Source organism: Aphis gossypii, chromosome 2 (genome assembly GCF_020184175.1).
Source record: "Aphis gossypii isolate Hap1 chromosome 2, ASM2018417v2, whole genome shotgun sequence".
NCBI lineage: Eukaryota > Metazoa > Arthropoda > Insecta > Hemiptera > Aphididae > Aphis > Aphis gossypii.
The window spans coordinates 38,392,470-38,444,508 of record NC_065531.1 but is presented as its reverse complement, the minus strand read 5'-3'; the positions used below and the strand labels follow the sequence as shown (position 1 = coordinate 38,444,508).

The 52,039-nt window shown below is 28.1% G+C and overlaps 1 protein-coding gene across 1 annotated transcript; it reads left to right on the top strand.

The window, feature by feature from the left end:
* Positions 1–26,247: 26,247 nt before the first annotated feature.
* LOC126549776 (zinc finger MYM-type protein 1-like) lies at positions 26,248–28,125 on the top strand. Its single transcript, XM_050200146.1, has one exon. It carries the CDS (start codon positions 26,248–26,250, stop codon positions 28,123–28,125), a length of 1,878 nt encoding a protein of 625 aa, XP_050056103.1.
* The last annotated feature ends 23,914 nt before the right edge of the window (positions 28,126–52,039 follow it).

Here is a 52,039-nt window from a genome sequence, read left to right as displayed (position 1 = left end):
AACTTACCCAACTTTTGATTTTACAAGTTAATTTATTTTTTATTTATTATAAATATTTTTAATTTTAAAAATGTTCATACACATCTCATTTAGTTTAGCTTGTTGAGACTCGAACTTGGCTCATATCATTCAGTCTAAATCTGTAATAAATTATATTTAAATATGTCTTGTTTTAACTGGCCTTAGTAATTAGTACAAATACTATAATTATATTTTATTTTGAATATGCCATACCTTAATACAACCTATGGTAATGTATTATCCGTTGACCTGTACACTTCAATAATCAAAATGATAATATCCTTTCGATTTTCCAAAGAAAAACATTAAAATTAATTTTTGAACCAAGTAGAGATATAAGTGGGAAATGGATGAAAAGGAAAAATGAGAAAATATAACGAATAATCATTGAGCTCGAATTATTTAACATAATATCTATACGGTTTCCTATATAGATGCTCTGCAATTACTAACATTGTATATTATTATAGCTGAGTTTACAACAGAAGTGAGTTTTCTTATTTTTTCATATATAATATTGTTTAATGCTAATATATATCTTATTTTTATTATAAAAAACGCTTAAGTACTAAATTACAATAACCGTTAAAGCGTTATTACAGTCTCACATACATTGAAATAAAACATAACAAATTATACAGCTATACATTAGGTGCTCTTGTTTATAAAGCGTGTATGTGCTTACTATACTACTATGTGGGTAATGTTTACACGCATATACCTATAGACTATAAAGTTTTGAGTGGAAATAATAACAAACGGAATAATATACATTAAACGACAATGCACCTATACTACAAGAAACTCAGTTCTAAGTGGGTGTATAGTGTTTTCAAAGTCATATTAAAATAGAGCTCGACAAATGAAACTTCATCCTAATTGTCAATGACGTAAATAAACATGTTGTTTTAGAAATTCACTCAAGGCATTTTGAGGTAACGTTCGACGTTTCCAAAACAATATTAATGAAGCAGACATTTCATCAGTTACCAGTTATCATAATACTTAAAATATACCTATAATACATAACTATGCGTTTCATAAACGTTTGTTCACGCTATTAGATAGTGACAGGTGTGCATCTAGAGAAGTTGAAGTGGTTCTAATGAACTTTACCTTTGAAACCTTTACCTTTAGGTACATATTATTATATTTAATTGCCTATTTAACAGACAGTGCATACATCTTAAATCCATAGATTTAAAATATAAATTAATTTTTTATATTTTTTTTTATTAAGAATATCTTGTCTATACCCTATAAATTATTATACAATGCATTTATTTGAAAAAAAATGTAGTCCCTATCCCATACATATTCCTAGATTCACACCTTTGTTATGTACTGTAAACTATACATATTATAGTTGGTACCTATATAAGGAGAAACAAAACAAAAATAATTGATTTTACAATATTGTATTGATATTTTATTTCGAAAATAATAAAATACAAATAATAAATAAAAATTGACAGTTTTCGTATACGGTTTTATTGTTGTTATCGTAACAATTGAAATACGCGTATAAATAATAAACTGGGCAAGTAACTGTAATTAATGTTATTATCATTTATTTAATGAAATATAATTGTATTGAAGTAATAATCACAGTTGTATATTATATTATAGTGTGTTCTTTGTTGTAAAGATTTTATTTGTATTTATTTTTAAATTTGATCGTAAGAAATTATTAATATTTATGTTTGTATTGCATTTAATAAATGTCACGTAGAGGGTTATAATATACGATGTAATTTACAAAAACTCGGTATTAATTATTTAGCAACAACAATATTAGTGCACATTTTAAGTAGTATTATAATACTAGTTATGGCGCACATTATTTCGCAAACTATTTACTGTAAACTGTAATATTATTATACCTATCTGCGAAATTGCGATTAATAATGGTGTTTGATTTAAATTTTATCAGAAAATCGAAAATCGATTTATTCAACTAAAACAACGTGCGATGTTGAGTTTAATATAATATTTACTCGCATATATTATTATGTGCTTTTAACTACATTTCTGAACGCAAAACAAGTCGACAACATCGTGTACTCGTGTGTCTGTTTTATTCGCAGCATATGATATATTTAAAAACCATGCGCTCAAACCACTCTTAATAATTCTGGAGTTTTTGGATATTTTTAGTTTATACCACAGTACATATTATATACCTCAATTATCGTTGCAGATTTACATTTGATAACTATACAATTTTTATAAAATGAAAAATATAATATTTTTCTAGTCACGTGTATATAGGTAAATATTATGTAATACTCTAAATTTGAAAATAGGTTTACGGTCACTGGTCCTCCACCATGGCATTAACGATTTACAGTTAATTAACGGTCAGAATAAAGGGATGAAGATTCCACCCTAATCGACAACACGATGCTACCGAATTCCCCAGTGAGTCCCTTCCGACCCCTAAGCCAGCAAGGTTGGATTAAAACCACGCTGCCACCCTCATACGGTGACCTTTTTCAATTATTATTTTATTTTATTTTTACGCTTTTACCAAGCACGCTTCGTGTGAGTGTTTACGTTTTCTTTTCCTCTCACTTTTTTTTTTTTATCCACTTAGATTCGTGACCAAACAAACCATTAACTACGCGTGAACGAATACCGTCATGGCATATCAACCATACTACCAAAAAATGAACGGTCTATTCGAATAAAAGATGGAATCACGAAAATATGTACTTAGTCGATGATCTATTGGTATATCTTATAAGTATTTTATTCTTTATTTTTTTTTTTTTTTTTTTTTAAGAGCGTGACAATGAAAATTTGCACTCAATATAATACATTATATTAAACTAAAAATATTATTTTTTTGTTGTTTTCATTAATAAATTTTAAATTAATTACTTAATATTATATAAATATATACTTTCATAAATGAAATATAATATTATAAATGAGCATTATGATTAACTTTATGATTATTTTAATATTTCAAGTATAAAATAATATAATAATATAATTATAAAATGCAATACTTTTTATTTGATGTAAAAAAACAATTTTGAAAGTAAATTAGGCAAGTACCCAACAAGGTATACGCAATATTCAAGAAAAAAACAAACATAATTGGATCTATAAATACACTTTGATATAAATATATAATACATATATTTTTAGCGTTATATATCTGTGAATGAAAATAAATACAATTTCCATTAAAATAAATAATAAAAAATAAACGTAAAATTCACTTTGCTTTATGCTTTTATGTATATAATATATCATATATCATATTATATATTATATCATATGTATTAGGTTACGAATGTATCTTGTCATTGAAAGGGTCACTATAATTGTTTGATTGAATTGGAATTCTATGATAAATCATCAGAGATGAAACACTATTGTAAACTAAAGAATAGTGTTCTCTGTTTTTAAATTTAAGAATAGTTTATGTTACATAATATTTTTATTATTTTTAGTATTTTTTATTATGATAAACTAATTTCTACTAAAAATATCACATTACAGAACTTTTGTTTTTTGGGAGGAGGGGGTGAGAGAGAGAGAGAGAGAGAGAGAGAGAAAATCATCTTATAAATATTATATCTTGACAATTACTTATACAAATGAAAAATAATATGGTTATAGCACTCGTATACATAAAAATATGATTATTCTAGTAAATTATAAGTTATTACACAACTTGTATTAAGTCAATACTTAACGACCATCGTGTAAGTGCACAAATAATGGTGGAATGGTGTGAAAAACGTCGTGGTTAGTACCCAATTTAAAATTATTACATAATATTTTGAAGAAAAAAAAATTACTGTGTACAGAAACGGTAGGTAGTATAATAATTATTGGTAATATAAAATATCGAATTCGAGTACTGATTAAAAAATATAGAACGCCGGGAGGTAAAAAAAAATCACGTTTTTTTTTAAAAAAAAAAAAAAAAAACTATATCGCACAATATGATAATATTATACGCGAACGGATGATTTATCACCACTGCGATTCGAGCGCTCACTATATATATATATATATATATATATAAAACGAGTATGTGTATAGGTTAGTTAGTCGGTGTAATACTGTCTCTATGCGGAAGCGCTTTTCGTCATTACCGAACGTAGGTACCTTCCGTCGTGTATAATAATATACATGTATGTGTTACGTTCTCTTAGATATGCATAGGTATCCTATTCGCGCGAGTTTATCGGAAGCTCGTATCCATTGGCACCGGCAACGACGATGCCGTTACCGCGTATAACGGTAGTCCGGAGTCGTGAAGATAAGTACCTATACCTGTACACGCAATGTACGTGTGTGCTTCGGGAGATATTAGCGACATTAGCGTTATGTTTTTTTTTTTCGTCTCGACGAAATTAGCGTGTACTCGTATGTAACATGACTATTTTCGTATGATGACTATTGCATCGAACGCATTAAACGACCGTCAGAGATAAATGTATATTGATAACCTAATCTAATTAACATAACATTCGAGAATACGTATAATCCAAACGTCTCTCAGTTGCTGACGGGAAGAAAAATTAACAAAACCTGTACGATATATTATATTATTTATATGCTATTTGAAATTTGACAAACTGCAGAGCTTGAAATCGATTTTAAACATCGAAAAAAGTCGTTAATAAATAATAATTACCTAAGAAAACAAAAGTGATATTGAAATTTATTATATTCAAAATGTATATCGAAAAAATAATTGTTTTTTTTTTTTTCGTCTCGACGAAATTAGCGTGTACTCGTATGTAACATGACTATTTTCGTATGATGACTATTGCATCGAACGCATTAAACGACCGTCAGAGATAAATGTATATTGATAACCTAATCTAATTAACATAACATTCGAGAATACGTATAATCCAAACGTCTCTCAGTTGCTGACGGGAAGAAAAATTAACAAAACCTGTACGATATATTATATTATTTATATGCTATTTGAAATTTGACAAACTGCAGAGCTTGAAATCGATTTTAAACATCGAAAAAAGTCGTTAATAAATAATAATTACCTAAGAAAACAAAAGTGATATTGAAATTTATTATATTCAAAATGTATATCGAAAAAATAATTGTTTTTTTTTTTTTAAAATCATTATACTAAATCCGTTTAAAATTTAATTAAATTTTTTTAACAGCAGCCAACATGTTTATAATAAATGATAATTAATTTACAAGCTTATAGTTAATATTTCGTTTTATTAGTACCGTTTAATAGTCGCACGTAAGGACGACGAGTAAAACGACGCGTATTAAAGGTGTCAACTCGTTCTTTACTTGTAATTAAAATTGAAATCATAAAGTAAGTGATATTTTAAAACAATTAAAAATTATATTTAAACTTTCAAAAATTAACTGCAAAAATAATTAAATCAATATTTTTCAACGAGTTCAAAATCATAAAATTTCATTTTTATTTCAAACCTCGGAGTAAAGTTTTAAACACTATTGGTGAATCATTAAAAATATTAAGCGTAGCGTCGTGTGCGCGTGTCGTAGACTTTTATATTCCACTTCAAACATTTAAACACATCAAACACAACTTGTAAACTTACATTTATGTGATGTTTAAAAAAGAGTATAATATGAGCTATTTTTATTGATAAATGACTTACTTGAATTTTAAATAAATGTTGAAATTATATAGTTATTTAGACCATTGCTTCGTATGAATATAATATTGACGTTGACTCTTACGAGGAAACAACTAGTTGCAAGTTGTAACATATTTTGTTTAGACTTCCGCGTGAATTCCATGAATTTTAGAAAAATATCTTAAATGGCTTTCCGGAAATTTTGACTTTTGAATCGCTCCGAATATTGAAAACGGTAAAGACTGAATACATCGAGCGATCGGTATAATATTTGTTATTTATAAAACGACATCAAAGGAAGTTGAGTGGATTTCATTCTAAAGCTTAAGTGTTGTAGAAATAGGTGACCTATGTAATGTAGAAATTTATAATGGTATTGTATATTCCTTGGCAAAATATACAATTTGAAAAAATAAGTAATAATATTATTAATGCGTACAATATTGCAAGTTGCGACATTATTTGTTTAAACAAAACTAAAATAACTTAGTTTTTTTTTAAATAACTAACAACATCAACAAGCTAAAAATGTATAGAAAATATCACTAAGTACAATTTATGATTGATATAATTTATTTCATTTATCAAAATATTAAAATAATACACACTCGGAAATATATTAAAACTGTCTTATGATCTCCGTTAACTCGAAGTTCTGAACTTTATTCATATAATATTATGCATATACGAGTACAAATGTAACTTGTAACTTGTCTAACTTTAAATTTACATATTATATAATATTTAAGATTCCAAATTTAATGACATAATGAAATCCGATTTGAATTTTATAGTTACCTATATCTTTTAGCGAATTAAAGAAATAAAATTAACGAATTTTATTCATTATTTTTGGTTTTATATATTGATAGGAAATATTAATATTTTATTTATTTATATATCTTTTATTTAAATATTTATAAAGTTAAACTAGGACTTTCAAAAGTATATATTTTTTTAATTCTCAATTCATCTCATATATTTATTATAAACAATAAATGTAATATTTTAATTATATTTTAATCCAATTCATATCATTAATAACACTAGAAACCTACATTATACAACTAACGGTATTTTTATTATTTGACCTTTATTTCGTAATCTATTTTATTTACTCACTTTTTTTGGCTTTAAAACTATTTTGTACGTAAAATATATTAGTAAATTCAGATGTTTTGCAAAATCTGTTTCCCCAATGGGCCCTCAATAACAACAATAATAAAAAAATAGACCATTGAAAATTAAATAAAAGATAAAAAAAAATATTTATAATTTATTTGTAAAGTTACTGTAAAGTTAGGTTTGTATTGAAAACAAGAACGAACCGGAACAGACACATTAAATGTATTTCTATAATTTTTATTCATACATAATTGCATAAGTTTTTATTATTATTTTTAATATGTTTTCCTCGTAAAATTTAAATATGTATTATATACTGTAAGAAAATGTCATTAAAAAAAAAAAAAAACTGATTTGAAAAATAATTGTCTTTTTTTCACATTTCAGGGCATTGATCGAATAATTATCATAAAATCACATTATTTAGCGATGCATATACCTATTTGAGTTCAAAAAATAGTTATGCACTGCAATTCATAATATAATTAGAAAATAATCTATTGTTTACAATTATTCCGATAGGGTCTATGGATTTTTACCCACGATGAAAATAAATAATCAAGCTTTTTATCAAAATCAAATTTCAGCACATCGATTTTTAGAAATTGTTCATAATAATATTATTCATGAAAACAAATTAATTTATTATCAAGATTCGCTAATACGCAATGTTCTATCGCAGATTCAATAAATATAAACTAAGTAGTAAGTTCCCATACAATGGTATAGTGCCCCGTTTTATATGGTCAAATATTATAACAATATAACTTTTGTTTCCACTTCGTTCGACATTTTCAAATTCACACTAAAAATAGTAAGATTTTGAAACAAGTTTTTATCTCTAACTAACACGTCGATGAGTGTTTTACAGCGAGACCAATTATTCTAGAATCACTTGGTTGACGTTAAATAATAAACGCATAATTATAAATCGGTACACAAACTTTCAGAAAACTTTTTTTTTTATTCCAATCGCATACAATTATAAGTGCGTACCACCTATGCATGGTCTTTCGAATCGTATATAATACACATAACACACTTATAATTACATCATGTTCTTGAAGTAAAACCACCGAACGCCGCTAGATTCGTTAAGATGAATAACTGATATTTATAGGAATAAAAATAAATTAAAAAACATTCTAGTGACTCATTCGTCGAGGGTTTCCACCCTTCTTTCCGACCGAAGATTAAGTCGGAATGCCGAGTGCGATGGATATAACTTTACCGTAGTCTTTATAGTAGTGTTGCATAATAATATTATTATATTATATATATATATAGTATACAATCTGTATAAGAAAACGACGAGAGGCTTATAGAGAGGGCTGTGAATAAAAACAACCATTTTCACGTGCTACTCATAAACATTCAAATGTTTCTCGAATATAGGGTTTTAAGAAGGAAAAATGGGCAAATCCTTTAAAAAGATATCATGGAGCGGTTCCGAGAAGTCACGTAAATTTGTTACGCCACGGATTTGTTCGCATTTTACGATCTTAATTTCGAGACGAAAACAGATATTATATATATAGACGCGTTCGTTTTGATGGAAAACTATTTTGTTTTGTAGGTATATAACAGTAACGGTTCTCAACAAAAACTGTGCGATAGAAAAACTTATTAGTATTATTTGTAATCAGAACTGTTTGTTTTAATCTTTTACTTGTTTCAAATACATCTTGCACAACGATTTTCTAACGTGTATATGTTCTAAGACAATAAAATTTCGACTCTATTAATATACCATTTTAGTGTACTATTATATTATTCCTGTTTAATGTTCGATACGTTCAGTTTAACAGTAAGAATCTATGATTGTTTTTTGTTAATAAAAATACTTCTACCTGTACTGTTCAACATTTTATTTGTATCAATATTTATTGTGTTTCATTATATTATGAAATTAAGAATTTTTTTTCTAAAATTGCATAATATCTGTGTTTCAAATGTTGAATTAGGAAACGATGGTCGATTATTTCATAAGAATTTAAAATGTTAGTGCCCTACAATTTTGCGGAAGGTACTCATCTACATAAGACCCATTTTAATCAAAATTGTATGTGCTTGAAAAACAATGAAAAACTATTGACTATTTGTTATTAGATTTATTTTTTACATAAATACTCCAGAAAAATATTATTCTTGAGAATGATAAAATAAAAATTTGAGATGCAATTATGTAAATAAATATATATGAAACACACTAAAATTTAACTACGTAAGAGTATATATATTTATTTTCAAAATCCAAGAAATTCACAGAAAAATCAGTTGAATCGTATATAGGTACTTATAAATATTACATATCTTATATTTTATTTGATGATATTAACATGCAAGCAAGTAGAGCAGGCACAGTGATAGTAATATAGTAAAATTGGCAAGAAAACTTGGCATGTCATATATTAGAACTGCGATGTTATGTTTAGTGTTTACGTAGAATTGAGTTTAAAATCACAACCTTTTTCATCCCATATATGTATTTGCACTTGAGATCAGAAAGTGACATATTTTTTTACTCTCTTGGGACAGTCATTAGTTACCACTTAGAAATCTGGAAAATGTGGCAGTCTTCACTGATGGATTGCTGATTTTCTTCCCGAAAACTCAAATTATAGTTTCTGCGGTGAAATATTCAAATGTCATTGAAGAGAAATCATATTCAAATTTTTGAGGAAACTAACGAGTGATTGTTAAACAAAATCCAATAATGCTTTTCAATTACATATATATATATAATGTAGAATAATAAACTATTATAATGCCATAGTTGATTTACCTTTAAAACGTATTTTATCGAACAATATCTAAAATTAAATAATAAATACTATAAATATTAATATTCATTATTAAAAATCTATTTAATGTTATTATAACTAAATAGTAAGTTTATACATAAACTTAAAAATTTACTACATTACTCTATTAATCTATTATATATATATATATTTTTTAATATATTTATCTGTTCAATATTCATCAACCTGTTTTGTTCTAGTGAATAAGTATTATACAAATGGCTAACCCAAGTATAAACAATATAAACAATATGTTCAATAAATGTATAATATTTCCATTAATATTATTCAATAGTGTCAACTACTTTTTTGTATTTAAAAGTTTATTATAATAACATACTTTTAACCTCGAGTTTTTTTCTCTAAAAATATATCGAAATATACCCATAACGTGATATTTTCAATTATCACTAATAATTCACTAACTACCTGTTCTTTTGAAATTTTATTTTTACACACTGAAACACTCAAGTTATATTCTACTTTAGAATATGAAATTAAAAATCTATATTGTTATATTTTAATAAAGTAAAAACTTAAAAATTATAAGACAAATATACATTTTTTTTGTAACAAATTAATATTATTAATATTATGAGTGTTATTCAATAATAGTATTGTAGTGTATTTATTTAATAACGTTTATAAATATTAAATCTCTTAAACCTTCTAAAACCACATCAAAAAAATTACGTACACGTCGTTGTTATTCCTCATGATGAAGAAAGCAAACACAATATCATTCTTACGTGGTTGACTGATTTTTTACTGAAAATCAATGTCTTTTATCAGAAGCTTTATTGTACAAAATTTGTTCACAAAGTACGTACAGTCACAGTGGTCGTCATGTAACAAATTACAATTCAAGTGGTGATTTAATGTAGGAACTTATGTTGTTTTATTGATAAACCCCATAATAATCTACTATAGTAAATCTTTAAAAGAGCAAACATTTTCGGTTCATATAGAAGACGACAACTTACGATTAAGATGAGATCAACCATAATTATTCTTCTTCTCTTTTTTCGTCCTTCAGTCCCAATTATATAAGGTCGGCTATCCTTGTCCTATACATCCACATCGCTCTATTTCCTACTTCTTTATTTTAACAGCTATTTTAGTTTCATCATCTATTTTGTCTATCCATATATTTTCAGTCTTCCTCTTTCTTATTTTCCTACATTAATTTCCATAGTTACTATCGCTATCTCTTAGTCGACTATCTTCATAATATTACTAAATTATCTTAACATATTCATCCTCATTGTTACAATAAGTGGTGCCACTCCATTCATCCACAATAGTATTATCATTTATAATTTACTTTGCCATTTGTTCTGTCGAATTGTTTATTTTACGAACGAATATAATAATTATACTCACCCAAAAAGACCTATACTAATTTAAACTTACCCTACTTTTCTATCATGTTCCTAAATATCAACAATCACCCAATGAAACAACAAAGATTGTTTTCTAGGCCAAATTACTGAAACGGTGAAATATTAAAATTACTAGTACGAATAGGATGATATACATTTTAATAGTACGTGACATTAATACAAATAATATTATTGTGAACATTTATAACAAAATATATTATTGTGCACATATGTACTTAAACAATAATTTCACGTTTAAGTCGTCCTTGAATGCAAAATAGTGTGCCCATTAGTAGGCACCTATACATTTGCGATCATTTAATGTTATATACAAGTAAATGCTACAACTTAATAATTGATATGGTATAGATTACAGATATTTTAAAGTGCTCTTTTAAATTGAGACTACAACTTGCCAGTACATCACATTTTATAATTGAATATTTAAAACCACAAATTTCATGCATTATATGTATAATAATATATTACTTTACTAAAATTTAAAACTATTAACTCAGTTGTATACCATTTAAATTTATAAAAACTATTTACAGGAGTCAGTTGTATTTTGGTTTCTAGAAGTTAAATATACCTTCATTGATGTAAAAAAATTATATATCACGTGGGAAAACTTCACAGATAATTTACTTAAGTAAATTTTCAATTTATAGTATTTGTCACACGAAGAAAAAGAGATAACATATTTAATATCTGTTATTCCACCTGGTGGAATATTATTCTCGCATTATGTTTTTGCATCATATTTTTACTCCATTCAAACTTGAACCTATCTTGTTGGACTGCAAAACAAAATGATAAACAAGAATAACGAATGAAACTAAATGTATAATAACTAGGACCACACTTAGTTTTAGTATAGGTATAATCTAAGGTTTTAATACTGCCAACGCTGCCCCATGATTTAAACTCATCATAACTCGACTAACGAATCGGACAAAAAGTATGCACCACATAGTCTGCGCAAATATTGTCAAGACAAACAAACCATAGTATTAAAACCTATATATTTATATGTATATGCTGTTTACGTACATTATATCGAAATTACACTTAATATATTACACGATATTTATATAGATGTGGTTTAAAACATAGGGGTAAACCACTATAACAAATCGGTGTACAAATCCTTTGAAATCATCGGAAATCTTTTAAAAAATGTTTAAATATAATATGCTCAAATTGTGAATTATTTTTTATTTTTTTTTTATTTTTCGTATGATTTGGTTAAACACAATTGTATTCAATAATACTTACATAACTGGAGCAAAAGACTTTTTATTCATGTTAATTATTCTAAGAATCGTAACATAAAACCCATTAGTTGTGATTAATATTTTCTATTAATAATACCTACCAGTCTGTGAATTACAAATTAATTTCAGTTTGATGAATCAACAATTTGAGAATCACTATTATTTTTATCATTTCTTCAGTTACAATTATAATGTATCTATTATTAATCTTAAATAATAATACTACCTATATACACCATTTTTCAATTTACTTAAATTTGGATCATATTTATAAACTTTAAAATGGATCAAATTTTTTTTGGATTTTTTGGAAATCATAAGAAATCAATGGAAATCTTAGGCAATCAACAGAAACAGTAAAATGGTTGGAAATCTGAAATCTGTTGTACAAAAATTTGTATAGTGATTTACCCTCCGCTTATAATACTATGAATATGAGGATTTTTTTACGTAAAAATATAATCTTATTGTTGCCAACTTTTTTTTGTGGTTGATGAATTTAAAAAAAAAATCTATAGGTGTTATAAAATGGTTTATCAAATAAAAGTATTTTATTTTCATATGGAAAATAAACACATTTATGTATACATAACATGTACCGTAACTTCGTAATTAAAATACGTAATAAAGTATTAATAATTGTTATAAGGCATTATATTTGAGTAAGTCGTAGTTTTATTTTTCATATCAGTATGTTTATAATAGATTTTAAATGGAAATGACAAATAATTTTGTAATGAAAGCAGAAGCTGTTGATAAAATATGCATAGGCAGGTTTAAGAAAGTGTTTTTAAATAAAATGGTAAATATTGATTTAGGTCTCTTATTATTAAATGAAAAATCGATATTTACAATACTGCTGAAGCAGATAATAAAAGTGCTCAATTTGTTGGTGTGTGTAATAAGTACAACAATGATTTGAATAAAATCAAAGTTATGCTGTTTCAAAATAAAAGAATTAAAGGACAAAATATCTTAGATTTAAATGAAACAATACAATAAGTTAATATGTTTGACATTAAAATAATTAAAAATACAAACTTTGAGATGCTTAACTAAGTATTTCAATAGCATATCAAATATTTTTATCGATTTTCGAAACTCCCCTTAGTTGAAACTCAAAAGTATTTTCAGTACATTTAACTAGTGAAATTACATTAAATAACTTCGCAGACAAAAGGGATAATATAATATACCAATATATTCAATTGGAATCAAGACAATTAGATGGAAGTTTAGAGTATGCTGATATTATCAATGACTTTACGTTGATAATACTGTAATGCAGTACGAAGGAACTGTAATTGTTGGAATGTAAATTTGGGAAATTCTTCACGACCCGATTAAAATATATATTATCATATAATGTATCGCCTTTAAATGCTTTTGTACGATTTCATTTGAAAAGGATAAATTGGTAAAATGTACAGTATGGCAAGTATGAGCGAGTAAAATAAACGTCACCGATTATTCTTCACGAAATGTTTTAATCGTTAAAAAGTATACAAAGATGTATTTTATATAGTATTATATATACATACATAACAGTTTTATATATTAATATATCTAAAGGGGGGAATCACCTAAATAAATACTGTTTATGTTTATCTACGTACTAATTAAAATAAGTAGATAAACTTTTTTAAACCGAACTAAGTTAATGTGTATATTCTTTATCTATTTATTAACTTTAAATTTAACGAGTTAAATGTATTATTTTTTAAATTATTAACTTAATGGTATTTTTTACTTATTTTACGCCAACCTTTGTATAGGTATTATTTTACAGTTCAAACGATGAAAAAAAAATAAACGATGGACATGGCAAAGGTAAAGAAGGAAACATTTATGATAATAGAGTTGATTTTTATTGAGAGGCATCGTCGAATCACGTTCCAAAACGCTTGAGGCTTTTCCAATAATTTGGATTTGTTATATAATATAGTATCGTACGTGATACCGACCATCTCTAAGTATCCGGTAAATTATTTTGCACTCGTTCGGGCAATCATCAAAAACCGTGATTATCGTATTTATAAGCCTACATCACATCATCATTTCTAGTAGTTCAAAAGTGATTAATAAAAAATGGCTAATTTATTTTGTTCGATTATTTTATTTTAATCGGACGATTGGTTTTCGAGAGTACGAAATGCGCTTAAAGATCCGATTTGGCGGACCAAATAATTGAACGACGACTGGTCGTACGGTAGCCATTCTTTTACGCCAATTTAGTTTTTTTATGAAACTAATGAGATGAGTGTAATTCGAAATTGTTATAACGAAACAATATCATGGTAATAATTATCGTTGTCATAATATTTCGATAAGTAACGGTTGTCACGATATTATAGTAATTATTTATTATGAACGTCTGATTCAAAAAAATCGTATTCCACGACCATATTGCAAAAACTCACGTCTCTTACTCTAGCATCACTTCAGTTTTTAATAGGAAATTTTTATCATAACGAAAAAAATATCACTTAACTCGGACACAACCTACTTATTGATTCCATTTTTATCAAAGTATGATATTTCACGTCTTCTGTAATTGTATATGTATTGTTATATAGACGAAAAAAGTTCAGTGTATATTGTGAAAGAGACTTGGATAGCTTAATAACCTTAATAACTATATGTGTACATAGTACCATCTGCAGTCAATAGCAAATAAGTGTTTTTAGATACAACAATTAAAAAAAAATTCAACCAACACACTTTGTCGTAAAATCAATGTATTCGTCGCTTTTATAGAACTGAGAAAAGTTTGAAAAATTAGCACTCAATACAATATTTAGAAACGTTTCGCCCACCTGATGTTGTCCTTTTTGAGCCACAGACTTGCGCAATATCATTAAGATACATCATATTATTATGACAATATTGTAGTATACCTCTGTTTGATCGATACCACCGTTCCCGCCTCGACGGATGGGTATTGTTTGATTCGATTAAGTGCATTCGTGTACTGAAAAGGTGAGTAATTCGATCATGTTAATCATAAATAATTAACATTATCTATACACTACCGGTCACGCAACTCAAGAGTTGATTAATTTTCCTGTCGAATAATATCCGTTTTAGCTGCCAGGAATTGCGCCGCGTCAAGTGTTTTGTTTCACCCGCCGTGTTGCCGTAAGTCATTGTACTATTCTTGTTCGCCGCCCCTATTCCGATGAAAATTGTTTACATGCAAAAAATTCATAAATTGAATAATGTATTTTACGTCATAATAAATAACCAAATCATTCTTATAGATTTTGAGCGAATGAACATATTATTCACTTTACTATGATGTGTGTTTTATCATTGTTATTATTATTATTTATTTATTTATTTTTTTTTTGCTTCTATCGTTATCCTTTGGGACATTAAAAACGCTGTAATTTTCAACTTTGAGCATGGATTTTTGTTACGAATTGGAAAACAAAAAAACATTAAGAAAAAACGAGTATTTTCACGCTAAATCAGTTTTCGGCAAAATTGAATTTGCATTATTTACTAATCATTTAAAAACATTACCTACTCGTCAATCATGGGGACTTAAAACTTTGATGTATACCTATTACAATTTTATTTTACGCAATGATATTTTAAAGATTTGTAGATTATTTTTTTTGATATAATTTATGTATATCACTTGCCTATTCGAACTGCTTTAAAATAAGGTAGTATTAACTTAAAAGTTAATTAAAATAATATTAGTTGTATAATAAATGCAATGTTTTCGGAAAACAATAATTTTAACTACCGTAAAATATTACGGTGATAAAATAAATTTCTTTAACAGCCACATCAATAAACATATCATAACATATTCTTAGTGATTTAGATTTAACACATCTATTGCACTGACCCACTCGTCCCCTACTGTGTCTATAGTAGAGTGGTAGCAACTGTCCCTCAAATATTCTTACTTTTATTCGTTTTAATTTTCGTATATGTAGTATTATTATATTTAATAGTTTTGTTCCAAGAAATCTATAACGCTGCTATGTACGCGTGGACCGATTTATAGGTACTGCATTTTTTAAATTGCTTTTTGAACTACGCGTCTTTATTGTGAGACCTTAAAAAGTTATTATGTTTGATTACTTCAGGATGCTGCATAAGTACCTGTATATATACACAAAATAATATTAATTTCACGTTTATCGAACACGTGTGCGTTGAACTTAATAATTTCGTAGAAATTTACATCCCATCGATAAAATATTATAATGCATTTAATGCATAAAATCATGCAAAACAAACTATATAGGTACGAGTATTTATTGTATAAGTTTCAAAAAATGCATATTTTGCTTTATAATACCACTGAACATTGCAATTTGACTATTAAAATATTATTAAAATACTTCTTGTTATGTATATTGTGTATAATATTAAGTGTATAAATACAATATGACACGCATCAGAATACTGTAGCGTAAACATTATGTGGCCCAACATTCCTCTGTATCTCCATTGGTATTTAATAGATATACCCAATCATGCTAAATTTTGTATTTTTACGTGATTGTAAAATCATCATAATATGATGCGCACGACGATTGTCATAGTTAATATCATAAGGGTTAAAGTTTTTGGAATAAAAATGTGTTACCTTTTTATTACTCGGAATAATTTTTATAACAGCTAGTGTGGTGTGATATTAAGTCATTATAAAAACTAAATTGCTAAATATCAAAAATGGTTTTAAATGTTTTTAAACTATTTTTAAAATATTGGTAAAGATTTAGAGAAATTAGGTCAAAATTATGAGAGGAGGGGTTAGGCCACCCCGGACAACTTCATGCCGTAAAATTATCGGGTCAACGGTGGAAAAAATCATCATTTATAAACACGTCGAACGCGGGGTCATAACTAAGCGATACGCGCTACTGCAGTGCACCATTATCGCATTATAAATATTATATAACATACTATATACAACCGTTTTCATTAGAACTCCTCTATATTATATCGTATCTAATAGTACGACACACGAGCTCACATATAATATGACGATACACCTTTATACACGAGGACGCGTGAGCGCGCGTATTATTATTGATGAGCTCTCCGACGCGATAAAGATGTCTCTCGAGATGTATAAGTGAAAGTTTGCCACGGCAGTAACGACTCGGCAGATATATCATTTTCTTGGGCCACGTATATAATAGATCAGTTTCGAGGTACCCGCACCTACAATACTCATGTTATATATCATAACATCGTATGCTCCACAATAATAATATATACTTCCTATACGATGTTCGTTTTCTGCCAGTCGGTTATAGTATCGCTAGCGAGCTTCTCGATTGATGGCTATTTCCATTGGACGCGCTCGTATATATAATATACGTAATGATAAAAGTATATAATAAACCTTTTCTCAGACTTTTAATCTGATGTGAGCATACCGCCCAAGATTGTTATTCATCATTGCTCACCGGTACCCAGTATATAGAATACGTGTTTTCGTTGTGGATTAACAGTATGTAACATGTAGTATAATATACACTTTTTTTTTTTATCATTAATATTGATTATCATAATCATCATTCATTTTGCTCAAAATTAAATCCAAAAGACTCCGATTTGTTAGTATTCCAGGATTGTACGTTTTTAATGATACCTGCAGTTTAATAATGCCATATCCAGGATGGTTCATCAAGAAAATCGACCCTTATTTTTTTCTTTAATAATATACGTATTTTATCAAACATTGATTTTTTGAACCTTTAAGTACACTTATATTTACTTAATACGAATAAATCACTTATTTAAGTAAATACGGGGGTAAGTATTTACCGTGATTGGTAAATAACTGTGTATATTTTTAAAGACTCTTTAATTAAATACATATTATACTATTTGTATAATAATTATGATAACAATAGTGTTAAGCATTTACACACTGATACATCTACAGCGATTCTTGGCGGATAGCAGTTTCTTTCATAAACTTAATTTAATCATGTTAAATAAGAAGGCGATACCGAATGCAGCCAGTATAAGATACTGAAATAATATTATATTATATTATAAAGATTATAATACTGATTATTGTGGTTATTGATATATTAACGTGTGACTTTTAGCAATTTTTACCTATTCGTATATCATTATATGCATACATAATAAATGCATTGTGACATGCAGCGATCATATTTTCGTTTCATTGAAAACACAGAAAGACGAAATGCAAAATAATAATAGAAAATAAATTAATATTAAATATTATAAGAAAAATACATATACTGGGTGTTTGCGGCCACGGAGTAAACCTTTTCAGTTCAAGCAAAGTTCTAACAATCGATGAAAAGTCATTTTCACCAAACTTTTATTAAACTCTGTTGGTCGATCGTACTTGTATTTAGATTTGTTTGTGTGTGTATATTGTTAGTTAAATTAAAAACTTTATTCGTGTGTTTGTTTTATCATGTTCAATGTTATACTACAATATATTATTAACGTTAACTTCCTAAAATGCTTAACTCTGTATTATATGTAGATAGTAAACAAATTATTGTTATTACACGTAATATATTAAGAACCCCGAATGGAAACTAAAGCGAAACAGGATTATGAATATCAAAATGTTCAGTAAAGTAAATAACAAATATTACGAGATTCCGAATAGTGTAATAATTAACAATAACAAAAACTGATTGAAAAATAACAGCGGTTTGGGGAAAAAGTTTTTTTGCGAGGAGATAGAGCGCGCAAAGGAGCGAATAAGATGTGACACACTATACACACCAAAACATAATATTATATTAAAATATCGTCCCTCTGTGAGCTAATTTCGCAGATGCTCGTGACAGCAGCAACTATACATATTGTACGGAGAATAATGCACATTATGCGACGAGGAGTCTACGGTGATACGACGATTGTCGTCTCGCACGACGATAATAGAATAATACCGCGTCGACATGTATATGGACGCGTATTATTATTATATTTAAACGTATATTTATATATGTTACGATATAATACGATAATATGTATAAAGGTATAGCCACTACGGAATTAGGTTTACCATGTGCGGTTTTGCTGCAGGACGATACCTCGTTTTTTCGCGACGACAGCTGCAGTTATTATTGTCCGGAGTTCGTAATAATATCTATTATTATAAAATATATAATGTACCTATTATTATCCGTTTATAAGCTGTAGAGTGTTTATTTTAAAAACCAAACTCAAATTGTATTTTTCTTTTCAGTTTTTCTATACTTATGATAAAATTTAATATCCTCCCCCCGTCACATTCTATCGTCAATGACAATATCGTAGGAATACGTCATAATTTTAGCGTGAAACGGACGATTCGCAACACATGCGTACATCATATTATTACTATCATTTTTTTTAAATTTACAACCCCAATACAAAATTATATTTTAGACGTGTTAGGTCATGTCTACGTGTCGACATGAGAAAAAAATATATACCGACTAATACATAGTAATTACGGAAAAAAAACTTAACGCGCACGAGCTATAATTATTGTGCCGTACAAATAATACGTAACGTGACTCGTAAAATTCTTTTTCGTAAATATTTTGGCGATACGGATGTTGTCATACTCGCAGTAAAGTTCTGTTTTCTATGTTATTATTCGAAACTCGCAGATAATGACAATTCCATAAATAATATTGTGTTATTATAGTGCAATATACACAGTGCACGAAATTATAATAACACCTAAAATATATCGTATGTGATGACAATCAGTAGATCAAGCGTAATATAATAATATTATAATACAGGTGTATTATAATAGTGCCGCTGTTGTATTCGAATAAACGTCACGTTTGATTGTCAATCTGTTCACCGCATACACGCAACGTTTGTACTACGCATTTTCCATATAAATTACTTTCAAATTATATGTATCCACCATTAATTTAAAAGGTTTCGTCGGGTTTAAGTAATATTGTTTTGGGACCAATCTAGTTTGGAGTTAAAAATAATATATACTATGGCGTGTGTTCCGTGCAAGCAGTGCTGTTGGGTGGTGTACCGAAAATAATATACAAAGTGTTATTCAACAGTTTACACCCGCTGTTTCGGGAAGTGTTTAAAATGTTTTTTTAGAACACATTATTTTTTAAAACATAATATTTTTACTATTTTTTTTTTCGAATCACAGGTTAGAATGTTATTATATTTTATTTTTTTGATATTGTTGCACTTAAATTATTCGTTTTCGGGTCGTAATATTATTTTTTTGATTAAGCGACGAATTCTAAGCGAATTTCAATAACGTTCTCAATCGTTCAGCCAAAAATGGTAAAACATTCTCAACCAATCAATAGCTCTAAGGAAAATATAATAATATTTTACGGTTTGACTTATTGCTGCGAATACTATGATCTAATCATGGATCGCGGTGTGCTTGATGATTTTGTATTAACAAAGAAAATGTATTATAAATAAATCCCAAAGCCGATTTATCTTCTTTAGTATTAAAATTACACTATATAATGTATATTATTATATAGTTTATACCATACAGGACCAGACGATCCAACTAACGCACGTTCGACTTGATGTTCGTAAAAATAACCAAATCATATATATTCATCAACATTCTACTGAAAAATATAGTAGATTACTAGTATTCTCCATGTCAGCACAAATTCGTATTCGGTATGCATTTGACGTCTGAAAACTTCATGGATGGTCTACAACTACACTGCTGATTGTTAAAGTGAAAAAGTCAATTGTACAACGCCTGACTTTGATCCGTCGAAGAATTCTTCGTATTACGTGTATTTTACATGAAAGCTTTTTGGTCAAATTCAACCGCTGCCAACCAGCTGCAACAAACGATTACCCGAAAGAAAAAAAAACGAGATTATAAAAATCGATAAAACGAAAGATTAAAATGTACCTATGGTGAAAAAAATGTAAAAATTAATATTTGTTACAATTGTAGTATAAAAAAATATATTTTTAATGGTCACAATTGTACACATATTATTATTATTATTATAATTATACATATTATGGACTATGTGGAATTAGGTATAGATATATTATCATATTACAATAATGCAGCAGAACGGATTATGAAACATCATTAAGTCGTTGATGGGTTTTTGCGTTTTTATATGTAAACAGTTGAGTGGAAAATGGAAATGATGGTGAAAAAAAAAAGTTCCAAAAGGTTCACGATTTTTTGTCGCTTGCAATTCTAATAAAATAGGCGTTTGGTTCGTTTCGAATTCATTGTATTTAGCTATTTTGTCTATTTGTAGATATGTATAAAATGTCGAGGTTTGTACCATTTATCTATGACTGACATTTTTGTATGTATTTTTTTTATATATATTTTGCAATAATATTTTTTTAATTGATATCGTTTTTCAGACGTAAAAAATACTATAGAAAATTTTGAAATTTTCTCGTAATTATTAAACGCATAAAAATAAGTTCAGCAAATAAATACAAAAAATTTTGCTATTAATCTTTATAAAATTCTCTCATTGTAATCGTATTACATTTATTTTATGAAAATGCATTTTTCACCAAACCCACAAAATGTTTCTAAGGAGCTAATAACCTAGTGATGTTATATCTATAAATATGTATTCACATGTGTGGTACATATTATGTACATACTCACAGTTATAAATGTAGGTATGGACGTTAATCTCGAGAGTAGATATTTTATTCATAATATAATGAAATGTTAAAAAATTTATTTATAATAAAAACATTTTTAATTTAATTTTTATACAATTTTTAACAAAAGTATGCACTTATTTAATGAAATATACGAGCATTTAACTACATTTCGAGTTGAGCATATTTTTGGCTTATTGAAAAAAAAATTAATGTAATTTTACGACTGAAATAAAAACGATTTCGAACTCGTGGCGCTGTTAAAAACTATATTATAATGTACCTACTGTAAAACAAGCATATTTTTAATTTCACGAATTTAAAATGCCGCATAAAATATGCCAATAAAATATTAGTGTTCAGTGAAATGAATTCCAAGTACCTATCATTAATTTAACGATATTATATGTATTGTGAGATGGTATTAGAAGCGAAAAAAGGCGTATACTATAGGTATAAATGGCATCGAAATTTAATTTTGATTCAAATAAATAAAATAAATTATTACATTTCAAAACGTACGAGTACATACGTAACCGCATTATACCTATAACTATTGAAACTGTACGGTAACTGCATCTCGTTCGTGTTTTCGGTGGCAAATAACTAATAAGACCCGTATTTTTATTATCCTTCACGACTCTGTTCAACCACGATATACACGTGATTACGCGAAACACCACACAGAGCACCATACTACACAAGTACAACATTATTATGTTTAACAGTTTTTTTTTTTTATTATTATTATTATTATTATTATTAAATTTCGTCACTAATGGAATATTCCATTGTTTGAATCGTCCGCAACACACACAATATCGTCATCGTTCCGAACTTTAATAGAAACTAGAACGACCGGTCCTATTATAGTCGGAGTTACACTTTAATACGGACGTCTAGACGTTATACGACTTTGGAATATAATCACTGCATCGCACACACGACCGTGCGCTGTTATTACGATTCGCAAACGACGTTTTAAAATATTTTAACTGCGGGCAAGTTTACGACCGGTGACGCGATCATCGAAAATACATGTATATTTATGTGCAGTGTGTGCTCGTTATTATTGACCACGCCGCGCGTAAGTCTCGACAATACGCAATAATTGCGTTTACGGAGACCGCTTCAGTCGAGCAAACTAAACCAAAGTCTAGTATTGCGAATAATATACGCTAATCAGAACACATTATGTACGTCGTCGGATTATACTAGGGGTCCAGCCAAACATATAGCTACCGCCATAACGATTTTCGAAAACATATCATCAGTCCGTTAATCACGAGGCTTACTTTATGTATTATGTTTTAAACGTGATTTTGTCGAAATTACCAAAATAATGATTAGATGCTGCAATTAATTTCATACAATTCTATGTTTTACTATTTTTTTTTTTTACATTTTACAACGCGTATATACCTTACCGGATTTAGAAATATTTTATAATTGCCATCTGTCAAGCTATAATTGGTTGCGGGCAAAAAAAAAGTTCTGAAAATTCTCTATAATAACGATATTATGTACAAGACTATTGCTCAATTATTTATATTATATTATTATAATATGACATGCGTGGTTTGAAGAGCTCGAAACGTTTGTGTACACGTGGCTTGCAGAGATCGTGAGAAATCAAACTGAATTGTTGCGCCTTAGAAATTATGATAAAATATAAAGCAGTGCTTGTTTGTACAAATAATAATAAATAACAAATAATAATACTACTGCAGAAGTGATAATATTCATTGTATTCATTGAGTGAAATGTCTTCTTTTTTATTTAAACATTTACGCCGAGAATCTTCAGCATATCTAGGTAACGGCTATGCCGCTTTTATTACTTTTAGAAGAATTCCTAAGACCAAATTCGTGGAAAAATATACATTTCTTATATCAAAAAAAAAAAAAAATAAAAAATAAAAATAAACTTTTTTATTATTTTAACGTGTATTTTTAAATTATAATTTACAAATTGAGAAGATTTTATAAATACATAAATGCCAGTATAACTTATTTTACTGTTATCGATGATGATAAATTGATAACACTTAACAGAGTTTATCAAAAATAAATGAACAAATAAATTGGAAAAAAAAACATGTCATAATAAAAAATGTCTCACCCCTACCTCTTGCCATTTTATTATACATTTTGATTTATTATATATTTTATACTCTAGGTATAGTATATAATTCGGTATACATGTATTTGTTGTAGGTATATACATGTTAAAATATATTATTTAGACTGTACATGATGTTTCACGGAACTTTGTAATAGTTGCTATTGTCTGCGAATAAATAGTCCATTTTTTTCTCTTTGTGTAGATATACACAGATAGTTTAACATTGGTCGACAATATTTAGTAGACAACCAGTCCGTAAACCTTAGCAAATTGGTGGTTTGCTCATAGTAACTGTAGTCAAAGTTTATTGTCTCGAGTAGAGTTTCTGTGTAGCTATTGTTCATTAATAATGTTCCTTCTGATCCTTTGAGGGTATTCATACTGATGGGCACTAATCAGGAGTTTGGGACTATGGTGTAACAGATTGGCGATGGCACGTACAAATAGCATAGATAGTTTAATCGATTTGGAATTCGAAATGCACGTTTTACAGCTAACATGGATAATAATTCAGAGAATAAATGTGCGATACATTCATAGTGAAAATAAACTAAAAATAAATTATTTGTATCTGCTATTGACTATAATATCGTTCAATTTGAGATGAACATAAATGGCGTTTGAAATTCACATGTTTTGATTTTATTTTATTTTGTAGTTTGAACTTTTAATTCTGCGATAAAAAAAAAAATCCAAGCCGTTTAAAGTTGTTAAATACTGAAATGATTTTATTATAATATTCCGAATAATATTATAACTTTGTATACAACCAACGTAATGTTACGCCACTCTGTAGTATTATGGATTGAGGTTCACGACAAAAAGAGGTAGGTATATTGATGATACGACAACAAAGGACTTTGAAGTGGAGTATTTGAAATTTTCGTGTTTGATTTTGTTTATCGAACCCACCATAATTGGATACAAAAGATTCAAATCGCTTTGAGGGGTTAGATTTCGCGTAAAAAGGACTTTTGATTTCATGTTTTTAAATTTTAGGGATTTAGGACACGCGATAAAGTTCATATGCGCAGTTTAAGTGTGATCGTTTGAATTTATTTTGCGCCGCAGGTCGAGTGCTTATCAAATAGTTTTCCTGAATAATTTATGGGGTAGGCCGCTCGGGATGCAGGAAAGGTGGAATGAATAGGGGCGGATTCATTATATTTAATGGCCGGGGACAGAAGTTGTCGCTCGTGAAGCTCTGACGCTGCAGCGATATGCGCCCGTAGGGTGATGCTTTTGGCGAAGTGTAAAGCTCCGTTATATACTTCCGCTGGTTGTTTATTATTTCCACTCTGTAATAATAATAATAAAAATAAAATAGTAGTTGGATACCATAGTATTGTTAACCTCAGGCACCTCTTTCCCATTGGGCACTTTGGGCACGTGCCCAGGGCCCCGCGATCGATGGGGCCCACTATCTCCGGCCAAATCACCAACCGATAATCGATATATATTACCGAAAAATAAACTTATTTAGAAAAAAATCAAAGAATAATCGCTAATAGTTATAATAATAATAATAATTGATGTTTAGACGTTTAGTAGTATTCTATTTTTATTCTATTTTATTTTTTAGCTATCGATAACAATAGGCGCGCGCGTGTGTGCTATGACCCGCACCGCCGCGGCCACACAGTCGTGTCGATCGTAATTCGTAATATCGTATAGACCAAGTTTGTCAGATAATATTGTTATAATTTTGTTTTATTATTTTTTTATACTAGTCTACTCTGGTACGCCACGATAAACATGCCTAATCCGATATTATTTTATATTATTATTATATGATTATTTTAAAAGCATAATATATTAATATACGTTATACAGTCCACATTCGATAAGCGTTTATTTATTTTATAATTTTAGCGAGCTAACAATAATAATACAATGTATGCGGGTCAGTCGTCCGACTGCACACTCAATTCATATATTATATATATTTACAAAAAATCAGACGCAGGATACGTCTAGCCGGGTCAATAAGAATGAATTAGATAACGAAAGTTGTTACTTACTATAATATTATTATATATATAATATATTATATTATAATACAAAAACAAATCATTTATTAATAATTTATATCGTCGCCCGTCGCTGCTCGCGTATCTTTTCGATCATCAACATCTAATCTAGTCGTTGAATAACCGCTGTGTGCGCGTGTACCCGAGTATTTTAATTCAATTTTTGTTACGTATATTTTCATATCTAAATTCAATATTAAAAATATTGAAGTAAGAACGTTATAAATACTGAAGCGAAGTATAAAATGTCGAAACGATTATATCCTAGTGGATCTGAAAAAAGGAAAAAAACTGCACACCAGAAAGAACTTATTGAAAAATTACCAAAATTAGAATCATATTTTACCAAAAGAGAAACTTCTATAAGTAGCCATCAATTAACAAATCCTCCACCTGATGAGTCGTGTAGACCACAAATTACGGTAAGTTCAAAATCCTTATATTCTACGCTAACTTCTATTAATCTCGGAAAAGACATCGAATCACTCGAATCAGATAATGCAGTATGCGACCGTCTTTGTGATGAAAAAGCAACAACTTCGTTGACTTCACCAACAACAATAATTGTATCAGTTGAACCACAACAATTTTCCGACCCAGAACATATTATATCACACGACCCCGCTTATTATTTTCACGAAAATTTAACTGAAACAAATCGAGAAATGTTGATTTGTAAAGGACCTGCGTATTTTCAAAATAAAGATTATGACTTTTCCGAGTCATCTAGAACTTACAAAGAAGCAAATGGTAATAAATCAATAACTAGGTATTTCAACAAAGCATTATTTATTCGTAAATTGAAAAACAACGAAAGTGTCGAAAGAAAATGGTTGTTGTATTCGCCTTCGAAAAAATCAGTATTTTGTTTTTCATGTTGCTTATTTAATTCTTCTGATATAAACCTATGCTCTCCAAGTGGATGTAATGATTGGAAGCACATTAATAGTATAATTTTATCACATGAAAATAGCTCAGCACATGGTCAATCTATGATGACATATCTGGCACGAAGTAAAGTGGTTGGTAGAGTAGATACAGATTTATTATCTCAACATAAAAAAGAAGTGAATTACTGGAGAAATGTACTTGAACGGATTGTAGCTGTTATCAAATTTTTGGCGTCGAGAGGACTTCCATTTCGCGGTGACAATGAAATCGTAGGATCTCCCAATAATGGAAATTATTTGGGATGTGTGGAATTATTAAGTGAATTTGATCCATTACTTGCGAATCACTTAAAAACATTTAGGAATCCAGGAAAAGGAAATATTTCTTATTTATCTGCAAATACCTGTAACGAGTTTATTGACGTAATGGGAAAACAGGTTCTAAAAGAAATTGTAAATGAAGTTAAATTAGCAAAATATTTTTCCATTAGCGTTGACAGTACGCCCGATCTATCTCATGTTGATCAGTTAACTTTTATAATTCGTTATGTAAAAGACTGTGTCCCCGTTGAAAGATTTCTGAAATTTATACCCATCAAAGAACATAAATCTGAGTATTTGGCAGAAACAATATTAAGTTTTTTAGAGAAATATGATATTCCAATTAAAGATTGTAGAGGCCAAAGCTACGACAATGCTTCAAATATGTCGGGAAAGTATACAGGTGTACAAGCAAGAATCAAGGATAAATGTGAATTTGCCACCTTTGTGCCATGTGCTGGACATTCACTAAACTTGGTAGGTGTCCATGCCGCTGGGTGTGTATTAGAGGCAACAAAGTTTTTTGATATTATTCAGAAACTTTATAATTTTTTTTCGGGCTCTACGTATCGATGGAATAAATTGACAGAACATTTAGGTTCAAAAAAAGTTGTAAAAAGTCTTTCACAAACGAGATGGTCTGCGAGAGCTGATGCAGTAAGCGCCCTGCATAAAGGCCATAAACAAATTATTGAAGCTTTGATGTCTATCGCGAATGATTCTGAACAGCCACGAGAAACAAGAGACGAAGCCTTAAGTGTGTCCAGAAAAATTATAAACCTAGAATTTATGATACTAACCGAAATTTGGAGTTTCATATTGGAAAGAATAGACAAAACAAATCAACGAATTAAGAAGTACAATGCTACAAGAAAGATTGAACAGTTTGTCATTGATGTCAATAGAATGTGATATGCTCAAAAACATAGACTTTAAAGAAGTAATTGATGAATTTGCAAATCTTAAATCTAGAAAAGTATTTCTTCAATAAAAATAGAATGTTCAACGATCAACATTTCCTGGTTATTTTATAATTATTTTTAAATTTATATTGTACTAACTACTTTTAATGTGAAATAAAAAATAAATAATAATTTACAGTTAAATTAATCTAGACTTTTTCTTATCTACCGCCTTACTATTTTACCTGTTATAATAAAATAGTGTTCTGTCCAAGTCATAGGGGCCCCATTATACCACTGCCCAGGGCCTCGAATAGGTTAAAGACGGCCCTGGTTAACCTGTACACACCAGAGTGATAAGTATCGTAGTGATGTTCTTCCGCTGCCGTTAACTGCTTCAGGGTGTTTGCATATTATTATACATTTAAGACGAACAATTCTAATCGTAGTTGTAGGAAAACGATTTCAAGAAGCAGATAGAAGAGATATACGTAGATGTCCGTATTTTATCCCATGCTTTTCCTCTTGTTTCTTGGTGACATCCATATGGGCTGTTTTGTACGACTTTAAATATTGATAAAAAATCATTTAAGGAATCTAAAACAAATAAAAATTATGATGATGATGTTTAAAATGTATATTAATATTTGAAAAAATCAAACCTATAATTTACACTAAAATTATAATCATATATTGCAAGTTAATTTAAAATTAAAAAAATAAATTATATAGCTCAACATATTGAATAGTCAACTAGTCAATAATATAAGTTATCGGAAAGTAAATGAGGATTAGTATAATAACTAATATTTTGTCTTCTCAGGCTTGTTTCACAATGTATTACAATGTAGTAATCATTATTGTCGATCAAAAAAGAAAAGAAAAACAGTATTTAAAATTTCAATACCAACAATTAATAAAATAACAATGAATAGATATTGTGAGACATATACAATTATAAGATCAATATTTTATTTTAAATGTATTTAAAAAAATAATAATAATAACGATAATAATTTATGTAAAATAGGAAAAATTAATTTTAATGTCAATCTCCATAATCTGTTATAATGCACATAATATTATTATGAATCCGTTATCAAATCGCAATAGTGATCGTCAGTAAGTTATACACGGATATTTTGACGATGTAGGTTTTTGAATTTTGACTTTTATCGGCGCGCTTGATTGCAAAATTAATAGACGAAATAAACGGAATTATCAAGCGTTCTGGGATTATTATTATTTATTTTTTTTTTTTTTTGTATATAAACTTTTCCGGTCGGTGCGTCGTATGTTTACCTTGCCAGCGCATCAGTCGAGTTTTCTGGGCGCGCGGGTTACCGTTTTATTACGGTCGGCGAAATCTCCGTTTCCAACCGCGGTCCTTTGGAAGTCGTGTGTAAATTTCAAGCGAGCGACCGTAAACCACCAGAAATTACACAGCTAAAACAATTTAATGGCATTAAATCGCAATTTACTTATTGCCCGGGTTTAATGGAGTCGGATGTGGTTTTTGTACGATTTCACGTCCGTTCGACGACGCCGGAGCACCAGCATTACAGAAACGCGTGGCGTGTACATAATGTATATGTATAGTATTACATAATTGCGCACATTCCTCAGGTATATATATAATATATATATACTGCGCGCACCGATCTATCGAGGTAAGTACAGTATTGTTATGGCCGTGATGTGCGGCTCGTGCCACAGATTTATTTAATTTCTTACATTACCCGCGTCGTATTATGGGTGTGTAAATATATATTTATTTACGAATTCGGAATTAGAAACGTGTACCTACTACGAAATAATATGTGTTCTTCTAAATTCGTTAACGTGACGCTCACGTAACACGCGGTCCACTGCAGCGTTAAGTGAACGCTGACCCACAGACGCCGTACAAGTGTCTTGTCTAACAAAGGGAGTAATACCCATTACACGTTGTACTGTGTATTAAAACATTTACCATTCTCACATTCTCGACTCACGCCGTATGCATCCCAACGTGCATACCTGCACGACATCCCCCTCGCAATCATCCCTATCTTTCGAGCAGTCCCGTGGACCGTTTACTGTTTTCTCAGCTATCTATATTAAATATACTTAAAATTCGATTTTTTCCCCACGTACTTGACTGACATGTTCATAAAGTTTAGGTATGTCCACCCATAAAACAGTATACGTAAGATATATCTTATTCTTATATTAACCTACGCGAGCAGGTTTTTTCAACGATTATGATGGACTGATAATATGATAATATGACGGAATTCAGTAAAAAAAAAAAAAAATACGTATTTCTTTGTTTTTAAATGACAGTAAGTTGTATTATTATAGTTTCAATAATTGTATGCACTCAGTTGCATTTTAAACTAAATCAACTTCATTTTTTTTTTTTTTTTTTTAATAAAAAATGTATATAATAATAATAAAATATAATATAATTTATAACAATAAAATGTATTTCATTTTGGATACATTTCTACAAAATAATTAATTATGTTTATTTTAACATCCATTAAAAAAAAAAAAAAAATTGTTACAGCATAGATACTCATAAGACAGGTTATATACAAAACCTAAAAGGCTACAAAGAAGTAGTGCAAAAGCGCAATGGAAAAATTCATCCAATATTAGGGTCTATTATTAATTTATTAACCACATAGCAGCCAAGGTATAGGTTACAACCTCGAGGGCGTCAGTATACTGAGGCACCCCTGCTCGGTGAAACTGATTAAGTTTTTAGTTGACTTAAATTTGTATTAACCCTCCTACTATTGTAGTTCCCCAAGCCGACTATCTCTTGGGAACCGTATTTTTGATGTATAAAAATGATTAAGAACTTAATACAAGGTTCCTCGTAAGTTTGTATTATTTGAATTAAAATAATGAAGCAAACGATGTTAGTTATTTTGTATATAATTCAAAATTACCATTCACCACGTGTTTAATGTTTTAAACAATTCAAAATGTTTTACGTTATGATGGTGTTCACTTAAAAGTTAATAATAATAATATAATATGGTTTACACGATAACTATTATAATAATTAAATATTAATCCATGAAATAAATGAAATGTTTTTACAAAAAAATAAATCAACCTACTGCATATTATTAATAAGGTAAATACAATAATAACAATACCAAACAACAAAAATGTAATATGTGATATTGAAAAATGCTTAAAATAGTTTTTCATATTATACAATGCTAATTTGCTAATTTATCGTTGAATTTAATACATCCATTACAGTAACCCACTTGAAATATATTGTACAACACTGGTATTCACCCATTAAAAAAAAAAAAAATTATAATTTACAAAATTTTGCGTTTTGAGTATTAATAAAATATAAAAAATTAACAAAAAAAAAATCTAAGCCAACTAGTTTTGTATACTGGAGTATTCTGATACCATTTTAGATTTTATAATTTTAATATAAATAACGACAAATGAACAATATACGAGAGTAAATCAAGAAGTTCCGTTATATTATGTGTATCATAATATTTGAAAACGCATCTATAATAATATGCGAAAGACAATATTATTAGCATCATGAAACAATAATAGAGTATAGTTCAACTTCAAGTTTTCAAGAAATTTCATACTAATAAAACGATTTTGATATTCGTGCCAGCTACTTTGCCGTGTTTTGTTTGAAAATTATCCATCCACTGCTGTAATACGTATTTGTTGCTCGCTTCGCAAGTAATAATAAATTGATCTCTGCAGGTTCGTATAACGACACCAAAGTTTTAGATTCTGTTCGGCCGCCTTCAACTTTATCAAATATAAGTTTATCGTGACTTTATCTCCACCTCTTTGCAGACCTCTCTCCAATCTTGATACTTTATACACTTTTAGCCGGGTCTCCGAGTCGGTACGAAACGTATTTAACTTTTCGACTACCCTCTAGAAATTCGACCGTGTTTTGTAATTCTTGGACCCAACCACGGGACAGGAAAATGCTGCGTTGGACTATGTCCGGAAGTGAATCGGTTGTGAATGATTAAAGCGTGTTATTACATAGTAATTAGAACCTTCTATAATGTATAATGATGTAAATAGGTATTTCAGTAATGCATATTTATTCAAATCGTAAAATAGGTAGTATTCTAGTCTGAAATAATGAATACTGAAAAAAGTACATTGGCGTATTAAAAAATTTTTCTGTGGTAATTCAGTAATTCACCTGTTATTGGTGAAATAATAAAATTATCATCTATTAACTGAGAGTAATATTATAGATTCTCTTTGTGGTTTATATTACAAAGATGTGCATTCGACAAAAAGAGATTTGGATGCTCTAGTTTGAAATATTTTTCACAAAATATGTGATGTTTTCATTTTTCAATAAGTTCTGAAAGTCAATAACTGATATTCATAAATAAGGATATATTTTTTTTTTATTTATAAATATATTATATTCTAAAAACTATTATAAAACTTCAAAACTAGTTTTCAACATTTTTTATCAGTATTATATTTGTATTGTATATTTTGCCTATAAGTAATTTATATACATTTAAAAGTTTTTTGTTATGTGTAAATAGTTAGTAATCATCAAATCGTATAATAATGGATAATTTTAAGTTTGGAATTATCTGTAAATTTATTTGTTTATCCACTTCAAAAAGTAAATATTGAGTAAAGAACTATTTTATAGATAGACTAATTAGGATCATACACTAAATTTTCAACTAAACAGAAGTTGGATATCGACTCTTAAAGGTAATAATATATTATGTATATTTAATATTATGTTATAATAACAATTTAGTATCGTTTATGTATAATAATTTCCTCGATTTAACACTGCTATTAATATGTATCTTCAATTCTAATTAGTTTTGCATTATAAACAGAAATCATTACTTATCTTAATACCTATTTTATTACTATTACGGACTTATAAGAAGTTCCAGATCATCTTCGATAAAGTTTCTTATCGTTTCGTAAGTAAGTAACACACTCGATATAGTAGGTAGGTATCTTAATATAATATGAGACCAGGGCCAACCGACAGATCGTTATCGATTTTATATTTCTATTGTCTAATTTCAGATAAATTGCTTCTCAGCTATATGATTATAGTGTATAATATACGTCTCACACGTATATGTGAAATAATGCGTATAGTATAACAGGTACGCGGTGTACGACTGTGGCATTATCAACGAAGATACCGATACCTAAGTGGTTTTCTCGGATGGCTTTCCAATAACCTTAGACAATAAAGCGAATTTTTCCTTTCATCCCATTTTGCAGTTCGCCATTACATTAAATTCTAGAGCAGTGGTCCATTTACGAACAACGTGACCGGGTATTTTTCGTATTTATTTATTATATTTTTTCTGTTATTTTTATTTTTATTTTTACCAACTATGATCCTTGTGTCAATTTTTACAATAATATACATAAGTAATCGATATGTAATATAATCTATACGGATATATCGACGTTATAAATCATCGAAATTAAAAACATGGGCGTAGATTGTACTACTTTTATGTTACATAGTAGTATAATATAATATGTGTCTGTCAAACTTATCCGTATATTTTACAAAATAAATGTTTTACATTATTATCTATTTATAATAAATATATTTGTATTATTATTAGTCTTTCTTGTACGAGTAATAAAATAAAATAGGAATATTTACTTAGGTGTGTTGTAGACATCGTCATCACTGCCGGAGGAGCAAGAATCAGACAAACTAACCTCAACTACATCCCAGCACCTAGTTAATCACGAAGATGAACCCAACTTTAGTCAATGAAACGAACTTCTCACGATCAAAAGCATTGTTCTACATTGTCCAAAATTATCCACTTCGAAGTACAACTTAGTCTTAAACCACCCAACTCCATTAGAGTAGATACATTTAAGAAACAAAACACCCACCACATTACAACATACGTTACTTTTTGAAATCCATAGGAACCAATAATACCAAAGTGTTGTATTAAAATATCAAATATAATAATTTGTAAAATATTATAAACAAAACCTAAGTAAGTTAAATTAAATTAAAATAAGATAATATAAGTACCTATTATGTAGATTCTCCCAACGGGGGGAAGACGACGCGTGAGAAGGATTCCTCACTAAAGAGGAATTAAATACTACATAAAGGTAATAAAACTATTAATGAAATTATAAAAATAAAAAATAAAATGTGTACATTTACTATTTCTAGTTTAACAATGAGTAAAATTGAAGAAATGACTTCTTGTAATTTAAACAATTCAGTTATAATGATAAAAATATACATAGTCTTATTAGCAAGTAATATACAGATAAAGTTTGTATACTCCTATTGATGTAAATTTTCATATTTTCATGACAATTTTTTTTGTGAAAATGTTCAATTATGAACTTTTTAGAAATTCTCAAATTTCTCTAATTTCTTAACAAATAAATCATTTAATGTTATACAGTTATAGTATTTTTACCCCTCATAATTATATAAGCTGTATCTTTACACTAAGTATAAATGTTGAGTCTTGAATGTATAAACGTTTTGATAACATTATTGATTTTTAAAATTTTTGTTATTTAATGTTTGAGTCATTTTCACAATTTTACACAAAATATCATTTTGTAACAAATTATATTGTATTTGTTTTTAACACAAGACTACAAGTTACCAAATTTAAAAAAAATATATTGCACAAAGAAGATAATTATTGAGTGCTGTTTAATTGTTTTACTAATTTTGATAATAACAAATAAAAACACGTTAAAAACTTGTTTTTATATTGATAGGTATAATATTTTTTTTTAATTTAAGAGGGGGAACACATAAAATAAATAAGTTGGAAAATACTGCTATAATGTCTATCGATTATTAGGATTAAACATGTCAATTTCAATAGATTGCAGACATTGCAGATTACCTAATTGTGACTTGGGCAAGAAGAAATGTTGCGTATTTTATGTTCATTTGTGAAGTTAATATCCATATCGATTTTTCAGAATTTCTATTTTTGATTGGTTACAATGTAATCAATCACCGCTGAAGAATAGTTAATTTATTTCATGTTTTATTTTATAAAAATAATTTTTCTTTTGCTTCATTTTTCTCAGAGTTCTATCATTAGTGAGCCTCATTATATCGGATCATGTAGATTTTTTTAACGTCACGTTATGTTCCAGAAAGACATGTTTATATTGCTTTAAATGTATTTATTTCGTGAACTATCTAGTTTATCTTTCCTAATTACTATTACTATTATTGCTAATTATTGTTATTTCTTTATATTAACGTAAATTAAAAAGAATGTTTCATTTTTATTTTCATATTTAAATATAAATATAAGTTAATTTGCATTTACCCATTGCTATTATTTTTAGTTAAGTTTTAACTTGTATCCACATTAATTTGTTAACTTGCTAGAGGGTTTTATACAGCCCCTCCTTATTTATAATATAAATAAATAAATAATGTACATGTGGGTTATCAACTTAAGAGTTGAATCTTTAGTTCATAGTAAAAAATAATAAACTACGTCATAACCGTTTCGAAGTAACATGTCGATGTCGACTCGTTTCAATATGCTGACCGTGCATCAAAAAACTTGTGCGAACACGTCCTACTACACACACCTACACGACTACACAATTTATATACACACCGGTAATACACGAATATCGATAAAGAGTATTGTCTTATTATGCGTTGGTGGAGTTTTTATACCACTCACCATGTATTATAGTTTTCACTATATTTAATATTTATATAATATTTAATATTCTAGGTATCTATGATGTTTCCATGTCTACCAGCTCACTATATTAAAATAATTTATTATGATCGAAACTTTTTTAATTTTAAAAATATTTACCATTATTATAATACAAATTAAATATAACATACTATAAACAAAATGCTTACGCACACTCCCAAACTTACATTTACATCGTATACATTTGATAGTTTTATACTCGATTTCTGAGAAGGTTCTATTATAATTCATTATACAGGTACCTATAAAGGTATTTTTAACCTAACCTATACTCGAGGAAGGATTTTTTACAATGTCTGATATCAAAATAACATGAATAAAATAAGAACTAGAAATACAAATATTACTAACCGACGGTTTTTTTTAACAGTAACATTTTCCAGAGCACTCATTTTTGCATTATGTTCACTGAACACAATAATAACAAACAAATGTTTTGACGTAAAATTAATTTACAGTAACAGCTATGGGCTTTACAATAAACTCAACTGAGTTCACTGAATTTCAGAATTTGTATGATGTTTTATATTTTTCGTGTTAATTTTTCTTATATATATATATTGAACAAAGTTAATACTAATAACTTATTTGCTTACATTAGGCTTAACATTGTAATAGTATTATGCTAAATTTTAAATTTAACTTACTATTTATTTTTCAAGTTAGATATTACTTTATTTTAAACGGTTTTATGGGCATGTTTATATGTTATAATATGTCTTATTTAATCATTATATTGTAGTTACATACAATTTTAACTTGTGAATAATTTTCTTGGAATATTTATTATTATTAAACTACGTATTTCGATGGTGCAAGGTATTTATCAGTTTAAAAATGCAATACGGGATCCTAAATACGTGAAATTAATTTTAATCAGGTAAACAGCCAACGTCCGAGTGTTCGGGAGAACCCTTTGAGAACAATATGATTAATCAACGAGGTAAAACCCCCCTGGGGATTTATGGTACATTTTCAAAATTTAGGGTACCCGAGTCGGTGAACTGTACACGCAATAGGTATTATTATTAATATTATTACGATCGAGAGTTCCCTTCACTGATTTCCAAGTAAAACCCTGATAAACCTAACTAACAATAGATACGCCACCTACTCAATAAAAAATGTTATGATCTTGGTGAAATATGATTTTCGTTATAATATATTATGATAAGTTATATAATATAGTAAATACAATCTATAAGGTACAGCTTAAATATAGAGTGTAAAAATAAATTAAACAAACAATAACGAAAAAATTCTCTGCTTTACAATGAATTATGTAAAAAAACTACTTAGAATTTTTTATTTTGACATCTCCAAAATACAAATGAGTGCACACTAGTTACTTTCTGAAGTTAAATAGGTCAATAATTTGTATACTAATTGCTTTACCTAACCTTGCTTTAAGTCTATGTACGAGTTTCCTCCTGACGTATCCTACATCTTATCGTAAACTAAAAGGCTCTAGTATTTATAGTTGTTTTTCAATGGACAGATAATAAATATATACGCGTTTCCACACATTTTCAAAAACACTTATAAAGATAATCTTATAATTACATAGACATAATGTATAATAAATTAAACATTAAATATTGTGATAATTATAACACAATATAATATTATCTATTTATCATGTGATATATTTTATTGAAGTTTATAAACCACATATAATTGTTATAGTATAATATTTATAATTGGATGTTATATATTACCATTACCAAATTATTTCATTTTATTGTCAAATTATATTATTTATTTTCGTATAATTATACATTATTTATGTAAATGTATAATCTACTTAAGAGTGATATTTTTTTAATAATTCTAAATATCTAAAAATGTGTTTGTTAATATCATTATTCTTAATAATTTTAGTACGAAGTTAATCTAATAGTTAGTATAATTATTACATCTATAATTTATAATGTTTATAATTATAAAATATACGTGTGTGCTTACTTACCTAATCTATTTACATGATGTATTATGGCTAAGTTTATAAACCACATCTTAATCCAATGCGGAAGTCAACTAATGTGAACATTTTTAGAAAGAAAATCATTAATAATTATAAACACCCAATCATCGGAGACAATCAGTGTATATTAGTAAACTTTTTTTTGCGATAAAAATATGAGGAAAATCGTATATTTTCAGATATAACTAGTATGCACCAGTACAAACTAGATCCAATTTGTTATCCAAACCCATCTTCAAACTTGAAAATCAAAGAGTTTTTTCAACTTGTTAGTTATTATCGTGTATTCAAACATAAAAAGAAAGAAACAAACATCATTGTAAAATCAATACATTGTACGAGCACTACGACCCGAATAATAATACTGGTAAATATGTATACTTATAAAAATAATGCTTATATATTCATATAAAAATATTTAATATAATATTTTGACTAAATCAATAAAGGCTTGAAGAATTAAAAGAAATATTGTATTGCCTACAGCGATAAAATGTATGCATATTTAAAAAAAATCCAAATAAATATTATAACAGCTCAGTCTTACTACAGCATAATGGCGTAAAGTATACCTAAACTAAAATTTTGTAATTATATTTTGTAACTACGGCAGTGAAGTTGTTGCATTTGTGTATTTTTTTTTAGGTATTTATATTCATTTCTATATAAACTTTAAATATGTTTTGTTTAACTGTTAAATTAAACAAAAAAAAAAACAAAAAATCTGTGTAGCAATAAATTCAGTTAAGAAGTTTTTTTCTTTTAGTACAATTTTAACTATTGTTATTTGTGATTCATTTTTGTATAAATTTAAGATTATTTATTTTTATATAAAATAAAAATTAAAGCAACATAAAATGAGCAAATTTTTATTATATTTGTTAAGCTATTTATAAATATTTCTATACTGTGACTACCACATTTAGGTCGTTAAGATAAAAACTTGTCTTTCAATAAAATATATTAACAATCATCGTCAATCAGTTTTGTTTAAAAGTATTGCTACCATTGTAATTTGTAATTGATTTAGTGGTTCGTTATACGTTGTCGAGTCTAATCGTCTGTTAAAATGATGAAAATCAAACCGAGTAAATCAGTTTTATTAAAAAGTAATGTATCTGAATTTGATGATAATTTTTTATTTCAATTGGAAGCATTCTTTTTTGCAAGATTTTGAGATCGATAAACATATTCAAAAGTTTGCAATATTTGTAACAAGTTCAAATAAGACAAATTTGTCGTTCGATCTATGTATGTAGTACATAACGTAGTGAATGTAAAGTAATATTATATTACATAAAATTAGTAATTTATATTTCTGGTTATTTTTTGGTAAAGTAACATTCTTTACAAGCAAAGAAATTCCAACAATTACTACTTTACAAAAAACATTTTATGTTAAATGATAACTATAAAACGCCATGAAAATTATCAGAAATTATGTAACTGATAAAAAAATATGAGTGTCTATTGATGAGTTAACAGACACAATTAGACATTTCATAGCTAACGTTATAATTCGAATCTATTAAAACTTGATCAACATAGGAAAATATTTTCACTCACAACCAAAATGTTTGCCACAATTTATGTTTTGTACTAAAAATTAGTTCCCACGATTTGCGCTCACAATATTCATAGAGATGCAAAAAATATTAGAAATTATTATCTAAAAATTAACAAATTTTCTCCCAAAAGTACAATAAACTTTTATAAAAGCTCCCTACCGCATTTTACTATTAAACCCGATGGGAGATAAATTAGATAATAGATAAATTCCGAATCTTATACTATAATGAATATGTCGTAAGTAAAATTAATATAATTATTAAATTTAAACGGTATATATTATATATATATATATAAATATATCAATACAATATATTTTTGAAGTTTTTAATGCAATAATTTAATTTCTTTATTGATAACTATTACTAAATTCAGTTTTAGTTTATTATATACTTAGTACGTAAGATCCATAAATAGGCCTCCGGGATGACACACATGATCTGGCATCCAAGCTCTTACTTCCATCAACGTTTCTAGCTTATGTATCAGTGTCTACAACTGATGTCTATAACTAAACCTGATTGGATTTAAAAATGTTAGAAGGGTCCAGATTATCTTATCAATCTTATAGGATGAGTACTCAACTACGAGAATAATAGTTTTAGTTAAGATCAAAAGCTATTAAAAATATTTAAAACAGTTTAAATAACGAATGATAATTAGTATTTTAAAATACTATTTATAAAATCTAATTAATTACTTAGAAATTATAAAAATACAATTTAATACAGATAATTTAAATAACTCGAAATAATATAGTTTGAATTTGACGCATCTCTTATTATGTAAAATAAATTATTTTATCTAAATCTATGTACACCCAATATTCATTACATTATTTTTTTTTAAATATTAAATACATTGTAAATTGATTACAAACTTGCAAAATGAATTTTTGTGTAGTTAAAATTGATGATCGCATTAAAATATTATTTATAAATGTATAATATAAGTAGGTTACTCAACAACACACAATTAGGTAGTACACAATCGACTACCGATCACAAAAAAAAAAAAAAAAAAATAGGGTGCCAAATTAACCTTTGTATAGTCCATATTATTATTATGTTATTAACTCGATTGGTTTACAATAATATTATTTAACGAACAAATTTATATAACTCAATTTAAAAAAAAAATAGCATGTCATTCAATTCGGATCAATAATAAAAAAAAATTAATATTATTATTATTATTACAGCAAAACGATATTCCATAATTAGGGCGTGGATTAAATTATCCTAAATACAAGAAATAAATTAACAAAATATGACTTAATGCACTAAAATAATAATGCAAAACTTAAAACTATTTTTAACATAATAATTTAAATTTATGTAACGTGATCAATGCAAGTCGAAAATGACCTATTTAGAATACGAGTATTCTATATTAATTATCTACGCCGTTATTGCGTTTGTCTGGTACATAGGTAAAATAACAATAATAATATGACAAAGGAAAATTAATAATACCTACTTTTATGGTATTTTATGGTGAATTCGTTTTCATTCTTATAAAATATGTGAAAAATTTACTCACGGTATAGAAAATGTACCTACAAAAAATTCCCAAAAATGTTGTAAAAAAAAAAAAAAGAAAAAATTGAAAAAGAAAAAAAAATGCAAAACAAAATTATATTATAGTCCATAGTACACACCAGAACGTATTATTTACTGCGGTGCACGTGAAACATATCATAATAATAATAATATGTGACCTGAAAAATATTAATTCCAAAGATCATTATCGAATCCGTTACGCGTCTCTTTCTTTCATACTACGACACACCGTCCAATATTATTTTGCAGTTCCGTAACTGCGAATCTATTCGGAGCGGTATAAATAAAAAGTGTTCTTTTTTCGCTTGCTTTTGGATTATTTTTCGCCCACCGTGACGCCACCAAAGCCGAGGGAGTTGCATTGTTTCTCTCGTTGGCAACTTCCTTACACACACACCCACACCCACACACACACACACACACACACACACACACACACAGTGTTATTACCGTATAACTTTATTTCCCTACAGATTTAGGGTCGGGCAAACGGTAGTTCTTTTTTTTTATTATTGTTATTATTTTTATTTTTTTTATCACCACGCAAGAGACCAAACCAATGGTCTTGAAGGGGAGGGGGGAGATGAAAACTTCCATTCATCAGCCGGACCGCTTCGGGGCTCGGGCGCTTGCTCTCTGCGTACATTTTTCCGCGGGTCAGCCGTGAATATTGTATGATTTGGACGATGAGCCACACGTTTTTCGCCGTGGCCCGATTTCCGTGCGATGTATAAATATTTATAAGCCACCACCATAACTCTACACAGTGGCATTTTTTTTTTGTCGGCGCGCTTTCTTAGCTTGTCGTGTATGCAATGTATTAAAAATTATATAAAGTGCGCAATAACCACACGTGGATGCAATTTTTCTCAAAGCGAAACGTATATTAATATTACAGGTAGTTTCATACAAATACATCTAAATTTTGCCCTGTTTAAGATAACAGATGATTCATTGAAATGTCATCATAACCTAAAATATACAACTAACGATAATTAACTAAATAAAAATATATACATTTAATTATATATAAAATAATTACATCGGTATAATGTATAATATTATACAAATTTAAATTTTTTCAATCGTACCTATAAATACATGCATATTAAATACGATAATCTGTAGAGACCGCCAGAAAATACAATTAATAAATTTACATAAAAGAATTAAAAGAATTTGATAATAAAATCCAATGAATAGACTTTAATCTAAAAAAAAACTTATACAAATTAAAACCACAAATATATTAATACTATATAATGTAGTATACATCTAGGTAGCTAAAGGTAAAAATAAAATTAAAAATCTAGAATAATTAAGATAATTTATAGATAAAGATTTTATTTAAATAAATAGCTAAAAAGATCTTTTAAATTATATTTGTATCTAGATAAAATAAAAAGTTAAAAATCTGTCAAGTAGGTTGCGGTAACTACTCAACTGTATAGTGGAGATGTCGAATGTAATTCGTTTTTGAATAGGTAGACTTTTGTAAAAATAATATAATATTAAATTTAAATTCAATAATAAATCGTTTAATGTAATGAAAAATAAAACTGAGCGAAGACGATCTTATTTGTAGGTAACCAAGTTTATTACTAGTGTTTTTCATAATAACTTTGAAAAACAAAAGATAAAATGTATGAAAAAATATACATTTTAAATTAAAATCAGTTTTTGTCTCAATAAATTTTCTTTAATAACAAATAACCACTACGAATGCTTGAATTTTTCACAAATTCGTATATAACCATTTTCAAGTTATTTTAAATTTTTAGAGTTATTTATAAAAATTAGAGATCAATTATTATTATTTTTTATTAATATTGGTGAAACAAATTATTATTAGTAAAGAATCTTGAAAACGTAATAGCTATAATTGGCTGTATACCAGGTCACAGTAACATAGAAGGAAATGAAAGAGTAGACCGTTTACCAAAGGATGCAGTCAGTAATGAAAAATAGAAATAAGCGAGAAACACTGTACTTATGAAGATACACTAAGTCTTATCAATACAGTAATTTGAGAAGAATGGTCACTCTAGAGTTATATAAATATAACTTATGCAACATTATCAGTATAATATAAAATACTTCATGCTGACAAATCGTATACATTCATAATAGTTTTTCGTATACAATTTTATAATATCAGTTAATTTAAATTCATCATCCATCACAGTAACTTACTCGATAACTACTGTACTGAGTGGTACCCGCTTATTCACATTTTTCATTTTTACTCCGATTGTTTTAAAAAGTACTGAGCATTTTAAATTTTTACCTCTCAAAAGTAGCGAGTAGATCCGATTTGCTAACAGATACGTTCCTCGAATCAAAAACTAAATAAAATATCTGCAGACACAAAAGTAAAAATATAAATGAATAACACGCATCATTGTAAAATGAATAAGTTGTTCGCTTCGTTCAGAATTTAATATTTTTCTCTAGATAAAGTACAGCACTCGTACACGAACGCATCGTAAGTGTATATGTTATCAATGTTATCATCGCTGTTGGTATGCGAAATTCTATCGGGATGCAAGTTATCCACTTCTGCCCGGGTCATGCGTATATATATAATATATATATATATTATAGACGTGCATTTGAATTTCTGTCGAGGACAATAATTGTTTAGTATAATATTATTTTAATAGTCATACGTCACGAAGGCCCGAAATCTAAGGCCGTTGCACAGTATAGCTGTTGTATTACCGTAAATTCCATCTAAAACCCGACAAATAATAATAATAATAATAACGAGTTAATTTGGAAAACTCTGCGTTCTACCGAGTTCGCTTCAGTGTTGCGCTCGTGTGTATCGTGCTTCAATTGAAATTCATCAAAGCCTAGAATGGTGGTCGTCTTTTGAAACAATATTATTATGATTTGCATAATACCACATTACGCAGCGAAACCCTACGGTTATATTATATGCAAAACGGAGAACAACATTTTATAGCGCTATTCGTCTACTATTAATGAGCGTTGTTCTTATCCGCTGTATATTACGGCTTAAATAATCATAATGATAGCCCAATTATATTATACAAAATACACTCACAATAACATATAGTTCGGTGACTCTCTTTCTTATGTGTTTGTCAGTGCTTTTGAACTATTCCTGTAGGTATTCAGAACCGAACTTCAATCAAAAATCAACTCTAATAAATGCGTATTACACACGTGATAGAGTTGACTAATTAATACTGGTCGTGTGTAATGTGAGTGCACGTTACGTATTACGTATTATTATTACAACGGCGTGCGAATGGGTATGATCGTCATAGTTGCGAACAGTTCATAACCAACTGCAAGAGCACAACTTACTACGATAAGGATTTTTAATGTTTGGGAGTATTATTTATATATTTTCTCCGCTGAACTCGAAGCAACCGGTAAAATAATTTACTGGGCGGAGCGGAGATACAAAATAAACTTTTTATTTTATTTATAATTTTTCGATTTTTTAAGTGACTAGAATTTCTGTAGAATCGCTTGAAATCATGTCTGTATACTATTTTATAATATTAATATTAACAGCTCGAAATATTTTATTGTGAATCATTGTTAACACTTTCAAATATAGACTTAGTCGATTGAACAGCGGATAAGTACTTAATCAAAGATATAATAATACAATATTGACGTGATGGACTGCAGTTTTTATTCGGAAGAAAAAGCTTTGGTGTGGTGTATTATGACGTAAGGGACGCAGTTTATGAAATAAAGTTGATATGAATACTTGAATATATGCAGACTATAAAATAAACATGCAACAGAGTGAGGTCAATAAAATTAGAATAAACCGAATTAAAATAAAAAATATGTTTATATGTATAAAAATGTCTAGCTAAATCTGTTTCAAAATGTATATATTAGTATTTTCTCATCCGTGTACTTCATAAGACTTTGATATAAAATTTAAAAAGGCCTGCGTCAGATTCCAACGCTTTAGTTAATCGTGTACAATGGATATAACATTAAAATTTCTGTATATAATGAATATATAATATAATATACTGGAGTTGATGAAGAAAACTTTTGGAAAGATAATCAATCCTGTGATAATAACGTTGACGTGCATATAACACGAGGACACTGTACCTACTACACAATATTACATATTGTGAACCAATAGAGGAGGAGCGGTGTGAGCCATATTAGCACGCCTAACGACCGAATTTATGGGAAGTAACTCGTGTAATATATTTTATTATAATGAATAATAGTATACTACGGTTAATTATGAAATATTTAAATTTTTTAAATCGGTGTTATATCGTGTTATTAAAAATCGTATAAACAATAAATAGGATATTATATAATAGCATTATATTATAACAAAGATAATGTGGGTTACACTTATTTACTAGCTAAATACGATTTAGACTTTGGCTCAACAATATTTGCTACCTTTATTGAAACGATTCAGATTGTAAATTCGAAGCGCAGTGTAACTCTTCGCGTAGAATATATGTATACTATTCAAGTAATCCAATTTTTTCAACAAACAAAAAAAATATCTCTCTCGCATACTTATAATGGAACAATAATATAACTTATGTGTTTACGCCGTACTTGCATATTACTATACGACCACGATTTTGTTTCGAGTCATAATCGTGATTAAGATGGAATGGCTACACGCAACGCGTACATTTCTGAGATCACATCTCCGCGCAGAACGTGATCGATGACAAGCGAAGCTGAACGTTTTACTGAATGTACCTTTTATAAGTATGACGATGACAGTAATACTGCGAAGAAAACTGTATACGTTATAATCACTATTTTTATCAGCATACGATAAATGAAGTCATTCGCCATATTATCACAATCGATAGCCATTGAATAAAACCTAGATGAACTAATTGGGATGGAAAAATATAAGTAAAAAATTGACAATTTGATTGAGTCGTAAATAATTATTTTTTTGTATTTAAATGAGGTATTGAGATTTTCTTCACGCGAGTGTATTATGTATAATTAGGGATTATAGGTACCATTGGAATTTGGTTTTCAATAAATTAATAAACAATCCCTATAATAATCATGTTGCAAGTAAATAGAACATTGTACAAAGACCGTATAAGTTAAATTGTAAAGCCTAAAGTTAAAAAACGCAATTAATAATCGTTTTAATTAGTTAGCCGTCATTCGCAAATAAGAAAGTAATAAAAGTGATGATGTTTAAACTATAATATGATAGGATTTTTTAAATTTAATTTTGTATGATAAAGAACTGAGCAATTAGTAAGTCAACGAGAGAAGTTACACTGCAATTCGCATTTACAATCCAAGTTGGTTCTCCTTAGTTTTTCATTGAGCAGCAACATTGATGGACCAAAATCTAAAGTGTAGTTGGCTAATAAATGAAAATATAACTGATATTCTTGTTTTACTCGTAGTATTATTTTTTGTTTGTTTATTTATTTTTTTTTTAATGTTTTAGATTCTGAACGAAGTGATGAATGTATTGATATTACAATGATTTGTGTTGTGTTTTTTTTTTTTTTTATTGTGTATGTGTAGTGTGTACAGCGTAACTTTTCGAAATAATACTTCAATTTAAAATTTAAGGAGTGGTTTTCGATGGTAAAGTGAATATCCATTATCCTTGGTACATTATAGAGGTCAAAAGTAAACATTTCTCAACAGTTTTTAAATAAATCGAGAAAAACAAAATAGAGAAAACTCTATAGCTATAATTGGAATTTTTTGTACAAGATTAAATTTTGGGGTATTCTTGTCATTAAAACGTAAACCACCTTTTCATAAACTACTGGAAAATATATCCCAAGCTGACAAATTGTCTTTGTTCAGAATTTTTTTTTCGTATACAATGATACTTATCATTGGATTCAAATTTAACACTTAAATAATAGTGACCTACTGTACAACAGAGCGTTACTAATTTGATTACCCTTTTTTTGTTTTGTTTATTGTAGTTTTAACAACACGCTAAATGCGAATAGTAGATTATTTACCGATTATAAAATTATAAATATTTTATCAATAACCTCGGCATACTATTCATTTTATAATAAGATATAATAGGCAATTTTACCGATTGAATAACGTATATGTTTTCCTGTTTTTCAATACATATAAGATATAACTACCAACTTGAGTATACTGCTACGTATACATATTATACTATTTACTCACACTTTAACGTCAAAAAACTGGACGTATTCGAATAGACCTTTATATTTCTCGGTGAAACCCGCCACGTAAAGCCTATTTTTACATGTGGCATACAAATAAGGAGACAGCTGTCATATCATATAACCTTCTTAAAAATGTCGTCTCTATGAAATCGATAATATTGTACCTATATATATATGTGCGTGAGTGTATTATATATATACTACGAACCCAAATTCACCGAATGCCCGACTCCGGTTTTGAGAATTCCAACAATATAATATTATGATATATAATATATTATTACTATCACACCCAATATAGTCATCCTCAGCCCGATCGAGTAAAAGCGCGTTCGAGATTATATTACAATTCACTGTAAAACTTTCTTCGTTGGTGTTATTGTAAGGCGTAGACGGGTAGTGTAGACGCGTCATTTCGAGCTATTCGCCAAGTCGTCAGTTAATTTAAAATTCGAAAAATTCCAAACAAAATAAAAAAGGGTCGTTTTATTTCACTTTCAAAACTAACAAATTCTATTATTTGCCGTTGATTCGAAATTTGAAACTATTAATATTATATAAATTAACAATGATAATCTTATATTATAAAATATAATTACGTAAGTACCTACAGTTCGATTAAGAATAATAATATCACAATAATAGATACATAATATTATTTCTTTATTTTTTTAAATTAACCATTCTATTCGCCTGTATTTAATGTACAAATAAAGTCAAATCACATCCATTTTCGTAATATTTGTAAACGTATGTTGCAAATGTATTTAAAATCGTAGCGATTCCGTTTTTTTTTTATCTCAATAAATCGTATAAACAATTTATACTTTCATGTTTTTCCGTCTTCTCGAGTTTAGTCAATACTTGAGAAGAGGCAAAACGCACAGTGAGATATGCGTGGTGCTTTTGGTATTCTATTCAAGACGTCCGTTGGGATATTTTATTATTTGGTTAATAACCGTTATCTAAAATTGTCAATATTTAAGGATACCGGTTATTCAGTAATAATTACCGTGGTTAACAAAAACATCAAACTTGCCTAATTACTGAAAATATCGTATGCATATTTTATATTATAAAGTCATATTATTCAACTATTATTTTAAACATCTATTTTTATAGCCGTATGCAAATATTGTTTTGATTATTTTTTAGATGATCAATATCGATTTATTCTGCTGATCTTGTGTGCAATAGTGACTTATTATATTTTATTAAACAAAATACTACAAAACATTTTAAGCACTAATATTATAACTCATTCAGACTATTAATATCAGCATACAGTCGTATCATTTTTTTTTATTTGCATTTAACTTTTAACAATGTCCTTTGAAATTTATAAATTATTATTTATTTTTATTCTCTTACATAAAAAAAAAAAAAGAAATAAATGAATGAATGAATGAATACAAATAATTATAGTAACAAAAACAATGCCGCCACGTGTAGAATGTGGTGAGGTCGTTATTTTGACACTGCTAAAATTGCGCACACAATCGAGACGGACGTTTGACTTTTCCGCCAGTCCTTTGGGATAAATTGTGTGTGTGTGTGTGTGTGCGCAAGTATGTAACCTGAAAACATGACAACTCGCATACTAAATACAATATATTATTATTATATTGTGTATATTATGTATTATGATGCAAAATATTATATAGGTACATGAATAATAATAACAATAATATGACGTGCGCGTGTATTGGCACGGACCCCCAACGGACACGGCGCGCATACGGTGTACGGTGTACATGCATGCGGGTCGACCCAGTCGCGGGTCGCAAATATTTGTCCCGTGTCTTTGATACATGGCGTGTGCGTAATTCAATTTCCCGCACACTTGGATTGGGCAATTATATGCAAAATGGTAAATTACCGCTGGGACAGTCCGGTCCGATGCCGAGTACGTATATGATATGATTCGCACGGGAAACTCCGATAAACAGCAGTAACCTACTCCCGACTACCATGGTCGTACGCGTCCCGCAACGGCGGATAGAAACAAACGTATACCCTATAATGAGGCGTAGTTGGGGAGTTAGGGGGGGGAGGGTTATACATTAATCAATCGCCGAGAGAACCCTTTTTAATACACGCAGGTACCCATATATATATACCACGATAATAACGTATTAATATATAACGTTTTACGTAGCCAAGTGCGCAGAGATGCGAGAAATCTTCGAATAAAATCCCCGTGGAATTAAACGAAATTGTCGGATCTTGAAAATAAAAATAATCATTAATCGCATTGGTTTAACATACTTACCGGACAAGGTAGAAATTACAACTATTTAGTAATAATAATAATATGATCAGTGACGTATGTGCGAAACCGTATTATAAGGGAGAGAATTGACGTCCCCGTATTATAAAATCGTAGCCCGTAGGTATAACATAATAAACATATTATTAATATAAATTATATACTAATTTACATAGTAAACATTATTCTAATTTTTGTAATGTATTTAAAACATAATACGTACCTCTAACCAAAAAGGCATTGTGTACAATCTATACTTCTCTTTTTATAATATCTGGATAAAAATAATTTAAAACATCTTATTTTTATCTATTAATTATTTAAATAAAATGGTTTTTGAATTGTTTTTTTTAAGATGTTAAATTTTCTAAGCCTTTAATATAATAATATATTTATTAGATTGTGTTTTATGTGCTTTTCTGTATAGTTATTTAGTAGTACGTATATTGTTCATTATTTTCTATAACTACCGATAGATAGTCGTATTTACGAGTGAACAAATTCAAACTTACGTGTATAGTATATTATAATATTTAGCGAATAATATGTAGTATAAGCAAAAATGCTATTTTATAAATACGAGTACAAATTTTAAATCATCGGTTACCATATATATAAATTTGGACATATTTTATATATTACTTATATAAATATTTAAAGTGTATTATATTATCATTTTATCTAGATAAAATTCTAATATATTATTATTTATTATCTTATAAAGATAATTTTTTAGTTAAAGTTGTCCAGTACTCCTTATTGGTGACCTATTAATAATAATATAATGTTTTATAAAATGTATAATATGCATACATATATTGTACACAGTTCTAATGCCTTTAATGGAATTTTAACATCATAATATGATCATACTATTATTATGATATTAAAATATTTCAATACGTACCTACTGAGTCTTCATACATAATAACGAATTTTTTGGACTGTGTGAAATGATTTTTTTTTTTACATTTCGTGTACATTTTTTAAAAAATAACTAAATAAAACCAACACGCATTTCTCCGTCGATTTCCATACTATTATTGGGTTTCACCAGTGCAACGTCGATAATGCACAACGTGCGGACATTTTGTGTGCACACAAATTGAAAATCGTGCTCAAATGTATGTGGGCATATGTAAATTTTTTCCCGTTAGTCCATATATACTTACGTACGACGTGAAGCTTAAACTTCATGTGTCTTTACTATATCGTAACAATAATAATACAAACAATTTTTAGATATTTATACTTATATTTTCTTTTAAAAAACAGACACATACATATTGAGTTATAACTCCAGTATGATATTATCTAATTTATATAATCGTAAAAAATAGAATTGAAATTCTTTTCACGCTATACTCAGTTATATATTTCTATAAAAGGGAGCATTAAATATTATTATTTTAAATGTTGATATTTTACGAGTGTGTCGGGTTGACTTTTTACTCATAGTTACACCGACATAATAAAATCGTATCAATTCCACAATTCTATACTCTACGAACGAAAAAATCAATATTTCTATGTTATTTCATAAAAAATATTCCCGTGAGTCTTCCATATCGACTGGGCTAAACTATGTCGTTAATAAATTTTTCATTTAAATCGTCTTTACACTTTATACTTACTCGGATTCCCGGAACAATTAGCCTATATTTTAATTCCAATGTAATTTATAATATTTATTATTCATGCTTATGTGAAAGTGATTTAATAATTTTATTTTATAATTTTATTGCATTAAAAAAAAAGACAATATCTTTGGTAAGTAACTGATTAGTGAAATAAAATGTGACAATGATCGATGGAAAAAACCACTTGGTGGTGACACTTTCTTTTAATTTTTATACTTGAACCGTATATAAAAGTGAAGCATTGACGATAATATTATGAAGAATAGTATTATTGAAAATTTGATTTTTTCAAGTTAGTTCTTGGCATTAAGCGCCCCAAATTTGAAGGTAAATAATATTACCTTATAAATATATAATTGTTAATACAGTTTATGAATTATTCTATTTTACTATCATAAAATATTATACAAATAGTTAGTTTTTTAATATTATATTAATTAAATTTACGTACTAGAGCATTTTTCTAACAATAATAATAATAAAAAGTGTCCTAACAGTGATCGTAGGTTGAGAATTTTTATTTGTTCATAATGGATTATTGTATAATAATTATATTTTTACATATTATTGTGTCAATATTCTGAGAAGTATATTATTTATAGTGAATGTATTAAAAAAAAAAAAATAAAAATTGTCACGATAAAGGTCCAGATTAAAAATATGAACGGAGCTAGCTTATGATTTTTTGAACACCTTTCCGAATGAAATAACTTTTTGAATAATGGCAAGTGATTTTGTTGAATAATTGTCCAGTTCTTTATTTTTTTTCTTTTATTTATGATAACGAAATTCATACAAAAATAAGAAATATGATATTTTTTCTTAAAAAATGTTTATGAGGATAAACAAAAACAAAAATGTCTTGGTTGCCGCCTGATTACACTGAAGTGAGTTTTCTTAGTATTCTAAGAACGTCAAAGGCCTCGAGAGTTGAATAATTCACATTTCACACAAACTT

Coding starts and splice junctions, on each gene's coding strand:
- LOC126549776 (XM_050200146.1), top strand. CDS start 26,248: ATGTCGAAACGATTATATCCTAGTGGATCTGAAAAAAGGAAAAAAACT.